Source organism: Patella vulgata, chromosome 4 (genome assembly GCF_932274485.2).
Source record: "Patella vulgata chromosome 4, xgPatVulg1.2, whole genome shotgun sequence".
NCBI lineage: Eukaryota > Metazoa > Mollusca > Gastropoda > Patellidae > Patella > Patella vulgata.
Genome location: NC_065882.2, coordinates 6,414,520 through 6,480,147, shown reverse-complemented (window position 1 = coordinate 6,480,147; position 65,628 = coordinate 6,414,520). Strand labels below are relative to the sequence as shown.

The 65,628-nt window shown below is 40.1% G+C and overlaps 3 protein-coding genes across 3 annotated transcripts; all 3 read right to left on the bottom strand.

Moving 5' to 3' along the window:
• Nucleotides 1-22,658: 22,658 nt before the first annotated feature.
• LOC130012368 (levansucrase-like) lies at nucleotides 22,659-24,409 on the bottom strand (the record flags this gene model as incomplete). The annotated part of the gene is given in 2 exon segments (XM_056100172.1): nucleotides 22,659-22,760; nucleotides 24,323-24,409. Coding segments are annotated over 2 exon segments (189 nt in total), but the record flags the coding sequence as incomplete, so codon positions are not given.
• A 6,486-nt stretch (nucleotides 24,410-30,895) lies between these two features.
• On the bottom strand, nucleotides 30,896-46,954 carry LOC126817381 (neuronal acetylcholine receptor subunit alpha-10). Its single transcript, XM_050544334.2, has 8 exons — nucleotides 46,811-46,954; nucleotides 41,729-41,892; nucleotides 40,057-40,101; nucleotides 39,191-39,300; nucleotides 38,054-38,517; nucleotides 36,726-36,812; nucleotides 33,788-33,906; nucleotides 30,896-32,427 (listed from the first exon to the last, which is right to left on the bottom strand). Exons 1-8 carry the CDS (start codon nucleotides 46,869-46,871, stop codon nucleotides 32,098-32,100), a joined length of 1,380 nt encoding a protein of 459 aa, XP_050400291.1. The 5' UTR covers nucleotides 46,872-46,954; the 3' UTR covers nucleotides 30,896-32,097.
• Nucleotides 46,955-51,039: 4,085 nt separating this feature from the next.
• On the bottom strand, nucleotides 51,040-62,956 carry LOC126817398 (eukaryotic translation initiation factor 2 subunit 1). Its single transcript, XM_050544368.1, has 7 exons — nucleotides 62,874-62,956; nucleotides 60,419-60,670; nucleotides 59,140-59,219; nucleotides 58,451-58,599; nucleotides 57,130-57,334; nucleotides 55,743-55,886; nucleotides 51,040-54,678 (listed from the first exon to the last, which is right to left on the bottom strand). The coding sequence occupies exons 2-7, from the start codon at nucleotides 60,654-60,656 to the stop codon at nucleotides 54,520-54,522; spliced, it is 975 nt and encodes a 324-aa protein (XP_050400325.1). The 5' UTR covers nucleotides 60,657-60,670; nucleotides 62,874-62,956; the 3' UTR covers nucleotides 51,040-54,519.
• Between the last annotated feature and the right edge of the window lie 2,672 nt (nucleotides 62,957-65,628).

The following is a 65,628-nucleotide window of genomic DNA, read 5'->3' as shown; positions in this document are numbered from 1 at the left end:
GATTGGCGGATCGTTAACGCATGCACGTTGGATCAAAAGGTCTGTCATTGAGTCAAGTGGTGTTGTTTCGATTCCTCATTTAAACATGAAAAGGAGAATTGTCACCTCGTGGGTTCTCTCCGGGTTCTCCGGTTTCCCCCCGCTGCCAAAGACCCCTACGTGCAATCGTATTATTGAACAAAATTGAACCCAAATTGACCTAGTTGTGTCGAGTGGGCGTTAGACCACATTTCTCTTTACGTTATAACCATAGGTGCCAACTCCATCTTCAGGATTTTGTCAAGCTGTTTCCCATTTGTAAGGTGTAACGCCTGCTTGGTCGACTATAGAATTAAATAGTCGTTATTGGGGGTAATGCCAGGAAAAAGACAACCGAGACCCCCTTGTGGAAACTTGAACTACATGGGATCCACGGTGGCTAAATGGTTAAGACGCTGTCATCGGTAGCCTGGAGGTTGCGTGTTCGGTCCCTGCATTGACAGGGAAAGTTCATCGGGATTTTCTGGCGTGGTTTCCTCTCGTCAGTAGTGCAGGACAGAGGGCCTGACAAGGACAGCTGTCTTGTCGTTCGGATGGGACGAAATCTGAGGTCCCGTGTATGCTTTGGCGTTCATGAAAAAGATCCCTTGGTAGTTGGAATCCGATATAAAAGTAGGCCATAGGACCGCTGCCCACGCAAAATTTCCCTCATAGCACACTGTATGGCATATTCCCAGTGGGAGCAGAACAGTAGGATGTTAAACCCCTATTTCATTTCGTATACATCGCAATTGCAATGCACGTATAAGATCCCTTGGCAACTGGAATTATATATGAGTAGGCCAAATTTCCCTCATAGCACACTGCATTGCATATGCACGTCTTCATTAGCCCAGTCGGAGCAGAACAGTAGGACGATAAACCCCATTGCATCGTACACGGAAACAATACAAATCAGTTACTTGAATTTCACTGAAATCGGGGAATTTTTTTTTTTTTTTTTTTTTTTTTATATGATGATCATGTATTACGATTAATAACCCTTTGATGTATAACTTTGTTTTAAGGTGAACGAGGTCGAGACGGGTCGCCAGGTAATAGTGGACGAGATGGCTTTCCTGGAATGACTGGTCTCAGAGGTGATACTGGACGAGAAGGTCCCAGAGGTTTGAATGGCAGAGATGGTTTTGCGGGTTTCACTGGATTTACCGGCTTTACTGGATTTACTGGTATATATGGCATAATTCATGTTAATATCTTACATAATATAATGGTATATAATATAATATCTTACATAATATGCTAATATATATATGGGGTTATTCATATTAATATCTTACATAATATGCTAATATATATGGGGTTATTCATATTGATATCTTACATAGTATGCTAATATATATGGAATAATTCATATTATCTTACATGATATACTGGTATATATGAATAATTCATAATATATTACGTAATATACTGGTATATATGAATAATTCATAATATCTTACATAATATGCTAATATATATGGAATAATTCATAATATCTTACATAATATGCTAATATATATGGAATAATTCATAATATCTTACATAATATGCTAATATATATGGAATAATTCATAATATCTTACATAATATGCTAATATATATGGAATAATTCATAATATCTTACATAATATGCTAATATGGAATAATTCATAATATCTTACATGGTATGCTAATATATATGGAATAATTCATAATATCTTACATGGTATGCTAATATATATGGAGTAATTCATAATATCTTACATGGTATGCTAATATATATGGAATAATTCATAATATCTTACATGGTATGCTAATATATATGGAGTAATTCATAATATCTTACATGATATACTAGTATATATGGAGTAATTCATAATATCTTACATAATATGCTAATATATATGGAATAATTCATAATATCTTACATGATATAATGGATTACCTCGTGTATATAAAGTTTGTTATTTATATAAATTATATTTGTGTTAGTTTATTTGCTGGCAATTTTTAAAATAATTGCTGGCATTTATAAAATAATTGCTGGCATTTATAAAATATTTACTGGATTTACTGGCATTTATGAAGTATTTACTGGCATTTATAAAATATTGACTGCCATTTATAAGATATTGACTGGCATTTATAAGATATTTACTGGCATTTATAAGATATTTACCCTTATGTAAATATTTACTGGAAACTATTTACTGGTATTTATGAAATATTTACTGGTATTTATAAAATATTTACTGGTATTTATAAAATATTTACTGGTATTTATAAAATATTTACTGGTATTTGATATTTATTGATATTTACTTTCCACGCGAATATCAGAATTATTGGTTACGATTGAGACTCGTGTAGCAATTATCACAATATTTTTATTATCTTATATCCTTAAAATATGTTATGAATATTTTAAGGTATGCCGGGTCCACGAGGTGATCGTGGTGATCGAGGAGAAAAAGGAGAAGCTGGTCAGTCAGGTAGAGATGGGGCTAATGGCGGCCCAGGGCGGGATGGTTTCACTGGTGAGTCTTATATTGTATTCTTGATGAAATGAACCATGTCCAACTTGGCAGGAGACAAAGGATAACTTATAGTCGTTCGGATGGAACGAAAAACTGAGGTCCCTTGGAGCTATTATAGCAACAATGGTCAACTTTTTATTTAAAACTGAGGTACCGTGGAGCTATTATAGCAAGAATGGCCAGCTTTTTATTTAAAACTGAGGTACCGTGGAGCTATTATAGCAAGAATGGTCAGCTTTTTATTTAAAACTGAGGTACCGTGGAGCTATTATAGCAAGAATGGTCAGCTTTTTATTTAAAACTGAGGTACCGTGGAGCTATTATAGCAAGAATGGTCAGCTTTTTATTCAAAACTTACATAATGTATCTTTAATCCACATATAAGGTGTGTCCTGTTTATATTTGGCATCAATCTGATTCTATTTCGTATCGTTGCCTGAAGTTCAAAATTTCATTTTACTTGACCTCATTCGGCAGTAAATCTAGAGTATAAACCTACGAAACGAAATATAGATCTGTAATTTAATGGACTTGATTTGAAATGAGGTACCGTGGAGCTATTATAGCAAGAATGGTCAGCTTTTTATTTAAAACTGAGGTACCGTGGAGCTATTATAGCAAGAATGGTCAGCTTTTTATTCAAAACTTACATAATGTATCTTTAATCCACATATAAGGTGTGTCCTGTTTATATTTGGCATCAATCTGATTCTATTTCGTATCGTTGCCTGAAGTTCAAAATTTCATTTTACTTGACCTCATTCGGCAGTAAATCTAGAGTATAAACCTACGAAACGAAATATAGATCTGTAATTTAATGGACTTGATTTGAAATGGTGATATAAATATTTATTAGGAATGACTGGTATCCGTGGTTTTGATGGTAGACAAGGTGATAGAGGTAGTGATGGTTTATCAGGTTTTACTGGAATGACTGGTTCACCAGGACGAGATGGTAGAAATGGTGTTGATGGTATCGGTAGAGATGGTCGAGATGGTTTTACTGGGATGACGGGTGAGTATATATCGAGGGGGGGGGGGGGGGGCGAATTGTTAGCGCGTGCGCTCTGCATCGTTAGAGCTGTCATTGAGTCAACTGGCGGGGGTTTCGATTCCCCGGTTGTACGTGACAAGTAGTAGGGTCGCCAGTCCAACCTCGTGGGTTTTCTCCGGGTCCTCCGGTTTCCTCCCACAGCTAAAGACCCCTACGCGCAAGCGAATTATTGAAATAAAATTGAACCATGTGTTAGTCCCGAAATGACCTAGTTTGTGTCGACCCATTTCTCTCTCTCTCTCCCTTTTATTTGTCTTTATACTACACTGGGATCTGGACGAATTGTTATATAAGCCACGTTGTGGTTGATGTGAGGGGTTAGCCAATGAAAGGGTCTGTCACGGCGAGTTCGATCCCTGCATTGACCGAGAAAGTTCATCGGGAGTTTCCGAAGCGGTTTCTCCTTGTCAGTGTTGTAGGACGGAAAAGCACAGAAGTCTAGTCGTTGGCATAGGACGAAAAATCGAGGTCCCGTGTATACATTTGCGTGCACGTAAAAGATTCCTTGGCAGTTGGAATTCGATATAAGATTGCGCCATAGGATAGCTGCCCGAGCACAATTTTCCCACATAGCACACTGTATGACGTATCGCCGTCTTCATTAGCCCAGTGGGAGCAGATCAGTAGGACGTTAAAAAAAAAAACATTTCATTTTCATTTATTCAGGACTCTGTGATTTAATTTAATATTTACGTGCTGTTCTGTTTATTCATGGAGGAACAGGGCGGGGATTACGTCAATCTGGTCTATCAATTATTTAAAAAGTTTGTTTCTCGATTATCAGGGTCTGAAAACACATTTGATTTACTTAGTCCTGTTACGTTTACAGAACGTTGTGCTGTCTGCTTTTATGTTAAATTGAGTCTGAATTCAGCTACATCCGTATCAAGAAACCATCGGACCTACATTTATTATTCTGTTCTTTACAACGAGTCCTTAAAGGAATAACAGTGGCTGGACGGGCTGGTAGTTCCATGTAGCTACTGGATCAGATGATGCCGGTGCAGAGAGTAATAGATAATGCTTGACGTGTTTTAGGTCGTAATGGTTTGGATGGAAGAGATGGTTTTACTGGTATGACTGGTGTGCCTGGACCACGAGGTGACCGAGGAGACATAGGATCTGATGGTCAAAAGGGACAGATGGGTTTCTCTGGTCGAGATGGCTTCATAGGCTTCACTGGCTTTACGGGCTTTACGGGATTTACCGGTATGACTGGACAACGTGGTTTTGATGGACGCAATGGTGAAAAGGGCCAAGCTGGTGATCGAGGTCCACAAGGAGCAACAGGTAATCTTCACGAGTTAATTATCGCATGTTAATACACTCTAGGGACAAAATGAGTGGCATGTGTTTTGTTAAGGAGGGTGGGTTGGTGGCACTGTGGCTCAGTAACTCAGTAAGACGTTGGCTCGCTAGCATGGATGTCCCGTGTTCGATCATGGTGTTGGCCGAGTAAATTCATCTGTTTTTGTCAGTGATGCGAAGTGGGGCGAAAAAACGAGATCCCGTAAACACAATGGCGATCTCGTAAAATAACCTTTGACATCTGGAATTCGATAGAAGAGTAGTGCCGCTGTCCGGACAAAATTCCCCTCATAGCACACTGCATGGCGCATGCCTGTCTTCATTAGCCCAGTCAGAGCAGAACAGTAGGACGTTAAACCTTCTTTCATTTTATTTATAGGTTTTGATGGCCGAAATGGATTTACTGGATTCACTGGTTTTACTGGCTGGACCGGTCTTAGAGGAGATCGTGGGTTGGATGGTCGAGATGGTATGGCTGGTGAAACTGGTACTAGAGGATTTGATGGACGGAATGGTTTTACCGGTATGTCTGGGATGACTGGACAGAATGGTCGCGATGGATTTGCAGGATTCACAGGGTTTACCGGTTTCACTGGAATGACTGGTCCACGTGGTGATCGAGGTATACAGGGTGAACGTGGCTTTGATGGGCGGGATGGTATGACTGGTTTTACTGGAATGCCAGGATCAAGAGGAGATACTGGTTTCAGTGGGAGAGATGGTTTCATTGGATTTACCGGGTTTACTGGGATGACCGGACCATTAGGAGATAGGGGTTTTCAGGGTCAAAAAGGCAAGTCCATAATATATATTATATCAATATCTGTTGATGATATTACAAATGCGTCTCACGATTTGTGAGCCACGGTGGCTAAGTGAGTAAGGGGCTGGCTCTGTAGTCTGGAGGTCGGGTGTTCGATCACTGCATTGGCCGTGAAAGTTCATCCAGATTTTCCGGCGTGGTTCCCCCTTGTCAGTGATGCAGGACGGAGGGCCTGACAAGGACAGCTGTCTAGTCGTTCGGATGGGACGAAAGACCGAAGTCCCGTATATACATTGGCGTGCACATAAAAGACCCCTTGACAGTTGGAATTCGATATAAGAGTAGGCCGTAGTAACGCTGCCCGGGCAAAATTTCCCTCATAGCACACTGTATGGCTTATGCCCGTCTTCATTAGCCCAGTTCGGGGCAGAACCGTGGGCCGTTAAACCCCATTTCATTTCAATTTAGTCGTCTAATCTGTAACATCCAAAGATGTTTAGGGCTTTTTTAAAAAGTTCTGGTATGATAATAAAAAAAAACATGCTGATATTAAATTGACTGCAGGTGACCGAGGTGATCAAGGTTTAACTGGTATTGGTCGAGATGGTTTCACTGGATTCACCGGTATGACTGGACAACGTGGTGACCGAGGAGATAGAGGTCCACAAGGTCTAGAAGGCCGAAATGGATTTACTGGTTTCACCGGCTTCACTGGCTTTACTGGAGAAACCGGACGACCTGGACGAGATGGTATAAATGGGCGAGATGGAATGATTGGTTTTACTGGAATGACCGGAGAACGTGGTTTTAAAGGAGAGCAAGGAAATACTGGTTTGTAGAAAGAAATCCTAATTAATAAGTTGTAAGGGCCTTAAACCTGTCTAGTCGTTCGGATAGGACGAAAAACCGAGGTCCCGTGTACACATTGGATAGCCCGGGCAAAATTTCCCTCATAGCACACTGCATGGCGTATGCCCGTTTTCATTAGCCCAGTTTAGGAGCAGAACAGTAGGACGTTAAACCCCATTTCATTTCCTTAAACCCTTTTCTGGTTAAACATACATTATACAAGAGCTAAATATGCCTATTGTAGGTCTTTCTTTAGGCCTGAAATGTTATCTAAACTATTAAACATTTTAATGTAAATTAACTTATCCAAACCATCAACTCTCGATGTCAAAGCTAGCCTGCGATATTTATTGGATTAGGATGGCATTTGCTTCTTAACTTCCATTTATGATTTAATCATGAAATGGATAATCGAGACTGTTTTTTATCGTACCGACATTAGTAATGATGATCGAGACTGGGCCGAAATTTCAATCGTTCAATTTTCGGTTTATAGTGGATCAATTTGACTGAAATTTTCAGCAAATTCCCTTTACATTATCTAGTTTGTGGACGCTATAGAAGTCACAATTTTTATCCGATTTTGTTGAAACTTGAAATGCAAGTTTATAACCCAAAGATCTTGGTTCCTTTCGATATTCGCGCATATCAGACTGTAACTTGGTGAATTATGGCCCCTGATAGTACGCACAAATGCGTTTTTTGGCTTGTGGACCCTATAGAGGTCATAATTTTTATTCGATTTAATAAAAACCGTGTTAATATATCACCGTTACACCCTAAGGATGGTTCAGTTCGAATTTCGTGAAAATCGACCCAAAACTGACAGATAAAATGGCCGCCCTTCGTTCTCAAGTAGCGTTAAAATATGGTATATCAAGGTTGTGGACCCTATATATAGAGGTCACAATTTTTATCCGATTTTGTTGAAACTTGAAATGTAAGTTTATAACCCAAAGAACTTGGTTCCTTTCGATATTCGCGCATATCGGACCGTAACTTACTGAATTATGGCCCCTGATTGTACGGAAAATTGCGTTTTTAGATTGTGGACCCTATAGAGGTCATAATTTTTATCCGATTTAAAAAAACGTATTATTATATCACCGTTACACCCTAAGGACGACTGAGTTCGAATTTCGTGAAATATTGGCCCGAAACTGACAGACAAAATGGCCGCCCCTCGTTCTCAAATTGCGTAAAAATATGGTATATCAAGGTTGTGGACCCTATAGAGGTCACAATTTTTATCCGATTTTGTTGAAACTTGAAATGTAAGTTTATAACCCAAAGATCTTGTTTCCTTTCGATATTTACGCATATCGAATTGTAATTTCCTGAATTATGGCCCTTGATTGTAGGAAAAATCACTTTCGTTTTAGCTTGTTTTCTGGTTAACTATTATAGTGAGAACTGTCAGCTCTTTACCTCATCTCCCATAATGTATCTTTAATCAGTATGCAGGGCGTTAAAATCCGCCCTATTTAATTCGTTGGCAGTTACTCTCATTTCTATTCCTTCATGATAAAATGAATTCATATCATGGTGTTCTGTATTTGTTAGGATGAGTGGACGGTAAACCCCATTTTATCTTGTTTTTTATTTCAGGTTTTGATGGACGGGCTGGTTTTACTGGATTTACGGGATTTACTGGTATGCCAGGTCGACAAGGTGATCCAGGTCGACAAGGTGATAGAGGTTTAGATGGTAGAGATGGGTTTACAGGTTTTACAGGAATGACAGGTGTAACTGGACCAATGGGCTATGCAGGTGAACATTTATATCAATATCTAGGGAGCCGCGCCAATCTGATTTAAAACACAGATCCTATTTAGTTTCGTTTTTTATAGTTCAAAATTTCGATTTACTTGTTTTTACTACACTAGGATCTGGAAGAGTTGTTATCATTGACGTGTTCTGAATGATGTGAGGCATTAGCCAATAAAACGACCTGTTACGGTGAGCTTTAGGCGTGTTTTGCACGGAACTGTGGCTAATCCACTAGTAACCTTAATGCTGATCGGTTAATTAAATGTCAAGAGCCGCTGGTATGACCTCTGACGTGAACTCCCACTGTAACTTGTCAGATCTTCATGTAGTGTAGTCCATCGAAAGTATAAAAAAAACGAAACGAAATATAGATCTGTATTTTGATCAGATTGGAGAGCCGCGCTGTTGATTGAGAAAGTTCTTCGAGGTTTTCCGGTGTGGATTCTCCCTTGTCAGTGAAACGGAACAGGAGGGCCGGTCAGGGAGAAAGTATAGACGTTTGGTTGGGACATTTTTGGTGTGTGCACATCTTCATTAGACCGTGCGGGGGGGGGGGGCAAATGGTTAGCGCGTTCGCGTTGTAGCATGGGGTCTGTCATCAAGTCAATTTGCGTGGTTTCAATTCCCCAGTTGCACGTGACAAGGAGTAGGGTCGCCTGTCCAGCCTCGTGGGTTTTCTCCGGATCCTCCGGTTTCCACCCACTGATAAAGAAACGTACGCGCAACCGAATTATAGAAATAAAATTGAACCATATGTTAGTCCCGATAATGACCTAGTTTGTGTGTGGACGTTAAACCCCATCTCACACATTAGCGTGCACGTAAAAGATCCCTTGACAGTTGGAATTCGATATAAGAGTAGGCCGTAGTGCTGCTGCCCGGGAAAAATTTCCCTTATAGTACACTGTATGGCGTATGCCCGACTTCATTAGCCCAGTTTGGAGCAGAACAGTAGGAGGTTAAATCCCATTTCATTTCATTTCGATATCAAAATGTAAGTGAAGAGTCCAGGGGAAGAACGATCTAAGTCACAATTTTGTCTTTTCGCATAAAAGGCAAAACAGACTTTTGGAGGAGAATGCTTGACGCGAACAGAACGAGTGGGTTTAATTACAACTTCAAAACCATGTTTAATACGAATCGTAATTACCAGTACAACAATTAAGGTCAAATAAATACGATGGACTTGTATTCGCCCGGGAGGGCCTGGCCATTTCAGAAGGGCCTTGCTTGGTTCGATGCGACTCAGATCGTTTTTACCTGAAATTGATTGTTCCACAGGAGCTTATACAATTTGCTACCAGATGGCGCTATTAACTGGGGTTCGTTGAAAAGGTGACTAAGATCGTTCTTCCCCGGGGCTTTTCAAGTATTTCAAATGATTAGTTTATTCAATTGAAGAATTTCTTAACCTTCCAGGTTTTACTGGTTTTACGGGATTTACTGGAATGACAGGAGAAATGGGACGACCTGGTCGCGATGGAGCCAACGGGTTTGATGGCATGACAGGTTTTACCGGTATGACTGGAAGACCTGGAGACAAAGGTTCCGAGGGACAACGTGGTTTTGATGGACGAAATGGGTTTACCGGAATGACTGGATACACGGGATTTACTGGTATGACTGGAAGAGCAGGAGATAGAGGTTCACAGGGTTTCGCTGGAAGAGATGGATTTACTGGTTTCACCGGTAAGTATAGTCAATGTTTGTACATCGTTTGTCGATATCCTACTCTGTCTTTTTTGATATAAAAAGATATCAACACTCGTCGATGAAGGAAAAAAAAACTCGGCAGAGTTATTCCTTCCATTGCGATATGGCGTCATTCCTTACTGTACGATATAAGGTCATTCCTTGCAGTACGATATGGCGTCATTCCTTAAAGTACAATATCGCATCCTTCCTTACAATATAATATCGCGTCATTCACAGAGTAAAAATGTGGCGTCATTCTTTACAATACAATATGGCGTCATTCCTTACTGTACAATATGGTGTCTTTCATAACAGTACGATATGGCGTCGTTCCGTACAATATGACATGGCGTCTTTCCGTACAATATGACATGGCGTCATGGCAGCGATTGACCCTTGTACGCATTGGCGTGTACACACTATTAGTTGGAAAAAGTTTTCACTGTCATATTGTATGGTGTAAACCAGTGTTCATTAGTTAATCCCATTTTGTTTTTATTTACGGACTTTCTGTTTTCGCGTGTGTTCTTTCTAGGTATGACCGGAGCACGTGGTTTTGATGGGCGGAATGGTATGACTGGTTTTACTGGCATGACAGGAACAAGAGGCGATTCTGGTTTAAGTGGGCGAGATGGTTTTACTGGATTTACCGGGTTTACTGGGATGACTGGACAACCTGGTGATCGAGGTGTACAAGGCTTTCAAGGTAAATTATAGACATTCTGTTTTATATATAACTGAGCTTTGAGTTTTTGAACAATCTGATTAAAACACAGAACCTATTTCGTTTCGTTTTTCATAGTTCAGAATTTCATTTGTTTTACGGTTTCCTCCCACTGCTAAAGACCTCTACGCGCAAGCAAATTATGGAAATTAAATTGAACCATATGTTAGTCCCGAAATGACCTAGTTTGTGTCGAGTGGACGTTTAACCCAATTTCTCTCTCTCTCTCTCTCTCTCTCTCTCGTTCGTTTTACTTATCTTTACTACACTAGGATCTGGAAGAGTTGTTATATAACCCGCGTTCTGGATGATGTGCGGGATTAGCCAATGAAACGGTCTGTTACGGCAAGTTTTTGACGTGAGGTGCACGGGATTGTGGTTATCCTTCTAGAAACATCGAGGCTTATTGGTTAATCAAATGTCTGACGTCATTGGGTCAAAAGCCGCCCGCATGACCCCAGACGCAACCTTCCACTACAACTCGTCAGATCTTCATGTAGTGTAGGCCATCGAAAGTATAGAGAACGAAACGAAATATATATCTGTAATTTAATCAGATTGGTTTTTGAAGTATAAACGGAGTCAAAACTGGAACATTGTCCAAAAACTAGTGGCAGTGTGAATAGGTATGACTTGGTTCTATTTCTGAGATTGCTACCAGATATGATGATCCTATTGACTTCAACATCTTATCCTTCTGTCTTTTTAAAGCGAGAATTTCATATTTTCTAAGAAAGTCAAAACATAATTATTTCTATGTCTTTTGCTCAATAGGTTATCGACTCGCTATTATACGACCATCGGCATTATTTCCCACCCTTAAAAATCATTGACACAGGAAATAATAACATAATTACCTCCCTTGTTTTCTTATTGCCTCCATGCTTTAGCTACCTTCAAACGTTGGAATTTGAAGTTGAAAATTATATTTTTGTCAATTTCTCAGCTGGCAATAGTGAATTATATGATTAATAGGATTAATCTTTAACAAGGTAGGACGGTTTATGGATACCATCTATTTTATCGGTGGTGCAGGATCGAAGTCCTGGTAAGGGACAACGTATAGTCGTTCGGATGGGACGAAAAACACATTGTCGTGCACGTAAAAGAACAGAACAATTGACAATTGGAATTCGATTTAAGAGTAGGAGGCCGTAGTGCCACTGTCCGGGCAAAATTTCCCTCTTGGCACACTGTATATGGCGTATGGGGTTTGGATGGCTGAATAGTTAGCGTGCGCGCGCTGTATCATAAAGTCTGTCATTGAGTCGACTGGCGTGGTTTCGAATCCCCGATTGTACGTGACAAGGAGTAGGGTCGCCTGTTCAACCTCGTGGGTTTTCTCCGGGCCCTCCGGTTTCCTTCCACTGCTAAACCCTACGCGCAAGCGAATTATTGAAATAAAATTAAACCATATGTAGGGTGACCCGTGCACTCTGCAGAAAGTTGGTCTCGACACGGCTAAATGTGCACGCTTCACTGCGTGTCTCGAACTGATTTCTGACTACCCCGCACGTGCAATTCTCTACAAATATATCAACTATTACAGCCGTAAAAAATCTATTGTTGACGATTTTGAATAGCAATAAAATTTAGCTTCTTGGTTATTACAGCAGCTTTAGAAATTACGTTTGTTTTAGTTTTTTAAATTGCGTTATCATTAACTGTACCGTTAAGAGCGGCATCTTTTGGTTTAGTACAAATACTATCTCTGAATCACTTTCTTTAGCAGGAACATGATACTAGCAGTAGTTTCATTTTACTTTTACAAGTTTCTTAAAACAATTGTTGATTTGTCTAAAGTGCTTATTTCTAAATTCAATTTCTTGTTCTAGCTTTCTGTTATGTTTCGTAAAAAAGTAGTCTTGATTATCCCGACCTGTCAATCAGACGTAGAATGGTCGATAGACTGGTTAAGCGAGACTAATTTCAAAACAAGGGCACGTAACCTATCTTTTACTCAAAAGTGTCTGGATGTTATGGACGACACTTGGAACCAGTTTTCAGTCTATTATTTCTACATGATTAATGGTCATAGCTTATTAAGTACAACATGATCGTTTATTTAGTGACTATAATTGTGTGAAACTGATTTGAGACTTGGCATATATATAAATATTGTGGCGTAATTGTTGAGATATTTGGTGGGTCACCCTACCATATGTTAGTCCCGAAATGACCTAGTTTGTGTAGAGTGGACGTTAAACCCCATTTCTCTCTCTCTCTCTCTGTATGGCGTATGTCGGTCATTAGCCCAGTCCGAGCAGAACAGTAGGACCGTTAAACCCCATTTTGTTTCCGTCTTACAGGAGATCGCGGTCTTGATGGTAGAAATGGTATTGATGGCAGAGATGGCTTTACTGGTTATACCGGTTTTACTGGAATGACTGGTTTTACCGGTTTTACTGGTATGACTGGACAGCAGGGTGTACGTGGTTTCCAAGGTGATCGAGGACAAGATGGCAGAGACGGTTCTATTGGCTTCACTGGGTTTACTGGTGAAACTGGTGTCAGAGGTGAGCCATTCGAATTCTAAATTTTAAAACTGGGATAAAAGTTTACATCCTTATTGTAGCAAACGAATAGTCCACACATTTGAAAACACAATTCTAATTCTTAACTGGTTGGCTACCACGCAAAAACCTTTGTTTACAGGAAGTGACGTTAGAGATAAACAATGAGCATTATTCAAGTTCCTGAACTTAAAATATAAATATTTTTAAATTATCATACCTGTTCAATGATTTAATATTCATTAAGGAAATCATTATTCTGGCATATTTTTTGCCCATTAAAGGGACTCTTAAGAGGGGATCCACGGTGGCTAGGTGGTTAAGACGCTGGCTCGCTAGCCTGGAGGTCGGGTGTTCGATCCCTGCATTGGCCGAGAAAGTTCATCCAGATTTTCCGGCGTGGTTCCCCCTTGTCAGTGGTACAGAACGGAGGGCCTGACAAGGACAGCTGTCTAGTCCTTCGGATGAGACGAAGAACCGAGGTCCCTTGGCAGTTGTAATTCGATATAAGAGTAGGCGATAGTGCCGCTGCTCGGGCAAAATTTCCCTCATAGCACACTGTATGACGTATGCCCGTCTTCGTTAGCCCAGTTTAGGAGCAGAACAGTAGGATGTTAAACCCCATTTCATAGGACTGTTAAGAGAAGTTGCCTATAAAGCTTAAATGAATTATGGGATATGGTTTCAGGATTCGATGGACGAAATGGATTTACTGGAATGACTGGTATGACGGGTAATATTGGAAGACCTGGTGATCGAGGTAACACAGGTTTTGATGGTATGACTGGATATACAGGATTTACTGGGATGACTGGTATGATGGGGCCTAGAGGAGAAAGAGGTAATTTATATTGTTTCATCTGTATATTGTATTTTTCGTGGTGCATTACCCCGAGTGTCGATCGCAGGCCTGTTCTGTGGTATATTACTGCAACAATTGCTGGGGTGTCGACCGCTGGCCATTTGATCACAGGCCTGTTCCGTGCTAGGTGTCGACTACAGGCTTATTCCGTGATATGGTGCGGGGGGGGGGGGGGGCGATGGGTTAGCACGTGTATGCTGTATCATTAGGTCTGTCATTAAGTAAACTGGCGTGGTTCGATTCCCCGGTTGTACGTGACAAGGAGTAGGGTCGTCTGTCCAACCTCGTGGGTTTTCTCCGGGTCCTCCGGTTTTCTCCCACTGCTAAAGACCCCTACGCACAGCGAATTATTGAGATAAAATTGAACCATATGTTAGTCCCGAAATGACTTTGTGTAACGTGGACGTTAAACCTCATTTCTCTCTCCCTGTATTCAAGAATTAGGGTTGGCTGCCCACTCATTTTTCTCTGAGTTGCACTCACGTCTAAAGACATCTGTTCGCACGTTATGGAAATACACAATTTGACGTACGTTATTTTCGAAATGTTGAGGAGACGTAAAACCCAAAATGATCTCTTTACATGCGATCCGAAAATTTAATGTGGTGTATCCGAAAGATACCTTTCGTGTCAAAGAACGTCAGTGTGTGTGTGTGTGTGTGGGGGGGGGGGGGGTCTTTAGAGGGCTCTAAATGGTATACGAAGCATCGTGTTTTCCTCCAATCCCGACAAGACGCTTTCTCCTTTCAGCCCTCTCCATCAAGCACACCTATAGACTCTCCGAAAGGCCTTGGTTTGTCTCCGGCTTTTCAAACCCAAACGTAGCAGAACCGTAGGATGTTAAAACCCATTTCCTTGCTGGGGGGTGGGATGGCCGAATGGTTAGCACGTGCATGCTGTATCATAAGGCCTGTCATTGAGTCAACTGGCGTGGTTTCGAATCCCCGGTTGTACGTGACAAGGAGGAGGGTCGCCTGTCCAACCTCGTGGGTTTTCTCCGGGTCCTCCGGTTTCCCCCCACTGCTAAAGACCCCTAACCATATGTTAGTCCCGAAATGACCTAGCTTGTATCGAGTGGTTAGTCCCGAAATGACCTAGCTTGTATCGAGTGGGCGTTAAATCCCATTTGTGTCAATTGGACGTTAAACCCCACCTCTCTCTCTCTCTCTCCCTCTCTCTCTCTCTCTCTCTCTCTCTCTCTCCCTCTCTCACTCTCTCTCTCTCTCTGAATACTGGAAGCACAAATTATAAATGTTTTTCTTTATTTTAGGTTTTAATGGTAACCAGGGATTTGCTGGTTACACTGGTTTTACTGGAATGACTGGAGAGTCTGGGGCTATTGGTATGGTTGGACGACAAGGAGATCGAGGCGCCAACGGTAATTATATAATCTAATGCTCCATCTCAAAGATGTCTCGATGGGTTGGATGGACTAGTGGTTTTGATTCCCCGGCTGTACGTGACAAGGAGTAGAATCGCTTGTCCAACCTCGTGGGTTTTCTCCGGGTCCTCCGGTTTCCTCCCACAACTAAACCCCATTAACCATCTCTCAAAAGACACGACTGTGTCTTTAAGGAACAATAACACTCTTGCTGGCTTGACAGCTCCAGAAAATAAATAATAGCCTTATTCTAAGTACTAGATGTGTTAGTGTTCTACCTGTTGTTTAAATTATCCATTAAATCCTATTTTACTTGTCCAGAGGGTTCAAAAATATTTTTAAATCCAAGTCACATTTGAAAAGCTTTACGTCAGGCTTTTCAAATCATTTAATTGAATTTTTCCAATTTTTTAAATTAGATGTGTTAAGATGAAATTTGTATCATCAATTAATTGGAATATTGTAAAATAGTACAATTTGTTGACCAGAATAAAGATTAGGACATGTTATTCAGTTACAACAAGAGTGGTATTGAGCCTTTAAGGAAATTGAGGCAGTAAAATCTCTTAATCGTTCACCAGACGAGCCTCTTACTGATGATCCACTTTGTCTAAATAACACATCCGTTAATTCCTTTAAATTAGACAGAAAACTCGAAAGAAGCCCCCCCCCCCCCCCCGGTTTCCACCCAAATGAAAAATAAAAATTTGAAATAAAATTGAACCATATGTTACATCCGAAAAGGTATAGGTTTTTTTATCGAGTGATTGTTAAGCCATCTATCATCTCCCTCGAGCTCTATCATTCGACCTCCGTCTCTCATTCTCTGTCTCGGTTTCTATCGCTGGATCTCTATCCCCCGGTCTCTAAGTCTGTGCAAAAATATCGATATAATCGATAATCGGTAGAAGTTATTTAGCGATACGATAATCGATATTGAAATTCAAATATCGATTATCGGTATATTTACCTTCTGACGGCAAGTTATGGTCACTTTCACATGACTGAACTTGCCGTAGTCTGGCATGCAGACGAATGACAAATATACAACGTCAACACAACTATTTTCCCCCTCTGCTTACAAACTGGCACATTTTAAATATATATTATTGTAAAAAAAACTAAACTTTAAGATTAAATACATTATTTTAATATTTTCGTTGTTTTTGTTGTTGTTAGTAGTTGAAACTAAAATAGGTCACGCACTTTGTGAACAATGACGATCGCACGTGATATAGTAAAATCAGAAGTATCTCCCTTCTTTGCTCTTGATTGATTTGTAGAGAAATTGTCTGCTTTCACGATAAAACTAATTGTATTATTAATGATCAACTCAGCTTTTATTACTAAATCATGTCAGATACAGCCCATACAAAACACGTTTTTGACTTCCCGGGAAAATATCTATATCTCTCGTAATTTCTTGGTAGAATTCTACTTTGGTTTTCGTCAAAATTAACCAATCATAAAAATTCTACTTTGAAAGCCGGTAATTATTTTTTTATTGTCCAATCAATAGACGCCTTCTATTATATTTTATTCAATTATTAGTAACACTGTGTGATCGCCAGTAACTTGCAAAGAGAAACCATGTATTGTCTTTGTATTTATCGGAGATATTGGAATGAATCAAGAACAAAACTTAGAATAATACTCAAGTTAATCCTACATTTAGCAACTAATTATTTTACATTAATTGATTTTTTTTACGTACATCGGCACAGTATTAGACTAGGATAATAACACTACTGTAACTCGATCAACACAAATAACAGGTCGGTACAGTTCGGTTTTTCCGGAAGAATGATAATCGATTATTATCGATAATCGCTGACAAATTCTTGCCGATAATCGATATTGAAATTCCATATCGATTCCCAGCCTTACCGGTCTCCGTCTCTCTATCTCTCGGTCTCTATCGCTGGAAATAGATCCCTCCGGTCTCCTTCCCTCGGTCTATCGCTCGGTCTCTATCCCCCGGTCTCCGTCTGTCGATCTGTCTCTCGGTCTTTATTCCTGGATCTTTATCCCCCGATCTGTCTCTCGACCTCTGTCTCTCGGTCTCTATTCCTGGACTTCTATTCCTGGATCTCTATCCCTTGATCTCCGTCTCTCGGTCTCGATCTCTATCGCTGTATCTCTATCCCCGGTCTCTATTCATGGATCTCTATCCCCCGGTCTCTTTCTCTATCTCTCGATCTCGAAACCGTAAATGAATATGTTATTTTCTAAAGGCATATTTTGATACAGGACGCGATGGTGTGAACGGACGAGATGGATTCACTGGAATGACGGGTTTTACTGGAATGAGGGGGTTCGATGGTAGGGATGGTTTTACCGGATTTACTGGTATGACTGGAATGATGGGATCAGCTGGTGCACGTGGTTTTGATGGAAGAAACGGTTTTACAGGATTTACTGGAATGACTGGTTTTACCGGATTTACAGGTCAGTTATAATTGGGTATATTGTATCATGTGGTCCAATAAGAACCCTTGTAATTGGATATAAATTATCACGTGGTCCGATAAGAACCCTTGATGGATATATTTTGTCACGTGGACCGAGACAAGAACCATTGTGATTGAGTATATTGTTATCACGTACATTGTATCCTGATTGGGGATACGGTCCACTTGGCCGATAATGGCAGCGACCCATGTCCCAATTGGTAGGCACGGCAAGTCAGTGGAACAGTCAGGTTCTGTCCCGATGTTGGCCGAGTGTAAACCATCATGTGGTCTAAGAATAAAACCCTGGTGAGTTTTCCCATCCGGCCGAGTACGTTTCATCATGTGGTCTAAGAACAAAACCCTGGTGAGTTGTCCAATCCGGCCGAATATGTTTCATCATGTGGTCTAAGAACAAAACCCTGGTGAGTTGTCCAATGCGGCCGAATATGTTTCAACATGTGGTCTGAGAATAAAACCCTGGTGAGTTTTCCCATCCCACTCTCATGGTTTAGAGATGTCCACGCGACTGTTCAGGGTTTTTGTCTACAACACTAGGGCTGTCCCGATCGGTGTGTACCGTTAGCTCAGACTAGAGAGTAACATAGGCTAGGTGGCGTTGGCACCGGGTTATCCGCAGTACCGGGTTATCCGCATATTCCTAAAGCAATAGTCCGAGAAATCCCACTCTGCTCATTGCTGGATTGGCATCTGATACTTGAGCTTTTGAGGGAGTGTGTCTATCCTTCCCGTTCAAACAAATCTATCCCACGTACAGCAACATGACAGCCTTTCGTTTAATCTGGGGTCTTCCCTAAAACCTTGGACAGTGATTTAAGGTATTAAAAACGGTGAAAGTATTGTTCGTCTCCAAACAGTATTGTTTACATTGTATTCGTTTAGATAGCTTCGTTTGTCACGCATTTAGTTTTTCTGCAATATTCTGCTATGCACTGGTTAAATGGGCATAATAAAATCGTGAGTGATGACGTAACGTTATGTAAACATATTTGGTCCAATTTGGAGCTCTGTTTAAAGCGTAATGATATTGTTACGCAGTTAGCTATTGGTTGTTAATCGGACTATTGACCAGTCATAATTTGGAACATAAATTTGCTTCCACTGCAGCAGTGTTAATTATTTATAAACGTGTTTTCCAGGAATGACCGGTCAACGTGGTTTTGATGGTAGACAGGGTGACCGGGGTTTACAAGGCGATCGAGGCTCCAATGGACGCGATGGATTTGCTGGATTTACTGGAATGACCGGAATGACTGGAGTCGTGGGACGACAAGGAGATCGAGGCAACCAAGGTCTGAGAGGTTTCGACGGACGAAACGGTTTTACCGGCATGACGGGTGAAACCGGAGTAAGAGGTTTTGATGGACGAAATGGTTTGAATGGAATGACTGGTAAGTTTATATTCCATTGTTTTAATTTTCCATACCAAATGGAATGTTTTAGCTTCAAATGACATTTGAAACAACCATTATCGGAACACAATGGGTCAAAGGCCATAAAAGTTGTTCCGGCGTGGTTCCCCCTTGTCAGTGATGCAGGACGGAGGGCCTGACAAGGACAGCTGTCTAGTCATTCGGATGAGACGAAAAACCGAGGTCCCGTGTATACATTGGAATGCACGTAAAAGATACCTTGGCAGTTGGAATTCGATATAAGAGTAGGCGATAGTGCCGCTGCCCGGGCAAAATTTCCCTCATAGCACACTGTATGGCGTATGCCCGTCTTCATTAGCCCAGTATAGGAGCAGAACAGTAGGACGTTAAACCCCATTTCATTTCATTTCTTAAAAGTTGTAAAGTAGGAACCTTGTCTCGAGCAAGAAAGCTTTGTCCATGTCCATGTTCAGTAAAGGTTCGTTCAATGACAAAGTTTGCTTTAATAGTAGTTGCCTATTGATGTTATTGAATAGGAAGTCGCGGGGATTCAATAAGGCGCTGGCTCGGTGGCCTGGGGGTCTAGAGTTCTAGAGTTCTCTCCCTATATTGCCTATCTATATTAAGCAACACGGTGGGCCTTCTATTGTGATGAGGGAGCAACGGTGGCTAATTGGGTAAGACGCTGGCTCGCTAGCCTGGAGGTCGCGTGTTCAATCCCTGCATTGGCCGAGAAAGTTCGTCGGGATTTTCCAACGTGGTTTCCCCCCTTGTCAGTGGTGCAGGACGGAGGTCCTAGAGAAGACAGCTGTGAAGTCGTTCGGATGGGACGAAAAACCGAGATCCCGTGTTTACAATGGCGTGCACGTAAAAGATCCCTTGGCAGCTGAAATTCGATATAAGAGTAAGCCATAGTGCCGCTGCCCCGGCACTTGTATGGCGTATGCCCTCTTCATTAGCCAAATCGGAGCAGAACAGTAGGACGTTAAACCCCATTTCATTTCTATTGTAATGAAAAACTGTGTCGAATAAAATTGTTTTCTGATAAATAATCTTATCCTTAAAGATACATTATGGGAGATAAGATAACGAGATGGCAGTTCTCGCTATAATATTTAAAAACTAGATAGTGTAAAGGTAATTTGCTGAAAATTTCAGTCAAATTGATCCACTATGAGCCGAGAAAGAAGTGGGTGAAATTTTGGCATAGTCTCGGTCATCATTACTAAAATCATTAATATAAACAGCTTAGTCTCGATTATCCACTTTTTTAATTTAATTATCAACGGCCGTTAGCGGCATATAGGAATCTAATCCAGCCAACATCGAAGGCTAGCCTTAACATCGAGAGTTTATTATGGTCTGGATAAGTTAATTAATGTCTAATTGATAATTTAGATAACATTTCAGGCCTAAAGAAAGACTTGTAATAAGCAGATTTTGCTCTTGCATAATGTATGTTTCACCCACAGGTTTCAGTGGAGAAACGGGTTACACTGGTTTTACTGGATTGACTGGTATGCCCGGTCGTCAAGGTAATCAAGGTAGTCGTGGTGATATTGGTCCCAGAGGAGATGTCGGCTACACGGGTTTTACAGGCATGACCGGTATGACTGGAGTAGAAGGCCGTGCCGGACGAGATGGATCGCGAGGATTGGACGGACTTAATGGGTTTACAGGATTTACTGGTTTCACTGGTATGACCGGTCAACAAGGATCTAGAGGAGATAGAGGTAAGATTCTACGTTTAGAGGTTTGACAGGTCACAGGGATCTAGAGGGGATAAAGGTAAGATTCTACGTTTAGAGGTTTGACAGGTCACAGGGATCTAGAGGGGATAGAGGTAAGATTCTACGTTTAGAGGTTTGACAGGTCACAGGGATCTAGAGGGGATAGAGGTAAGATTCTACGTTTAGAGGTTTGACAGGTCACAGGGATCTAGAGGGGATAAAGGCCAATGACGGATCAACAAGGATCCACGGGAATACGTTTAGAGGTATGACAGGTCCACAGGGTCGCGAGTTGTCACCCGATGTTGACACGGTTACCCTTGTCAGCGGTGCAGGACCTATCATTGAAGTCTGTCTAATCGTTCAGATGGGACGAAAACACGGGGTTCTGTGTATACAATATGGGGGAACGTAAAAGATCCCTTGGCAGTTGGAATTCGATATAAGAGTAGGCCATTGCGCTGCTGTCCGGGCGACATTTCCCCTCATAGCACGCTGTATGGCGTTTGCCCGTCTTCATTATCACAGTTGGAGCAGAACATTTGAATGTTAAACCCCATTTCATTTCATTGGCTCGGTTTAGTTCAGTAAAGATGTCCGTTCAACCCAATTTCATTCATGTTTTGAATTGATATTAATGTGGGTTTATAATTCACGCGTTCCGTACAGTGTCTGCTCCTGGAGATGTGATCATATGTTTAGAACATTCCGGCTTGGACTGCGAACAAAATCCCGCTGGGATGAAAGTGTCGGTTTTCTCGATTGTCGGTTTTCTCGATTGTCTGCGATATCACCGCTGTGGAAGCAGACGTTAAACGATCGAATTATGATGATGATGATGGATTGATGCTTATAAAGATTCTTTGGACGAATATTGGTTCGGTAAGCTGTCTAGTCGTTCGGATGGGACGAAAGACCGAGGTTCCGTGTACACATTGGCTTGCGCGTAAAAGATCCCTTGACGGTTGGAATTCGATATAAAAGTAGGCCGTAGTGCCGCTGTCCTGGTAAAATTTCCCTCATAGCACACTGTATGGCGTATGCCCGTCTTTATTAGCCTAGTTCGGAGTAGAACGTTAAACCCCATTTCATTTAAAAATGTTTCTGAACTTAATGATGTATGAATTATTGACCTTGTTATTTACAGGTGAAAAGGGGTCAATAGGTGACCGAGGAGCGAATGGCCGGGATGGTTTAAATGGTTTTACGGGTTTTACTGGATTTACTGGTATGACTGGATTGCAAGGTGCTCGTGGGTTTGATGGAAGGAATGGTTTTACTGGCATGACCGGAATGACGGGATCTGTTGGTTCACGTGGTTTTGACGGAAGGGATGGATTTACAGGTTTTACAGGAATGACTGGTTTTGCCGGATTTACAGGTTTCACTGGAATGACCGGTCAAATGGGTAATCAGGGCTCGCGAGGGGATAGAGGTGACACTGGTCAACCTGGACGAGATGGTTTTGCTGGAATGACCGGTATGACAGGTCGACAGGGTATTCAAGGCTTTTCTGGTAGAGATGGATCGAATGGATTTGCTGGTATGACTGGATTTACTGGTTATACTGGAATGACTGGCTACACTGGATTTACGGGGATGACTGGACAAAGGGGTCCCGGGGGTCAGCGTGGTTTAGACGGTCGAGATGGATTAAATGGTTTCACTGGATTCACAGGATTCACTGGAGAATCTGGAAGACAAGGATTTTCAGGACGCGATGGAATGACCGGAATGACTGGACCAATAGGAAATCAAGGGCCTTCGGGTATCCGAGGCTTAGATGGTCGAAATGGGTTTACTGGCTTCACCGGTTTTACTGGTATGACTGGTCAGCCTGGTCAGGCTGGTCAAGCTGGTCGTGCTGGGTTCGATGGACGAAATGGATTTACAGGAATGACTGGTTCTCAGGGACCTTCGGGTAGAGATGGTTTTGCCGGTATGACAGGTTTTACTGGATTTACTGGTATGCAAGGACAACGTGGTGACCGTGGAGACAGAGGTCTAGTTGGGTTCAACGGTTTCACTGGAATGACTGGTTTTACTGGTTTCACTGGAATGACCGGTCGACCTGGTGATCGGGGCTCTGATGGATTGAGAGGGCTGGATGGTAGAAATGGTTTCACTGGAATGAGCGGTATGACTGGCAATAGAGGGCTGGATGGAAGGGATGGTTTTACTGGATTTACTGGAATGACTGGTCGACCTGGTGATAGAGGAGATCGTGGTTTGGTTGGGGCAACCGGTTCTAAGGGTGATCGTGGTAATGCTGGTTTGGCGGGTCGAGATGGTTTCGCGGGTTATACTGGTTTTACAGGATTTACTGGTTATACAGGAATGACTGGTATGACAGGACCACCCGGACTACAGGGTGTTCGTGGTAATAATGGGTGAGGATTCATATATTTTACTTCCAGACAAGCTAGCAGAGCCTGTCCCAGAATTCTATAAAATTCTACAACGCGCCCCTTTTATGTAGCCAAACACTATTCTGTATGCAGCGATGCACTCTTTTATGTAGCCAAACGCGACCCTTTATTCAGCACCCCCCCCCCCCCGCCCTTTGTTCAGCCAAATGCGCACCCTTTGTGCAGCCAAACATGCCCCCTTTGTGACGCGAAACGCCCCACCCTCTTTGTGTAACCGAACCTGCAAGTTAATCCCGCCTACAAAATTTTATGTGATCCTGAAATAAAACCTAATGTGCTTATATTTGTGAAGCACTAACTGGGCTGTTGAGGACGAGCATACGCCATGAGTTGTACGTGACAAGGAGTGGGGTCGCCTGTCGAACCTCGTGGGTTTTCTCCGGGTCCTGTTTTTTCCACTGCTAAAGACCCTTACGTGTAATGACCAGAAATGACCTAGTTCATCGGGATTTTCTGGCGTGGTTCCCCCTGTCAGTGGTGTAAGGACAAACGTATAGTCACTCGGATGGGGTTAAAAGTCGCGGCCCCGTGTACAAATTGACGTGTACGTAAAAGATCCCTTGACAAATGGAATTCGATATAAGAGTAGACTGTAGTACCACTGTCCGGGCAAAATTTCCCTCATAGCACACTGTATGGTGTCACAGTAGAACGTTAAACCCTGGTTCAGTTCTGTTAGTCGATCTTGGTTTATTTTCCAGCTTTGATGGGCGGAATGGTTTTACTGGTTTCACCGGATTTACGGGTTATAGTGGATTTACCGGATTTACGGGTTTAACTGGAATGCCCGGACCACGCGGTGATAGGGGAATTCAAGGTGAACGTGGTTTTGAAGGCCGTAATGGTATGACTGGCTTTACTGGAATGACTGGACAAAGAGGTAACGATGGTTCCTCTGGTCGAGATGGATTTGCTGGTTATACAGGATTTACCGGATTTACAGGAATGACTGGGCCGAGAGGGAATGATGGTGGAAACGGACGGGATGGATTGAATGGTTTCACTGGTTTTACTGGATTTTCTGGTGTAACTGGAATGACCGGTAGAGAAGGTTAGTAAACCTAATGAATTATAACTATGGACTAGCAGAATATTCGGCTTCGCCCGGCCCCAAATTCGATGGCCTAAAACATTCACGGTTTCATGTATAGAGGTGGAACAAGGCGACAGCCGGATACCCTGCTAAAGACCCCTGCGAATTATTGAAATAAAATTGAATCATGTGTTAGTCCCGAAATGACCTAGTTTGTGTTGGGTGGACGTTAAACCCTCTCTCTCTCTCTCTCTCTCTCTCTCTCTCTCTCTCGTGTTGCTTCCCCTAGTTTGTTTTCCATTTTGAGTGAAGCATGTATTACTAACAGGCCCTGGGATGTACAGCGCAGTGTATCCATTCACTTCATCTGATATGTGCCTTTGTTTGTGGTGTCTGTATGTGTCCTGTTCGTGGGTTTGTATTTTGTAATTGTCTGTCTGTGGTGCGCCCCCCCCCCCCCTGCACCTTATCACAAGTAAAGTTTGCACTATTCAAATTCTTTTGATTACCTGACATAAGCAAGCGGGGATTCAAAATCGCGCCACTTGACTCAATGACGCGCCCCTTTCCCACTCAACTCTATAGAGACAACTAGAGCGATAACTTGGGCCAGGATTTCAAAAGCCATTATTCACTCCTTGTATTATTGAAATGAATGCTGGATCAGACACCATTAACAGAAATCCCATCCTGTATTTTCAGGTCCCCGAGGATTTGATGGTGTGACCGGGCCTTCAGGCCAAGGATTCTCTAGTAAGTAATTTTACTGATTAGCGTGATCGTCAAGGTCAAGTTTTCAGATTTGTAGGAACATGCAGTATTTAAGATTTTGAAAAAAGAACTGGCAGTTCTTATTATACTTATAATAGTTTAAAGATACATTATGTAAGATTTAGATAAAGAACTGGTCGTTCTCGTTATAATAGTTTAAAGATACATTCTGTAAGATTTAGATAAAGAGCTGGTCGTTCTTGCTATAATAGTTTAAAGATACATTATTATTATATAAAAAGCTAGCCATTATATTTAGCTCTTATATAATGCATCTTTAATAAGCTATTGTGACCCTCTTTCTTACATTGGGTAGGTTGTTTTTTTTTATCTAATTAGGAAAAGGTCGATTTATGATTCAACTTGCTATTAAATGTTCAAGAAAGAAGCCATGACAGTTCTAACATATTTAATAAACAGAGTTAACTCCCCTGATATGATGCACTTTATTAATAAGGCAGTGGCTATTGTTGCGACGAGTCGTAAAAATAGTCCTCAGGCTATTGTTACGACGATGCTTTCACATCCCTCCATCGGCGAAGTAAAAAACTGAATAGTCGTAAAAATAGTCCTAACCCTTCCCATCTCTTAATTGCTGCCTTCAGTTCTGAAAACGTTGAAAATACTACTCCTTTTTCAAAGCTGGTGTAGGGGAGATTGGAAGCCATTTTGGAATTCGTTCTAAACTTTGCTCAGACTCGTCCTAACAATAGCCACTTTGTATTAATAATAGGCCTACATCAATGATGCACAATACAATTAAATAATACTAGGAACGATATCAAAATACTGATATTGTAACATTAAATACGTTGTTTGTATTTGATATTTTCAGCTATTAACTTTTGTAATGAAACGGAGGCCAGATTTCGAGCTTGCGATCAGATTTGTGTCAATTTTTATGGAAGTTATGAATGTCGATGTAGATTGGGTTATACACTCAGTTCTAACAAACGATCTTGTGATGGTAGGGATATTTATGTATTACACCCTTATATTTACCCAAATCTACCCCACCCAATACCACCCAGTCCGGATTAAAACCTTGAATATAGAAATCGGGTGTGGTTTAACGGCCTACGTTTATGTACCGACCGTGCTAATGAAGGACTGATACCAGGCCGTGAGCCATGAGAAATTTGGACTGATACCAGGCCGTGAGCCATGAGAAATTTGGACTGATACCAGGCCGTGAGCCAGGAGAGAAATTTTTCCCGGACAGTGGCGTTTCCGCAAAGTCTTCATAAATGCCAACTATAAAATTGAATAACGCCTTTCTAAAAACTCTCCAACCTCGTGGGTTTTCTCCGGGTCCTCCGGTTTCCTCCCACTGTTAAAGACCCCTACGCGCAAGCGAATTATTGAAATAAAATTAAACCATATGTTAGTCCCGAAATGACCTAGTTTGTGTCGAGTGGACGTTAAACCCCATTTCTTTCTCTCTCTTTCTAAAAACTCAAGCGGCAGGCTAATGGCCATTTGACTATATCGTTCCGGGTTTAAATCTCAAAATGAGCCTAGCAGTAGACTACTTTGGGGGGGGGGGGGGTCACGCCCAGTTCTCACGTCAGACCCTCCAAGCGACACCCTAGGCTATACTCCTGGCCTGGAGAACTCCTGTCGACACTCCTGGCCTGGAGAACTCCTGTCGACACTCCTGGCCTCTCAATCCCCAAAATAGTGAGAATCGAGTGAAAATGGGAATTTCGGGCTACAACGCATGCCCCGACTGCATAAGAATATATCTCAAGCAACCATGACATTTAAAAAGATATTCGTTGTTTAATTACGTCACGATTCCAGTCGCATCACCTGTGACGGGGCTGAATCCCAGGTAACTCGATTGCAATTCCATCAATTTGGGGCGTTCCGAACTAACAATCGACCATCCCCTCTGTGTTTTAACAGACATAAATTTTATGACAGTTTATATTGTCAGTGTTTTAACAAATATATAAATAAAGAGTCAAGGGGAAAAGGCAAAACAGACTTTTGGAGGAGAATGCTTGACGCGAACAGAACAACGAGTGGGTTTAATTACAACTTCAAAATGATGTTTAATACGAATCATAATTACCAGTACAACAACTGACTTCAACTTTTCAGCCAAATTAAGTTCAAATAAAGGGTACGATGGACTTATATTTGTCCGGGAAGACATTTCAGAAAGGCCTTGGTTCGATGTGACTCAGATCGTTTTTACCTGAAATTGATTGTTCCACAGAAAGCTTATACAATTTGCTACCAGATGGCGCCATTAACTGGGGTTTGTTGAAAAAGTGACTTAGATCGTTCTTCCCCTGGGCTCTTCAAATGTAATGACAGTTATATTGTCATTGATTTTAGCAGATATAAATGTACGCTATTTTACCGAGATTTTGCCTAATAGTTTGGATGCAGCTATGGCGGGTGTGGTGCCAGGCACGGTAAGCTTACTCTTCCGGACACCTGTTACCACTGTTTGTCGTGTATTTTGTACACGGTGAACAGTCCATATGCTGATTACACTATTTTGCCTATATCGTTTTTTTAGGACTTCGAATTTTGTCTAATGGTTTGGATTGTTCGTACTTGGTTTTATTTTATTTGATATTGATTAACAGATATAAATGTTATGAAAATGTATATTGATTTTAACAGATATAAATGAGTGTGATTTATATGGACCGTGTCATCAAATCTGTAATAATAATCAAGGTAGTTATTCATGTGGTTGTTATGCAGGGTTTTACCTAGATCAAAACAGAAAAACTTGTAGAGGTATTTATCAATTTATATTTGTCACCCGATTGTCTAGCTTGTTGTGGGGTTGGATGGCCGAATGGTTAGCGCGTGCCCGTTGTATCACAAAGTATGTCATTGAGTTAACTGACGTGGTTTCGATTCCCCCGTGGTATGTCTCAAGGAGTAGGGTCGACTGTCCAACCTGTAAAGGAATATGCTCTAACGTAGTGGGGTTTATTTATAGTGTCTGTAAAGGAATATGTTCTAACATAGTGGGGTTTATTTATAGTGTCTGTAAAGGAATATGTTCTAGCATAGTGGGGTTTATTTATACTGTCTGTAAAGGAATATGTTCTAACATAGTGGGGTTTATTTATAGTTTCTGTAAAGGAATATGTTCTAGCATAGTGGGGTTTATAGTGTCTGTAAAGGAATATGTTCTAACATAGTGGGGTTTATTTATAGTGTCTGTAAAGGAATATGTTCTAACATAGTGGAGTTTATTTTATTTGTATTGTCTGTAAAGGAATATGTTCTAACATAGTGGAGTTTATTTTATTTGTATTGTCTGTAAAGGAATATGCTCTAACATAGTGGAGTTTATTTATTTGTAGATATAAATGAATGTAATATAACCTGTCTACCAACAAATCCACAGAATTCCCAGATCTGTATTAATGTACCAGGATCCTACTTCTGTATAGCGTTACAACCCTCAGTTCAAAGTCAAAGAGGTTCGTATTCTTCATTCAGTTTCGTTTTTTTATAGTTCAAATTTTCGTTCTACTTGTCTTTATTACACTAGAATCTTGAAAAGTTGTTATATAACCCACGTTCTGGCGACGAGTTCTTCGAGTGCGGCGCTGTGGTTATCCTACCAGAAACACCAACGCTGATTGGTTAATAAATATCTGGCGTCATAGGGTCAAAAGCTGCTCGTATGACCCCTGACTCGACCTCCCACTATAACTGGTCAGATCTTCATGTAGTAGAGGCCATCGAAAGTATAAAAAAACGAAACGAAATATAGGTCTGTATTTTAATCAGATTTAGGGTGGGTCGGGTCTTCTGTGTAGCGTTGCATCCCACAGTCCGTTGTATAAGGTCTGTCATTGAGTCAACTGGCGTGGTTTCGATTTCCCGGTTGTACGTGACAAGGAGTAGGGTCCTCCAGGTTCCTCCCACTGCTAAAGAAATAAAATTGAACCATATGGATTACGTCGAGTGGACGTTAAACCCCATCTCTCTCTCTCTCTCTCTCGCTCTCTCTTGATGATTGATCAAGTTATTCTCGTTACATCGCCTGATGGATTGCTTGCGAGAACTTTATACAAAACAGTTCACCAACTACCCTGTCCTAAGAAAGTTCACCGACTATCCTGTCCAGTGAAAGTATTATGAATGCAGCTTAATTTCACTTGAAACCCACTGCCCCTGTTACAAATGACTAGGAAACTAGGGCTATACACCCAATCGTTCTGATCTATATAAATCTTGTGAAAGTATTTTCGGAATCGGAAGTTCATCATTGACTTGGGTACAAATTGTCAATTTCATATTTTTATGTTTTTCAGATAATCCGTACGGACTCCGCGGTAATACATCTTTTCTACAGTATGATGGTTCGGAGGGAGCTGACAGACAGGAATCACCAGGAATTGGTTTATCCCGTCTTGTGTTAACAGCCATCGTCGGATCATTAGTCGGATGTGTGTTGGTCATATTTGTAGTTTTAGTAGCGTTAGGTATAAGAACAAGTCGACGTAACAGCTCTCAACAGGCACAACAACGTATGATGATGGGTGTACCCCAAGAACGTATGATGGGTGTAGCGTTTGAACCAGCCGCCACACCAGGAGCACCACCAGCACCACCAGCACCAGAACGTGAACCATTCAGTGGACAGTCTTACGTCAGACATCCTCACGAATCGCTGCGGTTATGACGTCATCATTACACATAGTAACTGAATTGTTGTATTAATAATAATTGTATATTTGTTAAAACATAAAAAGTGCTATGTGTGTGTTAACCGTCTTTGGTCTTTTATTTCATGTAATGGCCGAATGATTAACGCATGCGCGTTGTATCGGAGCGTCAGTCTGTCATTGAGTTACGTGTTGTGGTTTCGGTTCCCCGATTGTACGGGGAGGTTGGATGGCCGAATGGTTAGTGCGTGCACGCTGTATCATAAATCATGGCGTGGTTTCGATTCCCCGGTTGTACGTGACAAGGAGTATTGTCGCCTGTCCAACATCGTGGGTTTTCTACGGGTTCTCCGGTTTCCTCCCACTACTAAAAGACCCCTACGCGCAAACATGTTAGTCCCGTAATGACCTAGTTTGTGTCGAGTGGACGTTAAAGACCATCTCTTTCATTTCGTGGCCGAACGGTTAACGCCTGTGCGTTGTATCAGAGTCTGTCATTGAGTCAATACAGTCTCACACAACAACTTTTCGTCTACGAATGAATTATTAGTGAGCAGAAATTCCCCCATGTATCTGTTATCACCCGTCACCCCAGTCAGTTATATAGAGGGATAACTCGTGTTTTCCTTTTGTGTTCGTCACTTCCGATTGTTCAAGCATTGATAACCCATCTATCGTAGCAATGATCTTTGTGATAAAATAATATTTGGAACGTGTTTAAACAGTTCTATCACATATGTGATAATGGCTGGCACCAATATTGTCTTTTAATTACATCTCGGCGACCTTGACGGAAATTGAGTTGACCTTAACAAATAGATCTAGCCCATTACTACACCTCCAAACCCCCCTTGACACACACCTGACGCCCGTTATGAGATGCCACACCCGTCACCCCACCCACACCGTCCTGAACCCACGGATAAGACTCATCCCTGCGCACTAAATGTTTATTTTAATTTTGTATAAACCACATCTTGGTGAATAATACTAATATTTTATTTCTTAAAACCAACTTGATACAATGTAATTCTATATATAGTATATAATATTCATTTCTATAATTACCAGTTACTAAAGAGACCCATTAGCCGAATGATTCGGTCGAATCAATCGGCGCCGAAATTCGCCTAGTGTGTACAGTGTCATTCTGCCTGGTGTGTCCGCTTCGCTGAAGCATTCGCCCGATTGTAGAATCAAACCAATAACCGCTGATATCGAGAAGCCACTTGACTGAAGACATGTTCGCTGTCATGTGACGTGAATGGTGACGCAATCGACTGTTAAATAGGGCGGGGGATTCGCCTTATGTGTCACTCATTCGGCTGAAAAGTAGATAATTTCCTAACTTTGATGCAACATGTCGGGCCAATAATCAACTCTCTAGAGCATCGGATGGTTGAAATTTTCAACGGATTTATATTCCCTTTTCATTATCTAATTTTTACCTATTGTAACGAGAACTGTCAGCTCTTTATCTCGATCTTACATAATGCGTCATTAAATAGCCTATAAAGAATTATTTGGACAGTTTATATCGCCGTTGACAACTATTCTTATTGCGAAAAAAAGTTCGTCAACGTAAAGATTCACAGAATACAGTCGGAGATACAACTAAACGGGTCTATTAATTGACAATCAAGGCTAAACTGGTTCAATCTAATTAAAATACAGATCTATATTTCGTTTCGTTTTTTTTATACTTTCGATGGCCTACACTACATGAAGACCTGACCAGTTGTCCTGGAGGTCGCGTCAGGGGGTCGTACGAGCGACTTTTGACCCTTTGGTGTCAGACATTGGTTAATCAATCAGCTTTGACGTTTTTTAGTGTTTACTCACAGTTCCGTGCATCGCACGCCAAGAACTCGCCGTAACAGACCGTTTCATTGGCTAATCCCTTACTTCAACCAGAACGCCGGTAATATAACAACTCTTTCAGATCCTAAAACGATATTTTGAACTATAAAAAAAACGAAACGAAATAGGATCTGTGTTTAAATCAGATTGAAACTAGTTAGGACTAGTGTGGTTGAATCGATATGTAACCTTCTCAGTCGGTGTTAAGAGTTTTGATGGTATAATACGTCTTTTGTTTTTTGATTTTATAACTAAATGGAAATTAATTTTCGATATCCTGAGAGAATACAAAGCAGAAACCAATTTATTAAAAGCGAATTTATGTGAGCAATGCCAAAGAAGTCAACACGAACAGAGCTAAAAATAGAATAAACAGCAAACGATCAACAACGCGGGCTATTTCTGTCCATTCGGAACCATAATGGCGTGGTTCGGTTTCAGACTGGTATTTGCCTACTAATACGCGGACGGATTTCGGCAGGTCTTTGGAATCTAGTTCCTGCCCTTCTTTCAATGCCGTGACATCAGAGTCGGTCTCCGTGAACTCATTTTCCGTCTGCTTCATGGCGGAAAAAGAAGTGAAGCGGTCGCCTGGTAGAATCATATCCATACACAACCATCTTCTTAAACCACAACGTCCCAAGAAAATCTGAAAAAAAAATATTCATAACCTTTAGTGTGAATAATGGATAGGTAATTGAAAAACCGGTGGCTAAGGCCCTGCATTGTTAGACGTGCAGACACGGGTGGCCTGACAAAGACATTCGGATGTGACGAAAAACCGAGGACCAGTGTAAACATTGGCGTGCACGTAAGAGATACTTGGCAGTTGGAATTCGATATAAGTAGGCCATAGTGCCGCTGCCCGGGCAAAATTTCCCTTATAGCACACAGTATGGCGTATGCCCGTCTTCATTAGCCCAGTATAGGAGCAGAACATTAGGAGGTTTTAACCCATTTTATTTTATTTAACTGAAAAACAAAAGGAATATTGGGCCTACTTATTTGTCTTGGATTTCTGTATGTTAGTGTGGGTGTGGCTTCCCGGTATTTACCCTCAGACTGAGGAGGGTTTCATCCAACATTTCAAGACATGTTGTGGTGGAGAAATGGGGTTTAAGGTCCACCCAACACCAACTAGGTCATTTCGAGACTAACATAAGGTTCAATTTTATTTCAATATTTCGCTTGCGTGTAGGGGTCTTTAGCAGTGTGTGTGTGTGGGGGGGGGGGCGACCCTTTTCCTTGTCACGTACAACCAGGGAATCGAAACCACGCCAGTTGACTTAATGACAGACCTTATGATACAGGGTCGTGTTTTTCGAAATCTTAAAGTAGATAAGTCTCTAACTCAATATCATCCAAAATCTTCAACATTGAAAACACGAATTATTTGTCAATTTAAAACAACATTGATGCTGTGATCTTACCGGGAAAAGATGGGCTTCTGATATCCAATATTTAAGACAAAATAAACATTTTACCATTGGTACACGAATCGTGTACCATAATGCGTTTCAGCCCCAGTTCTAGTAAGAGACTCGAGGAACGAGGCTAGACATATTGCACCAAACCAAACGGCGTATGTAGACTGGAATAACCAGACGCTAGGAATTTACATTCGATTGAGACTGCTGTCTTATTTCACGGAACATAACTGATTTGAAAAAAGAGTAAAAACGGAAACGATTGAATGTAAATCAGTTTATATACATTCATATTACAGTATTATATGAATTGCGACCCACTTGTGTCAATTTCTAGGTCCCAAATGTTAGCGATTTAGCTCCTTTAACTAAAGATAAAATCCAAATTTTAGTAGATACTTCAGTTTTGATTGGCTAAGCACTAAAATCAATATAATATTATCCAATCAAATGATTAAAATTTGGATTTTATCTTAGTTAAATTTTCGTGAAACAGGCCCCTGGTTACTAAAGCCTACAGTGGCAAATCTGGCTGAAAACTATTTAGAGGTTTTTAATTATAAACTACGTATAGCCACTTACAGTACTAAACCAGGCTGGTACAGGTCGTCTAGAAGGTCCTTGTCTGGCAATAGAGGTAACAATGGCGGACATGATAATACTTAATGACGTCAAAACCATGGTAACGGCATAATATATAGCTGAAATATAAACCAATTAATATTTCAACATTTGTCATTGACATTACAATCTAATTAAAATACAGATCTATATTTCGTTTCGTTTTTATACGCCCACATTTTCATGTGGACGTATTATGCCGTCGCCCCTGTCCGCCCGTCCACAATTGTTTGTGGACTCTCTACAGGTCACAATTCTTATCCGATTTCGACGAAACTTCAAATATAGGTTTATCCCCAAAAGATCTCGCCTGCTTTCGATATTGGCATGTATCGGATCGAAATTTCATGGATTATGGCCCCTGATTGTACGAAAAATCACGTTTTTAGCTTGTGGACCCTATAGAATTCATAATTTTTATCCGATTTAAAAAACCGTTCTATTATATCACCGTTACACCCTAAGGACGACTGAGTTCGAATTTCGTGAAAATCGCACCAATATTGATAGACAAAATGGCCGCCGTTAGTTCTCAAATAGCGTAAGAATATGGTATATCAAGGTTGTGGACCCTATAGGGGTCACAATTTTTATCCGATTTTGTTGAAACTTGAAATGTAAGTTTATAACCCAAAGATCTCGGTTCCTGTCGATATTCGTGCATATCGGACTGTAATTTCCTGAATTATGGCCCATGATTGTACGAAAAGTCGCGTTTTTAGCTTGTGGACCCTATAGAGGTCATAATTTTTATCCGATTTAAAAATCTGTATTATTATATCACCGTTACACCCTAAGGACGACTGAGTTTGAATTTCGTGAAAATCGGCCCAATATTGACAGACAAAATGGCCGCCGTTAGTTCTCAAATAGCGTAAAAATATGGTATATCAAGGTTGTGGACCCTATAGAGGTCACAATTTTTATCCGATTTTGTTGACACTTGAAATGTAAGTTTATAACCCAAAGATCTCGGTTCCTTTCGATATTCGCGCATATCGGACTGTAATTTCCTGAATTATGGCCCATGATTGTACGAAAAGTCGCGTTTTTAGCTTGTGGACCCTATAGAGGTCATAATTTTTATCCGATTTAAAAAAACGTATTATTATATCACCGTTACACCCTAAGGACGACTGAGTTTGAATTTCGTGAAAATCGGCCCAAAATTGACAGACAAAATGGCCGCTGCTCGTTCTCAATTAGCGTAAAAATATGCTATATCAAGGTTGTGGACCCTATAGAGGTCACAATTTTTATTCGATTTTGTTGAAACTTGAAATGTAAGTTTATAATCCAAAGATCTCGGTTCCTTTCGATATTCGTGCATATCGGACCGTAACTTCCTGAATTATGGCTCCTGATTGTACGAAAAATCGCTTTCTTTTTAGCTTGTTCTCTATCCATCTCTCGAAAATTTGGGCGTATCCTGCCTGGCAGCCGCTGGTTTATATTTTCGATGGCCTACAGTGTGGTGAAGACAAGTAAAACGAAATTTTGAACTATAAAAAATAGGACCTGTGTTTTAATCAGAATGTTGACATTTCTAAATTGGGAGAAAAGAGAGGGAAAAACTGGGTTTAACGTCCACTCGAGACAAACTGGGTTATTTCAGGTCTCAAATATGGTAGGCCTACTATTTTATTTCAATATTTCGCTTACGCGTAGGCGTCTTTAGCAGTGGCTAGGAACGGGAGGACACGGAGAAAACCAAACTAGATTGTGCAGACCACCCTACTCCTTGTCGCGTACGAGAGTGGTGTCGAAACCTCGTCACCCGACTCAATGACAGACCTTATGATCTAAAGCGCACATGCGAGACCCAGTACCGGATTTTGATCGAGAGTGATTGTTCATGCCTTAAGGGTCATTGTATGTATTCATTGAGCTTGGTCGCCGGGAAGACATTCCTCAAGGGGTTAATCACTTTGAATTGCACATGACTTTTTGGACCAAATCCGAATTTTGGAACCAAACCCAACAATAAGGGTCATTAAACCCTAGCACACGGTGTGTGTCAGTGTCGCTAAAAATAAACCATTATCTCGTTAACAACGCGAGATTTCGTCAATTCACCATGGCCGGTGTTGTGAGGAATGTCTCCCTTGTGAAAATTTTTATTCATTGTGTGTTTCCATCAATTATCTCCTGTTTTTCTACTTTTGTTTCAATAATCACAGCTCTTCATTATTGAAGTTACGTTCTGTTGTTCAATCGACCTTGACCACAAAATACAAACCCCATCAGAATTCAAATGGCTGCTTGTAAATCATAATATTGAAATTCACCGAGATACAGGCGAGTAAAGTTAAACAGATGTAAACAGTAACAGAATACTTTATTAACAGAATTAAAGATACATATGGGAGATTAGATAAAGGGCTAACAGTTCTCACTATAATAGTGAAAAACTAGATAATGTAAAGAGAATTTGCTGAAAATTTCAGTCAAATTGGTCCACTCTGAACCGAGATTTTAGCGATTGAATTTTCGGACTAGCCTCGATCATCATTACTAAATTCGGTAAGATAAAAAAACATAGTCTCGATTATCCATTTCATGATTATATTATGAATGGAAGTCGAACAGCAAATCGGAACCTAATCCAATAAACATCACAGGCTAGCAATGCCATCGAGAGTTAATTATGGTCTGGATAAGTAAGAAAGGCTAAGGTCGATGTTAAAAATATCAAACACCTTGGCCACAGCCCCCACCCCTCCCGATTTTGAGGCCTTATCAGCTTCCCAAGTCTGTGGGTAAATTGTCACTGTTTAGACCACTCGACCACCAGAATTGGAAAACACATCTGCACTGTTTCATTATTAGATTTTACAGACTGTGGAGACTTCCAGACTCATTAGTGTCAAAATGTTATTTCTCGGTTATTTGACCTTACCTATATTTGGTAATGTTGCTCTGCTGACTCCAATAATATCAACCAGCATCTTCATAGATAAACACATAGTCACCATTATCAGTCCACCTACAGATAATAAATATAACATAAACACATATTATAAATATAACATAAACACATATTATAAATATAACATAAACACATAGTCAATATTATAAATATAACATAAACACATAGTCAATATTATAAATATAACATAAACACATAGTCAATATTATAAATATAACATAAACACATTATAAATATAACATAAACACATAGTCAATATTATAAATATAACATAAACACATAGTCAATATTATAAATATAACATAAACACATTATCAGTCCACCTAGAGTCACCATAGTAATCAACATACAAATTTCACGAATATACAATGGGGCTCTAAGCTCCTGTTTCATGTGATTCCAAGCCGAGCATACTGGCAACTAAATACCATATATAACAAAGCCCCCATCTTAGAAACAGCTCCTGCTGACTGAGGTCGATAGAAAAATGAAGGGAAGAGAAATCGTCAAAATGGATCCGTAATTTCGGGAGAAGGGTTGGCTCTGAGAGCCGAGCGACCGCTTGTTAACTTCTGAAGACGGAATCATATGTTGTTAGTTAGTTGTATTTTACGTCCGCTTCCACCGAGGTGATATCGCAGACAATTGGAATCATATGGTGGGATACCCTTGAAAACCGTGGACCATAAACAGGATGTACAAGGTACACTAATCTACTCTTACCAAGTGTGATTTTATCAGATGTATTGAGTCTATACTAATCGGTACTTTAACTTCCAATACATTATATATGATATTACGGACAAGTTGATTTGATTAGATTATTGTATATATAGAAAAATTGGTAAAACATAAAAGAAAAGTTCCTGTATATAAACATGCCACTTTAAAACAAGATGTTAAAATTCGCTGTCATGAGAAGAGAGGGGGACGGTCATCTTCTCCATTCGTCATAATAAAATCAAGTTAAAACAAGAGGTCAAACTGATTAATGTTTGGTATTTTCAGTGAGGATAGAAAAAAAACGTAGGGAAAACGAATTCGCTCGCTTTATGTGGTGAGGGGGTTGGATGGCCGAATGGTTGGCGCATGCGCGATGCATTATAAGGTCTGTCATTGAGTCAACTGGCGTGGTTTCGATTCCCCGGTTGTACGTGACAAGGAGTAGGGTCGCCTGCCCAACCCCGTGGATTTTCTCCGGGTCCTCAGGTTTCCTCCCACTTCTAAAGCGCGAATTATTAAAATAAAACTGAACCATATGTTAGTCCCGAAATGACCTAGTAAAGCAAGGTACTTACCTAATGTAATTTTACCAGATGAATCAGATGGTAAGAGGAAGACGACTGGTACTAATAAAGACATAACAACTGCTGGACCTAGTATCACACATTGGTAGAAAGTAGATCTTCTAGATAGTTCTACAGACACTGCTACAACTTCAAAAGACTCCGGATGCATCACTGTCAAAATTTCACCCTGAAGAGTCTTGGTGGAAACTAACCATTGGGAATTCCTGTTAATCTGTACGGTATCGGTCTGGAATGTCACCTCACCCGTAGGGTTCAGGAATTTCAGATGGACTTGTTGAAGGCTGTAGATGTTGGAAGCCAACTCCAGGTGACAGACGTGGGCATCAAATGGAAAAGCGGCGATGTTTAAAGGGCAGTAACTCCTGATGTTAGCGTGGGTTGACCACGTGACGGTGCCATCATGGTGTAGAGTTACCAGTTCGTTATCGAAATGTTTATACGACCCGTATTGACTGAAATAGAAAACGAATGAGTAATACAAGGCCCTACAAGATGGCAGGGATGCGAAGAGGTGGCGGGGGTAGCATGCATTACGCTTTCGTGGTTATTAACGGTACAGGTCAGGGGCGGATCCAGGATTTTCAGAAAAGGGGGCGGACTGACGGGCAATCAACCAATTCACAAACCGACTCGTTTCGGAGTAAATTACTTTTTCCTGTCTAAACTGACTGTTAATTCCTTTCCCGCGAGATTATATGGGGTAAAAAAATTGTTCGCCATCGCAAAAATAGGGGTGGGGTGGGGGTGGCTGGATCCGCGCCTGGGTTTCGTCTACTATACAAATCGTGAGAGCTGGGTTGAATGGGTGCTAACTGGTACCGAGATAGACGATAGAGAAATGAAAATGAAATGGGGTTTGACGTCCTACTGTTCTACTCCGACTGGGCTAATGAAGACGGGCATACGCCATACAGTATACAATGAGGACAATTTTGACCGGAGAGTGGCACTACGGCCTACTTTTGTGGCCTGCTGCTATGGTCTACTCTTATATCGAAGTCCAACTGTCATTCAAGGTTTGTTTTACGTGCTAGCCAATGTGTACATGGGACCTCGGTTTATCGTGCCATCCGAATGACTAGACATTTACAGCTAAATGTGTCAGTATTTTAATGGAAAGCTTACGTGTGGATAAGTTTGAGCTCTGGTTTCCAGACTTTAGAAGCAGGAACAGTGATGGTATGTAAACCAACGTATTCAGTGGTATTCCAGGACAGACGTGGATCCTGCCATGACTAAAATAAACAAAATAACTCAACTATTAAAAAATACAATTCATATACATGTCATTAGGGGTTTAAGACGGATGTTTTAGAAAGGAACAGTGTCCTGTCGTTTGGATGACAAGAAAACCCTAGGTCCCGTAAAAGAATCCTTAACAGTTGAGGGGGGTTGGATGGCTGAATGGTTAACGTGTGCGCGCTTGTATCATAAAGTCTGACATTGAGTCAACTGGCGTGGATTCGAGTTCCCGGTTGTACGTGACAAGGAGTAGGGTCGCCTGTCCAACCTCGTAGGTTTTCTCCGGGTCCTTCGGTTTCTTCCCACTGCTAAAGAACCCTACGCGCAAGCGAATTATTGAAATAAAATTAAACCATATGTTAGTCCCGAAATGATCTAGTTTGTGTCGAGTGGACGTTAAACCCTATTTCTCTCTCTCTCTCTCTCTCTCTCTCTCTCTCTCTCTCTCTCTCTCCCTCCCTTAACAGTTGCGATTTGATGAAGGGGGAGAGACAGAGAGGGAGGCGCACACACACCAACACAAACACTAGGTCATTTCGGGACTAACATATGGTTCAGTTCTATTTCAATAATTCGCTTGCGCGTAGGAGTCTTGAGCAGTGGGAGGAAACCGGAGGTTGGATAGTCAAACCTCTACTTTTATTGAAAATAACCACTCGATACATACTTTCGGGACAATGTATCTTTAACCATGTTTATAAAGCTACAGAGTATGGGTTGTAATAATAATGGACGTGTGTAAGACATACCGTATATAAGGCTACAGATGATTGGAGCTCTTCGTTCACTTCATCCTAAAATATGAAAAATCATCAATTTATTGTGAATTTGTCTGTGGTGTCCAGAATATTGTATATATGACTTGAGATTATATTAGATAATAACAGACTTGGCATCACTGTGGTTATTTTGAGAATAACATACGGTACACAGATAACTAAGACCATTCCCCGAGTTCACAAAGCATTCTCAGACTTAAATTAAGAATTTACTCAACTTTCAGTCACTGTTTATGAGAAATATCTTTAATCCAGAAACACAAAACTTTGCACATAGTTTCTTATTGATGTATTTGATACATTAAAACAACAAAAGTTTAGAAAGGGCTATATTTTAGTTAAATAATGTGAACAATTTTTAAGTCTGAGAATGCTTTATGAACTCGGGGCCAGATATAAACGGGGCCACGATGCCTCAGTGAGTAAGACGATGGATCGCTAACCCGGAGTTCCAGTGTTTGATCCCGGTGTTGGCCGAGAAAGTTCAGCGGGATTTCTGGCGTTGTTCCATCTTGTCAGTAGTGCAGGACGGAGGATCTGGCAAGGAACAACGTGTACATATTGACGTGCAGGTAAAGGATCCTTGACAGTTGGAAGTCAAACTAAGAGTAGGTCGTATTGCCGCTGTCCGGGCAAACTTTGCCTCATAGCACACTGTATGGCGTACTGGAACATGTAAAGAACGTTGTATTAACAACACCAAACACTCGTTGTCGGTTCTTGTCGATGACTAGTAAGACGGTTTTGTCAAAATTTCAATTATTCTTAAAGATACATTATGGGAGATTCGATAACGAGTTGGCAGTTCTCACTATAATAGTTAAAAACTAGATAATGTAAAGGAAATTTGCTGAAAATTTCATTCAAATTGATCCACTATGAACCGAGAACTAAGCAATTGAAATATCCGCCTAGCCTCGACCATCATTACTAAAGTCAGTACGACAAACAGAATAGTCTCGATTATCCATTTAATCGTTAAATAGTGAAGGAAAGTAGTAAATCGGCTCATAATCCACCAAAGATCGCAGGCTAGTGATGCTATCTAAGAGTTGATTATGGTCTGGATACGTTAATTAATGTCTAATTAATAAGTAAGATAACATTTCAGGCCTAAAGAAAGACCTGCAATAGACAGATTTAGCTCTTGCATAATGTATGTTTTAATCAACGACAATTATAGCACTTTGGGGTTTTGTTGTCCAAATTTAAACTATCCATAATTTTGTCATGATTTGTAGAATGTGCATATCTATACCATAGTTTTTCTTGTCGGTCACTTTTTGCAATACTTTGGTCGTTATTGGCGGTTCTGATATAGGGTAATAACTACTGAAGATGTAATTGGGTGATTGAGCAGATAACTCGCGACTAGAATAACGCGCATGTGAATCCAGGGGTGGGCCTAGAAATTCTCGGGTTTTATTTTAGCCTGTCGCCTACTTGTTTGCACGAGACGAAAACCCGAGTTCCAACGTTTAGACGGAAAGGCCGTTGTCGGGGCAAAATCTCTTCACAGGCATTGCTCACATGACAATACAAAACAAAAGATACGGTATTTTTTAGTCTCAAACGTTGGGTATCATTATTTTCCGTTTATTCGACATGCGGTGCGGTGTAAGTTACAGAAATACAGACTTACCAATCCGTGTATAGCAGTAATAGTTACGTCTACGGTTACTAGTACGGTGTCGTTAGACGCAGATGCTGGACGTAAATCTTTGATATAATAATCATCGAGTAGATGTAAATAAAGATGTGATTCGTTGTCCACGTGAATTTTAACATCGTCTGAATGTGGATGACCTGTAAGATGAAGAAAATGTTGGTTGTATTCTATGGACTAAAAGTAAAACTAAATACATTATGGACTAAAAGTAGACATTGCTTCCCTGGATGTAAAATGGAGGAAAATGTACGTTGTGGTCTAGTATGATAATATAAAACTATAGCTAAGGCCAATAGTCTCCCCTGGTTTATACAACGTCACGTCTCACGAGTGATTATTTTACGTTTGAGCAAAGCTGTGAAAAGCTCAGTTATACCTGTCGTGTCGGGCTGAGACCGTGTTGAAGCAGGGAGAGTGAGTTCCCTTGGGATGTAGGGAAACGAGAGTGAGTTCCCTTGGAATGGGCGAGGAAGAATGCGAGGGAGAGAAATAATCAGAAGCCTAGTAATTGAATACATATGGTATGAGTATCAACACCACAATACCCCTAGTTTCCTAAACATAAAATCCCAACCCTAACCCTCTTCCAAAATTAAATATACATTAGTTAAGAGTTTTATAAAGAGTTGGCCATTCTTTCTATAATAATTCAAAAATAGATGATAAAAATTTCAGTCAAATTACTTTGTTCTGAACGGAATTGTCACTGTAAGAAGTTTGGACTAGAAATAGGCATCACTTGTATCCTCACCGTCTATGAAAATTGGCGATTGTTTGATTGACAAACAATAACTCCACCCACATATTCTCGATTACCAAGTAACATGCTCAATGGCTATGGTAGCCTCGCTTGGCAGGATTTTCATCACCAGTTTCCGGTTGTGACATCGGCGAGTAACGGTAAACCTTAGCTTGGTCCGCCATTTATTGATTAAATTTTAAGTGGACGAGGCTGTTTAAATCTAAACCGTATACAAGCCATCCATGGGTCTACAGAGTTGATGTTAAGCTTGTCGTGTAAATAAAGGTCTAATTAATAATTTCTATAACATCTGAAACCTAAATAAAGAGAGAGAGAAATGGGGTTTAACGTCCACTCGACACAAACTAGGTCATTTCGGGACTAACATATGGTTTAATTTTATTTACATAATTCGCTTGCGCGTAGGGGTCTTTAGCAGTGGGAGGAAACTGGAGGACCCGGAGAAAACCCACGAGGTTGGACAGGCGACCCTACTCCTTGCCACGTACAACCGGGGATTCGAAACCACGCCAGTCGACTCAATGACAGACTTTATGATACAGCGCGCGCACGCTAACCATTCAGCCATCCAGCCCCCCCTAAATAAAGACTTGCAATAGGCAGATTTAGCTCTTGCGTAATGTATATTTAAGCTTGGTTTGCGTCTGAAAAACCCACGAGGGCAATATGCTTGGTTTGGTTGATATGTGCTACTACTAGTCTGGGTATAACCGGGAAGCGCTTAATCCATGAGGTCCTCCTTACCCCCCCCCCCCCCACCATCACCAATCTGATTGGAGCCATGATTGCTTGGTGATTAAGACGCTTGCTCATTAGGTGGCCCCATGCCAGATGACCTAGCAAATAACAGTGTCTAGTCCTGCAGATGGTACAAAAAACCCGAGGTCCCAGTCAGGGACACAGTATAATGTTCATCTTCAGTAGTCTCATTGTACAGAAAAGTAGGGACGTTAAACCCCATTTCAATTGAGTTTTCATTTTAGAAAAAGAGAGAGACAGGGAGAGGGATATGGGGTTTAACGTCCACACGACACAAACTAGGTCATTTAACGTCCACTCGACCTTATGATAAAACGCGCACGCGCTAACTATTCAGCCATCCAACACCCCAGTTTTCATTTTAAAGATTGCTGATCGAGGAGGAAGAACTTGTTGATATACGCTAGACACCGTTCTATTTTTAAATATTTAAACTACTGATGCTTATTGTAAACGCGACGCCATCACATATTGTACGTGCCTCAACAAACATGTTACACAATGGACACCATTTATCTTGAACCGACATGTTTATGTATTTAATAAAAAACGGTTAAAAAACTTTCCAAATTAACGACTGACACGGGGGCAATTAATCAATTCAATTTGGTTATAAACAAACTTGTCATTCGCCAATTTAGACATCATGTAAATGACGTTTCTTAAACATGTGATGTAAATGACGTTAGGGCATCTTGGACATGTGATGTAAATGACGTTAGGGTATCTTGGACATGTGATCTAAATGACGTTAGGGCATCTTGAACATGTGATGTAAATGACGTTAGGACATCTTGAACATGTGATGTAAATGACGTTAGGGCACCTTGGACATGTGATGTAAATGACGTTAGGGCATCTTGGACATGTGATTTAAATGACGTTAGGACATCTTGAACGTGTGATGTGAATGACTTTAGGACATCTTGAACATATCATGTAAATCACGTAAGGATATCTTGAACATATGATGTAAATGACGTTAGGACATCTTGAACACATAATGTAAATAACGTTAGGACAACTTGAACATACATGTATAATGTAAATGATGTTAGGACAACTTGAACATATAATGTAAATGACGTTAGGACAACTTGAACATATAATGTAAATGGCATTAGGACAACTTGAACATATCATGTAAATGACGTTAGGACATCTTGAACATATAATGTAAAGGACGTGAGGACATTTAGTTTATTATTTCTAATAATGCTATGACTCTCTAACCAGGACGAAAAACCGAGGTCCCGTGTTCACATTGGCAGGCAAGTAAAGGATCCCTTGGCAGATGGAATTTGATGTAAGAGTAAACCATAGTACCGCTGCCCCGTCAAAATTTCCCTCAGCACAATTAGAGCAGAACGTTAAACCCCATTTCATTTCATTTTCTATCCAGGCGGTCCCGGGCTCGATCCCCGATTTGGCCCAGAAAGTTCCTTGGTATTTTTAAGCCTGGTTTCACCTTTTAACTGATGAGGAACAGTGTCCAGTCGTTCGGGTGGGACAAAAATCCACGGTGCCGTCTACTCGTTGACTTGCACATAAAGAACCCTGACAATTGAAATCATCCCGGTTGGTGCAGAAAAAAGGGATGTTAAAACTCCATTGCATTTCCGAATGGTTAGCACGTGCGTGCTGTATCATACGGCCTGTCATTGAGTCAACTGGCGTGGTTTCGAATCCCCGGTTGTACGTGACAAGGAGTAGGGTCGCCTGTCCAACCTCGTGGGTTTTCTCCGGGTCCTCCGGTTTCCCCCCACTCTTAAAGACCCCTACGCGCAAGCGAATTAATGAAATAAAATTAAACCATATGTTAGTCCCGAAATGACCTAGTTTGTGTCGAGTGGACGTTAAACCCCATTTCTCTCTCTCTCTCTCTCTCTCTCCATTGCATTTCTTTCTAGAAATATTGATTACTGAAAGTGACATGGTTTTTTGGGGGGCGTGTTTTTTTGGGGGACACCCAGTAGCCTATGTAAGTTGGTTTTTAACTTTAATTACAACCCCTCCCATTACATGTAGAGTAAGAAACGATTTGAGGGATTTGAGGGATTAACATAATCCAAACTCAACACTGGAGTTTTGCCAAATAAATCAATCTATAAATAGATCCATACTTTTGTTGGTTTTTTGGGGTTTTTGTTTTCTTTTTTAAAAGAATTATTTTCGATGTGACATTTATGTACAGATGACGGGGGTAGGGAGGGGGGGGGGGGCGGAAAGCAGGGCTATGGCTCTCTAATCAGGAGATTCATCTATATTTCTTTTCGGAATGGCCACCATTCCAAAAATCGGTATATTGTTTTGTAATGTGATTCTGCTCTGTTTCACATCTGGCACACACACAAAGACTAAATAAAACAATTTAATTCCATTAAATGGAAGTAGAATAAATACTTCTCAAAATTCTCGAAGAATACTTGGTGTTTTTGATTAAAATCGTCGATGTAGGTCAACTAGCTTAGTGAGCTAACTGTAGATAGGCAGCCTAAGTTTAGTATAGCGCGTGTTTAATCCCACTGTTGGTCGTGAAAGCTGCTCGAATGTTTTCCGACCTGTACCTTAGCGTTCACTAGCCTCCGTAGCACCACGGCCTTAGACAAATTGCCCTAATAGCACTTGATTAGCCGGGATGGGGCAGAGACGGTAAACCCAGTTAAGCCCGTCGTACACGAGCAAATTTTCTTTGAAAAATGGAGATTTGTCAAAGAAATTTGCTCGTGTACGAGAGGAAATTTGCCACATTAATTTTCATTTGCCATATGAGATTTGAAAAAGAAAATTTGAAGAGACCGTCAAAGAAATATGTCAAATTGTCTTTGCTCGTGTACGACGGGCTTTATCAGGCCATCCATCGTGCACCATGGAAAATCACGATGAACTTGCACGGCCAATGCAGGGATCGAACACGTGACCTCCAGACTAGCGAGCCAGCGTCTTACCTACTTAGCCACTGTGGCTCCATTTCATTTCAAAGAAAGGGAACACCATTCCCACACGTTCCTACAACACTACCCAATTGACTAAGTGTAATAATTTTTTTTAATCCGTGAAAATTTTAATCTATTTATATAGAATAAAATAGAACCGAATAGAAATAGAACCGAATAGAATATAGAATAGAACCGAATACAATATGAAATAGAATAGAATAGAATGGAATAGAATAGAAATAGAACCGAATAGAATAGAATGAAATAGAATAGAATACAGAATAGAATAGAATGAAATAGAATAGAATACAGAATAGAATAGAAGCGAATAGAAATAGAACCGAATAAAAATAGAATAGAACCGAATGGAATAGAAATAGAATAGAATTTTATTGTGTCGAAACGTCCTTTGAGTACAACATACAATATAGAAAGTATAAGACAACATGTATATGAATTACTATCTGGGTCAGACAAAAAAGATTTCACCGGCTTGTTTGTAGAACATATCACGGTTGTAAATTGACAAAAATAATCTAAAGATTTATGCATAATTAAAATTGTTAAAACATGAAATAATCAAAACATATTTACCTGTACAAAATAAAACAAAACAGGTAACGAAGCAAAGTAAAAATGGCGGCAACGCTTCCATCTTGCTGTGATTAAATGTATTGTTCTTCTAGACAACCTAACGTAGTGAAGTTTAAAATCGGAGTGGCGTCTCTCATTCACTCACAGGAAATACGCATTTCAAACCGAGGACATCAAAAATCAACAATATTGTTTACTGCAGGTCCACAATAAACAAACAAGATACACATAAAACGTCACGATTCTACACAAGTTTTACGAGGGAGCAGAAAACAGCGTGTACTTCGTCAGGTTTTTTGGGGCATTGATTATTGAAATAGAAATAGAAAACCCCCCAAAAAATCCCTTTGTTTTGAATTCAAATTTGAATCAACGTTAGAAAATGTGTGTCTTTTGTGTGTTCTGTAGCCAGTGGAAACTTTAAAAATGTGAAAAATTCACAAATATTTCATCACAGAAACTGATAACTGGTTATAAAATTATTATGTTCCACCGTCATGAATTGAAAATAATTAGCATAATTGTTTCTATAGTTACTACCAAATTCATAGATATTACAGGAATTCCAAAGAACACAGTAATTACACACAAATTACACAGAATAACACATAAACCGCACACAAAATAATATGAATTCAGTATAAAACAGTAACCGCACACAAAATATTATGGCATCAGAACAACACAATAACCGCACACAGAATATTATGAATTCAGTATAACACAGAATATTATGAATTCAGTATAACACATAAACCACATACAGAATATTATGAATTCAGAACAACACAGTAATTACGCGCAAAAATATACTGTTTCTACATTTTACTGTCTCCCCGTAGTTAAAAAATATTTTAAAATGTTAAAACTGATGTTATGACATTTTACTGTCTCCCCGTAGTTAATAAATAATAAAGTTTATTTTAAAATGTTAAAACTGATGTTATGACAAGTAATAATGTCAGTTTGTGATGAAACTAGTAAATAAATGAGAACATAATGGTTGTCCTTGCGTAACACCATGTACAGGACTGGTTTGGAGATTGAGAGAGAGAGAGAGACACACACACACACACGCACAGAGAGAGAGAGACACACACACACACGCACAGAGAGAGAGAGACACACACACACACGCACAGAGAGAGAGAGAGTGAGAGAGAAAGAGCTGTGATTTAACCTCCACTCAACACAAACTAGGGAGGAAACCTGAGGACCCGGAGAAAACCCACGTGGATGGCCGAACGGTTAGCGCGTAGATCTGTCAATTGCCATGGTTTCGAATCCCCGGTTGTACGTGACAAGGAGTAGGGTTGCCTGTCCAACCTCGTGGGTTTTCTCTGCATCCTCCGGTTTTCCTTCCACTGCTAAAGACCCCTACGCGCAAGCGAATTATTGAAATAAAATTGTACCATATGTTAGTCCCGAAATGACCCAGTTTGTGTCGTGTGGACGTTAACCCCTATTTCTCTCTCTCTCTCTCTCTGGTTATTTTGAGACTAACATATGGTTAATGTCTCATAAACACAATACTTAGGTTATTTTGAGACTTACGTGGATTAATTTTGTTTCTATGGCCTCGTATGCTATGCTTGGTTGGAGTATTTACCCGGACAGGATCGTTTCCGCGTCGAATTCAAACTGTCAACGGTTCATTTATGAGCACGCCAATGAGTACACGTTTTGTTGTCCCATCCGAACAACTGGGCCCAGTTTCCTTGTCAGATCAATGGGGAGAATCGGGCACTGAAACTCCTGAAGGTTCTTATCGGCCTACGATGGGAGTCGAACCGAGAGAATCTAGTCGAGAAGCCTGTGTCGTATTACGGATTGAATAAAGATCTGGGCCCTGTTTCTCGAAATCTTAACTAAAGATAAAATCCAAATTTTAGTAGATACTTCAATTTTGATTGGCTAAGCACTAAAATCAATCTAATATTATCCAATCAAATTACTAAAATTTGGATTTTATCTTAGTTAAAATTTCGTGAAACGGTCCCCTGGTTTTTTATGTCCTTACAATTATGTCCTTACAAGAAGCCATGGTGGCGCAGTGAGTATGGCGCTGGTTTGCTGACCAGTAAGTCCCAGGTTCGATCCCGGTGTTTCTCGGTGGTTTTCCGGTGTGGTTTCCCCTTTCCAATGGTGCAGGACGGAGGGTCTGGCAAAGAACGACAACTAGTCGTTTGGATGGGACTATGACATTAAACCTCGTCTCATTTCTTTGGATTTTCATTTCTGACCTTGCATAGGGGGTAATGTGGTCGAATGGTTAGCGCGTGTGCGTTGTATCATTATGTCTGTCATTGAGTCAACTGACGTGGTTTCGATTCCCCAGTTGTACGTGATAAGGAGTATGGTCGTCTGTCTAATCTCGTGGGTTTTCTCCGGGTCCTCCCACTGCTAAAGACCCCTACGCGCAAGCGAATTATTAAAATAAAATTGAACCATATGTTAGTCCTGAAACAAAGGCGAACCATGTGTTAGTCCCGTAATGACCTAGTTTGTGAAGATTTGGCGTTAAACACACCCCCCCCGCCTCTCTCTCTCTCTCTCTCTCTCTCTCTGACCTTGCAGAATGTAAGCCATTACCCTGTTAGTCGTATGGACCAAAAACGCTAAACCCCATCTCTCTCTCTTCTCTCTCTCTCTCTCTCTCGGGAGCCACGGTGGCTAGGTGGTTAAGACGCTGGCTCGCTAGCCTGGAGATCGGGTGTTCGATCCCTGCATTGGCCGAGAAAGTTCATCCTGATTTTCGAACGTGGTTTCCCCTTGTCAGTGGTGCAGAACGGAGGGCCTGACAAGGACAGCTGTCTAGTCCTTCGGATGAGACGAAAACCCGAAGTCCCGTGTATACATTAGAATGCACGTAAAAGATCCCTTGGCAGTTGAAATTCGATAAAAGAGTAGGCGATAGTAGGCAAAATTTCCCTCATAGCACATGTATGGCGTATACCCGTCTTCATTAGCCCAGTATAGGCGCAGAACAGTAGGACGTTAAACCCCATTTCATTTCATTTCATTTCTCTCTCTCTCTGACCTTGCATGTAAGCTATTAGCCCTGTTAGTTGTATGGACCCAAAGCGCTAAAGACAATATCATTCTAAGAATTATAAGCTTATCCGACCTCTGACACTTACAGGACCTCTTACCTTCACCTGACCTGACCCCTAACCCCTGCCTGACCTCGAACACCTGCCTTTGTTCACTGCAAATTAATTGCAATACATGAGTGGTGGAATGGTTCTGGCCTTGGTTTTAATCACGAGAGAGAAAGAGAGAGAGAGAGAGTGAGAGAGAGAGAGATGGATTTAACGTCCACTCAACACAAACCAGGTCATTTCGGGACTCAATTTTATTTCAACAATTTGCTTGTGCGTAGGGGTCATTAGCAGTAGAAGGAAACCAAAGAACCCGGAGAAAACCCACGGGGTTGGACATGCGACCCTACTCCTTGTCACCTACAATTATACCGGGGAATCGAAACACCACCAGCTGACTAAATGACAAACCTAATGATACATTGGAAATATTGGTCAAATTGTTGCGAACTCTAGTATACTTGCCCTTGAATTGCTAAATGTCAATCAAAGAAATACCAAAATGTAATGATTTTACATTGACATCATCGGGATTGACCCACTGCTTCAGTTTTTTTACAAAACAGTGGGACATTTTATTTTAGCAGTGCCCTGCAATCGGGCTAAAGCAAGGTATACACCATTATGTTATGAAAATGTGATCCTATAAAAATCTACAGGCTCGTGTCCCCATATAAAAATATTTACAGGCCCATGTCTCCATAAATATATATAATACAGGCCTGTGTATTCATAAACATCTACAGGCCCATGTCTCCATAAATATATCTACAGGCCCATGTCTCATAAATAACTACAGAGAGAGAGAAATGGGGTTTAACTTCCACTCGACACAAACTAGGTCATTTCGGGACTAACATGGTTTTAATTTTATTTCAATACTTCACTTGTGCGTAGGGGTCTTTAGCAGTGGGAGGAAACCGGAGAAAACCCAAGAGGTTGGACAGGCGACCCTAACCCTTGTCACGTACAACCATGGATTTGAAACCACGCCAGTTGACTCAATGACAGGCCTTATGATACAGCGCGCACGTGCTAGCCATTCGGCCATCCGACCCCCTAAATAACTACAGACCAATGCTTCCATAAATCCCTACAGGTCCATGTAAATAAATAAAATGTATAAAATAAACTGATAAATATTTTTATTGAGTTTTTCATAGAATGTTGATAATATGTACAAATGTCTGTAACTTCTTCAATATCTAATCATTAACATACAAATTGGCCATGTTCAAACAATTAAATTAAATGTTCTTAAACCATGCAGATGACATTTTTATATCGGTACAATGTTTAGGTCTTGTAACTTTGTGCTATGTTTGGTCTGTAAGTATGAGAATATCTTCTGAAAGATCTGATAATTAACTTACAAATTGTATACTTTCAAGGATTATACATTTAAACATACATTATGCAAGAGTTAAATCTGCCTCTTGCAGGTCTTTCTTTAGACCTGAAATGTTATCTAAATTATTAATTAGACATTAATTAACTTATCTAGGCGATAATCAACTCTCGATACCATCTTATCCGTCCGATTTCCATTGGATTTGAATCTAAACTGCTTTTCAACGTCTGCTGATGATTAAACGCAAAAATGGATAATCGAGACTTTGTTAATTATTGTGAAAGGGGCAAGGCAACAATGACAATCGAGGCTACAAAGATTTTAAAATGCGTTTTCTCAGCTTAGAGTGAAGCAATTTTTCTGAAATTTTCAGAATATTCCCTTTACATTATCTAGTTTGTAACTATTATAGTGAGAACTGCCAGCTCTTTATCTAATCTTCCATAATGTATCTTTAAATGTTCTTAAACCAAATATATGGTTCACTCAAGTAGGCTAATAATAATTAAAATACAAATTGTAGATGTTTATGTCTACTCATTTAGACTAATGTGTGATATCAGTAACAGTGTATGTATTTTGTTACACTGTCCTATGTATATACATTAAAATAGTAAACATATCATCTAATTCAACACTGCCATTTTCAAAATATTACATGTATGCCAAGATTCTCTATGCATCATTAATTGTGTTTTCAGAAAATATTAAATTGCTCTAATAAAATAAGTGTATCAATAGTCGATCACTTGCCGGCTTGGATTCAATTGGACTAAAAGATTTTAAACGAAGATTATCTGTTGGCGATGATTTTTCACAACATCCTATATATCGTCTACAAAGAGACTTGATGTTTACCAATTTTACAATTCGTCATATCTTTGTAAATACAAAATGGAATTGAACCATTCTTTGTAAATACAAAATGGAATTGAACCATTCTTTGTAAATACAAAATGGAATTGAACCATTCTTAGAGTGGTATTCCTGTTAGAGATTCCACTTTCACAGTATTGTTGTTTGCAAGTGATTAATATTGCTTAAAATGGCACATGGGAGGTGTAAGGAAGTAAGCTGCAGCGTGTGATCAAGAATCAGATTAGTGGTCTTAATCCAAAGTTGATAACAGGAGTTACTTCCCTTGTGTTTAGCAAAACTCATAAAATTCGTATTCACTTTTACAGATCAGAGAGGAAATCGGAAAGAGTTTAACATGAGATATCAGACTTTGATTTTGAATTCACGATTTACCCATCAATCAGGGGTCAAATCCACAAAAACTTACAATTTAAGGATACTATCATTTAATTACGTTCAGGCCCCAAATTCACAAAACATTCTCAGGCTTAAGTAGGGTGACCCACCATAAATAAATATCTCCATATATCTCGACAATTTCGCCACAATATTTATATACATACCAAGCCTTAAATCAGTTTCACACAATTATAGTCACTAAATAAACGATCATGTTGTACTTAATAAGCTATGACCATTAATCATCTATAAATAATAGACTGAAAACTGGTTCCATGTGTCGTCCCTAACATCCAGACACTTTTGAGTAAAAGATAGGTTACGTGCCCTTGTTTTGAAATTAGTCTCGCTTAACCAGTCTATCGACCATTCTAGGGCTGATTGACAGGTCGGGATAATCAAGACTACTTTTTTACGAAACATAACAGAAAGCTAGAACAAGAAATTGAATTTAGAAATGAGCACGTTAGCTAGCTCAACAATTGTTTTAAGAAGCTTGTAAAAGTAAAATGAAACTACAGCTAGTATCATGTTCCTGTCTAACCCGAGTGTTTCTGAGATATTATTTGTACTAAACCAAAAGATGCCGCTCTTAACGGTATAGTTAATGATAAAGCGATTTAAAAAATGAAACGAACGTAATTTCTAAATCTGCTGTAATAACCAAGAAGCTTAATTTCACTGCTATTGAAAATCGTCAACAATAATTTTTTTACGGCTGTAATAGTTGATAGATTTGTAGAGAATTGCACATGCCATGGCTATTTATAGTATCATACTGTCAGAAAGTTGGCCTTGACACGGCGAATGTGCACGCTTCAGTGGTAGTCTCGAACTATCAGCGGTGGACTGTATTTCTGTAGGTGCGTGGGCCACCCTAGCTTAAGTTAAGAATTTACTCAAAATTGATCTCCTTATTTTAACTAGTTCTTTATAAAACTTGTGTTGTTTTAATGTAGCAAATACATCTATACGAAACTATGTGCAAAGATATTTCTCATAAACAGTGATTGAAAGTTGAGTAAATTCTTAAACTAAGTCTGAGAATGTTGTGTGAACTCAGGGGGCCAAATCCCACAAATTTTACCTCTCAGACAGTGAAAAGGTTGAATTCTTAAATTTTTGTATGTTTTTGCGGATAAGGCACCGGATTTATGAATTAGTCTCAACAAATGATGTACTTTGTGTTTATGATTCTCTTGACCAACAATCTTGTTTACAAGTTGGTCTAGACACTGGCTGATAAAACAACTCGAGCACTAATAATAGTATGATTCTATGAACCGGAGATACAAGTCATTAACATCCAGTCAACATGTAACATATTACAAGCGATAATAGTCATTAACATCCAGTTAACATGTAACATATTACAAGAGATAATAGTCATTAACATCCAGTTAACATGTAACATATTACAGGAGATACTAGTCATTAACATCCAGTCAACATGTAACATATTACAGGAGATAATAGTCATTAACATCCAGTTAACATGTAACATATTACAGGAGATAATAGTCATTAACATCCAGTCAATTCGTAGTGCTCATCAAATATTTACATTCCAATAATTTTTACGGTTATTCATACCGATTTTTTACTATTTATTAAAAGAATCTAATCTGTTGTTGTGCATCCCATCATGTATTTACTACTTATTTACGAATATTTACATTTCAATAATTTTTACGGCTAATTTCATACCGATTTTTTACCATTCAAATATTTACTACTATAAATTTATTGAAATCAACTTTTTTTCAAATATAAATAAACAAACAGAATATATTGAAAAGGATTTACAGTATCGCATATTCGAGTAACATTTGAATGATGACTTAGAATATTCAAACATTAAATTCAGCATTCAAACTGACCACTACAACGGAACATATCTAAAATCATTTTTAACAATTCGCATGACTTTCACTTTCTTTGTCACCATGTATGAAAAAAGAAAATCTCAGAAATGAACGTCAATATTTTTTTTTTTTAGTTTATTCATCCTCTGCCTTATCATCTTCATTTTCATCATCATCGTCATCATCTACATCATCCTCATCGTCATCATCACCAGCCACTTCAGCATTCTGGAGTTCCAATTGTTCTAATTGTTTAGCCAGTTCAAATTCTTCCCAGTCAGATACAACTCGAGGCTGAAGAAAAAAACAAAACCAAAACGTGTGTCAATTTATTGAAATGCTAAATGAAATGGGGTTTAACGTCCTACCGTTCTGCTCCTTTACTGGGCCAATGAAGACGGGCATACGCCATACAATGTGCTATGAGAGAAATTTTGCCCGGACAGCGGCACTATGGCTTACTCTTATATCGAATTCCAACTGCCAAATGTAGGGATTGAACACCTGACCTTCAGGCTAGCAAGCCAGCGCCTTACCCACTTAGCCACCATGACCCTGTTTCTTGTTCTACTGTTTTGCTCCTACTGGGCTAATGAAGATGAGTGCACATCATCATACAGTGTACTATGAGGGAAATTTTGCCCGGGCATCGGCACTATGGCCTACTCTTATTTCGAACTCCAACTGCCAAGGGATCTTTTACGTGCACACCAATGAATACACAGGAACTCGGTTTTCCGTCCCATCTGAGAGAGGGGTTCAACGTCCTCTCCACACAAACTAGGTCATCTCGGGACTAACATATTTTTCAATTTCATTTCAATAATTTGCTTGTGTCTGTAGGGGTCTTTAGCAGTGGGAGGTAACCCTACTCCTTGTCACAAACAACTGGGGAATCGAAACCAGAAATGAAATGAAATGGAGTTTAACGTCCTACTGTTCTGCTCCCAACCTGGGCTAATGAAGACGGGCATACGCCATACAGTGTGCTATGAGGGAAATTTTGCCCGGACAGCGGCACTACGGCCTACTCTTATATCGAATTCCAACTGTCAAGGGATCTTTTACGTGCACGCCAATGTGTACACGGGACCTCGGTTTTTCGTCCCATCAGAACGACTAGACAGCTTTCCTTGTCAGCCCCTCCGTCCTGCATCACTGACAAGGGAGAACCACGCCGGAAAATCTGGATGAACTTTCTCGGCCAATGCAGGGATCGAACACCCGACCTCCAGGCTAGCGAGCTAGCGTCTTACCCACTTAGCCACGTGATCCCCGAATCGAAACCAAGTCAGTGAACTCAATGAGAGACCTTATCATACAACACGCTAACCATCCGAAAATATAAATAAACTTACCGGTTGTTGTACACTGTATACACCTTTATCAGCTTCTATACTTTCTTTTATAGATAATATAGCTTTATTTAATACTTCTAATCCTTCTGTTCTCTCTAACGTCTGGGTTGTTACTACATATAATGGTGGAGCAATTAAATTTATCTACAAACAAACAAAAAAAATATGTTTAAAATTGTAAGAACGACCCGAATTGACAGAGAGAGAGAGAGAGAAATGGGGTTAAACGTCCACTCGACACAACCTATTTCAATTATTTGCTTGCGCGTAGGGGTCTTCAGCAGTGGAAGGAAACCACAAGGTTGAACAGGTGACCCTACTACTTGTCACGTACAAACGGGAAATCGAAATCATGCCAGTTGACACAATGACACCCCACCAGTTGACAGAATTGCAATCGAGTGACAAAGAATTTAGTCCTGTCCCAGTTCTGTCAGTTCCGACTACGGAGGCGGTGTGAGTAGAATCGTTGATCGAGATTTTTTGTTATGCAGTTGACACATGCACTGTATACCAAAATCCACCTTTTCACTCAACTGTCACTATTTTGGGGAACGTTTAATCGTGTATCCCCTCAGTATCTAATGAGCCCCAACCCATACTATCCAAAGAGTTCAAACTGTTAATTTTGCAATATTATTCAACAATTTACAGTTGGGTAGATTGGCATACATGGATGAAGTATCTTATCTAAGGACACAGAATCTGATACACAATTCATGTCTCAAATTCTTCTTAAATGGCTTTGGTATGGTCACGTGTCCAATGAAAATGAAAACAACTGACTGAATCTTAGTGTTGGTCGTAAGATGCACTGTACTGTCCCTGAGTGTCTATAGCAATACAGAATTCACTGAATATGAAAACAAAATCATTAAAAGGGAGACAATCTGTACAATGCCTGGATGGAGATTTTTGCCCTGAAAGTGATGTTTCCACAATTTAATAGAATTTAATCAGTCAAAATGGGATTTAACGTCCTACTGTTATGCTCCGACTGGGGTAATGAAGACGGGCATATGCCATAGAATGTGCTATGAGCGAAATTTTCCCCAGGCAGTGGCACTATGGCCTACTCTTATATTGAATTTCAACTGCCAAGGGATCTGTTATGTGCATACCAATGTGTACACAGGACTCGGTTTTTCATTCCATCTGAATAACTAGACAGCTGTCCTCGTCAGACACCACTGACAAGGGGAAACCACATCTGAAAATCACGATGAACTACACCCCATCTGTATAACTAGGCAACAATTTATTTGTGTCATAAAGATATCTTGAACAGTTTAAGAAATACTTGGACGAACAGAGCCAATTTTATATCCCTCCCTTAACTTTTTTGATGATAGAAAATAAAATCGATCCTTAAAAAAACCACACATACTTTGATTGGTAATGATTCTGTGGTAAATTCAAGTCCTTTTTTCAAAGCCCTTTTAACGGCATCAACGCCTTCATAATTAGTACAAGCTACTTCGATATCAGCTCGTATTTTAACTTGTTGTGGTGTTAATCTTCGCTTGATATTCTCCAATAAAACAGCCCGCGTTCTTTCATCAATATCGCATTCATCCAGTGTTTCAGGATTCCTGTAATAGAAAAACAAATAATGTCACAAAGATCTCAACAGACAAACAAATAATTTAAATCTATGAACATCCTTTGCAGGATTTGGAATCATTTGTAATCTGAACTATTGGAAAAGTTGAGTCTCTGAAATGAAATAGGGTTTAACGTCCTACTGTTCTGCTCCGACTGGGTTAAAGAAGATGGACACGCCATACAGTGTACTATGAGGGAAATTTTGCCCGGATTGCGGCACTACGGCCTACTCTTATATCGAATTCCAACTGTCAAGGGATCTTTTACGTGCACGCCAATGTGTACACGGGGCCTCTGTTTTTCGTCTCATCCGAATGACTAGACAGCTGTCCTTGTCAGGCCCTCCGTCCTGCATCACTGACAAGGGGGAACCACGCCGGAAAATCTGGATGAACTTTCTCGGCCAATGCAGGGATCGAACACCCGACCTCCAGGCTAGCGAGCCAGCGCCTTACCCACTTAGCCACCGTGGATCCCCTCAGAACAATAGAACGTTAAACCCCATTTCATTTCATTTTCCTTGCAAAGCAGCCTCCATCCTACATCACTGACATGGGGAAATCGTGCTAAAAAAATGGTTTTGTGTGGGGCACACAGTGGTGTGTTTTTTGTAGGAACTAATTTTGACATAAGACTTTGAGTAGATTGTTTCAGAGCCTTGATACAATACACTGTAACCACGGTATCGTTGTCAGGGGATTTAGAGGAGTTAAATATCGACTAGGACTTTTGGTAGATCTGATTAAAACACAGATCCTATTTCGTTTTTACTTGTCTTTACTACACTAGGATCTGGAAGAGTTGTTATATAACCCACGTTCTGGATGATGTGAGGGATTAGCCAATGAAACGGTCTGTTGCAGCTAGTTCTTGGCGTGAGGTGCACGGAACTGTGCGTAACCCACTAGAAACATCAACGCTGATTGGTTAATCAAATATCGGACGTCATAGGGTCCTTTGACACAATCTTCCAATACAACCAGTCAGATCTTTATGTAGTGTAGGCCATCGAAAGTATAAAAAACGAAAACGAAATATAGATCTGTATCTTAATCAGATTGGACATTCGGTAGATTGTTCTAGAGCCATGACACAATACTTACAATACAGAATGTTTAAACATTTCATACGCAATACCAGGTTTCTTGTAAACATCATCAAAATGCCAGGCTGTTTTCATGTGGAGATTCTCTAATTCTTCATTTGATTCATATTCTAGAACTTCTGCAACATGTCGTAATATACTGCTAACCTGAAAATATAGTCATATTATAGAGAGAGCAATAGGAGAGAGAGAGAGAGAGAGAGAGAGAGAGCGAGAAGGGGGGGGGGGTACAAGTTAACCTCCACTCCACACAACATATGGTTCAATTTTATTTCATTAATTCATTTGCATGTAGGGGTCTTATAGCAGTGAAAGGAAACTGGAGAACTCTGAGAAGGCGCACAAGGTTGGACATGTGACCCTACTCCTTGTCACGTACAAGTGGGGAATCGAAACCATGCCACTTGACTCAATGACAGACCTTATGATGCAACGCGCATGCATTAACCAGCCCCCCCCCCCCTATTCATAATCAAATAAACAATACTCCTAGTGAATACATCTGTCATTGGATACTGGTATACGTTATGCAGAGTGCTATGAAATTTTACCAGGATTGTCTGGTTAGCAAGCAAGAGCCTTACCCACTGAGCTATCAGACAGAGATATCCATCATAGGTTGTCATGGTTTCCACTCAAAGGGAGGTAATCAGTGATTGGTGAGAAAGAAAACTGAATTCTACTTACAGCTTTAGCTTTGGCGTATTTTTCTTCACATTTAACAACTTCTTCTTGTGAAACTCTTCTTTTAGATAAATCAATATAACCTGTTAATATAGAATCACATCATTACATGTAGATAAATCAATATAACCTGTTAATATAGAATCACAGCATTACATGTAGATAAATCAAATCAATGGAGAGAGAGAGAAATGGGGTTTAACGTCCACTCGACACAAACTAGGTCATTTCGGGACTAACATATGGTTTAATTTTATTTCAATAATTCGCTTGCGCGTAGGGGTCTTTAGCAGTGGGAGGAAACCGGAGGACCCGGAGAAAACCCACTAGGATGGACAGGCGACCCTACTCCTTGACACGTACAACCGGGGATTCGAAACCACGCCAGTCGACTCAATGACAGACTTTATGATACAGCGCGCGCACGCTAACCATTCAGCAGTCCAACCCCCCCTCAATTAAATGGGAATGTAGTGAAAATGAATACAAACTATCAAATCCATTAAAGATACATTATGGGAGATTAGAAAACGAGCTGGCAGTTCTCACTATAATAGTTAAAAACTAGAAAATGTGAAGGGAATATGATGAAAATTTCAGTCAAATTGATCCACTCTGAACTGAGATTTTAGCGATTGTATTTTGGGCCTAGTCTTGATCATCATTACTAAAGTCGGTACGATAAAATACATAGTCTTGATTATCCATTTCACCGACTAGCAATGACATCGAGAGTTGATTAAGGTCTGGATAAATTAATTAATGGCAAATAATTTAGATAACATTTCATGCCTACCGAAAGACCTGCAATTGGCAGATTTAGCTCTTGAGTAATGCATGTTTAAATGGAATCTAGGGGCCGGCTGTAAGCGTCCACTGCAGTGTAGTGAAGATGAAAACAAACTATCAAATTAAGTATAATGGATAAAGGGGTCAGCTGTAAGCATCCACTGCACAATCCAGGCCTGTAGTGAAATAAGGTTTCAGTTAAAATGATAACAACTGACTGAATCTAGGGGTTGGCCGTAAGATGCACTGTACGTACAGCCCCTGAGTGTCCATAGTGATACAGACTTCACTCAAAATGAAAACAAACTCATTAAAAGGGAGACAATCCATGGGAAAGACTTTGTTAAGAAAAGATAACTCTTGCTACAAACCTTTTTCTTTATCAACTCTGATGACGACACATTCACTCAGAATGAAAACAAACTCATTAAAAGGGAGACAATCCATGAAAACAAAAAGACTTTGTGAAGAAAAGACAACTCTTCATACAAACCTTTTTCTTTATCAACTCTGATGACAACGACACATTCACTTCTACCAACTCGGATTAATTTATTGATGGACCTGATACGTCGTCGGGATAATTCACTGAGTAAGATCATGCCTTCGATGTTGTTATACTCCAACAAATGAACGTAGGCCCCCATCTCTGCTATAGAACGTACAGTCACCATGACAACATCTTCTATTTCTGGAAAACGGTTCTTGTAAAATCTACAAGACAACTTCATCTTGATAGTTTAACCTGAAAGAAGTGAATAAGGGAAATACATGTAAAAGATGATATTACTGTCGTAATAATACAAGATGTGAACTGACCGGTACATGTAAGTCCTACATCAATACACAAAATATGAATACATGAAATGAAATGGGGTTTAACGTTCTTCTCTGACAGGGCTTATGAAGATGAACATGCGAGAGAGAGAAAGAGAGAGAGAGAGAGAGAAATGGGGTTTAAGGTCCACTCGACACAGACTAGGTCATTTTGGGACTAACATATGGTTTTAATTTTATTTACATAATTCGCTTGCGCGTAGGGGTCTTTAGCAGTGGGAGGAAACCGGAGGACCCGGAGAAAACCCACGAGGTTGGACAGGCGACCCTACTCCTTGCCACGTACAACCGGGGATTCGAAACCACGCCAGTCGACTCAATGACAGACTTTATGATACAGCGCGCGCACGCTAACCATTCAGCCATCCAACCCCCCACCATGAACATGCAGTGTGCTAGGAGCGCTCCGAACTGGGCTAATGGAGACGGGAATACACCATACAGTGTGCTATGAGGGGAATTTTGCCCTGGACAACGGCACTATGGCCTACTCTTATATCGAATTCCAACTGTCAAGGGATCTTTTACGTGCACACCAATATGAACTTTCTCGGTCAACACTGGGATCAGACACTCAGCCACCGGCTAAATCACTATTCTTTGGCACCTAAAAATTGACACAAATGGGTTGCAACTCATATAATATGAATGTATATAAACAGATTTACATTCGATCGTTTCTGTTTTTATTGTAATTTCTAATTGACTGGCACTCTTTGCCGTCTGGTTATTCGAGTCTACATCAGTAGTATTCTCATGTGGGATATTTTTAGCCTCATTCATCAAATCGCTTCTTTACAAATGTTACTCGAAATCATTCTGTCACGTGATTACTATTAGCGCCATAGGCGCTCTATAAATAAATTATTATTATTATTATTACGGTAGTCGTTTATAAATAAATATAAACTGAGAAACAAATAAAAAACGACTGTTTAGGTTTTAACCCGTTAAGCTTGACGTTTTTAAAACGTTAACTACCCCCTACTGTGTAATTAATTTGACGAAGTGACGAAGAACTATGTACTATGTTCTAAGAATAGGTTAGGGAAAATACCTCCAAGGCGTTATATTACGCCCTACACACAGTGAGTGGCAGTTGTCCAAGATGTAATATAACGTCCTACACATGCTGCTATTGTGGGGGAATTCCCAAGGGATTCTCCCAAGTGACGAACATATGTTCTAAGAATAGGTTGGGGAAAATACCTCCAAGGCGTTATATTACGCCCTACACACAGGGCAGTTGTCCAGGACGTTATACATAACGACCTACGTACTTAACGGGTTAACAAAATGAACTTTTGATACCATGTGCTACAATAATTCACATAACCATACTGCACAAGGTACATGTACTGAATTGAACAGCAAAAAAACAAGCCCTCAAATGCACTTCCTATGCAGTGGCTATTTTAAATATTTACCACCTTGATGGCGAATAACCTAGTGAGGCGAGCAGATTTGTAAACAGGCCCCAGGCCTTAATCTCAACCCTAATAAAGATTTTATTATTAATATTTGACAATGGAAATTACCACGCCACGTTCAGTAATGAGAAAGACAAAGAAACCTCCATTTTATGTACATATGGAAGTCAGATACATGTAGAAAGCTAAATATTCTAGGGTAGCGAATCACGTCTTACCAGCAGGGTGGTGAATATCTTCTACCCTTTCTATGACTGAGTGTTTTAATATTATTTATTATACATATTAACTGGGGTATTCATTGACAGACTGCCAATCAAATCAATACATCATCAGTTTCACTCAATTCCTATTCATAAAACTGGGTACCGAGTATGAAATTGTATGGCTGCCATACCTAACAGGTACTCAAATGCCCTTTTCATAGTGGCCATGCACTTATTTGGTAATAGACAGCATGTTCTTGTATGCATATTATTAATTAGCGGCCTATTATTCATTGACAGATTGCTTTTAAATGCAACCGAAAACATTGACCGGTCGCCGGTAACTGGGCCGTTGACGATTACATTTCCATGTATGGATCAAAATATCCGCCAGAATTTAATACAAAGAGGTTTTACAGATTATTTATCTTGGGAATAATTCATTATTTTGTTTTAAATTGTGATCAAAACTCACCACAATTTATTTCACGTGTTCTGATGCAATTTTCAATGTTCCTACTTTTCGGTAGCGTTAAATTTGTAACCGGAAAAAAGGAAAGAACTGTTTCATTAATGGCGGTCAGTTAAGATATATTTTTTCTTATCTGTTCCTACAAGACTGTTGTTTTAATCACATCTAAACAGGTATTGTTGACCTTTTTATTTTCACGTATCGTGTAACTTTATATTTTGATAGTCTTTTATTGATTTCGTTTCGGGTTATTCGTGTAGAAATGAATGTGCGAATTTAGAATTTTCTCAACACAAGGGAAGTAACTCGTTTTAGCTTCAAATGGGTTCAGACCACCGATTTAATGTTTCATCACTAAGGTGTAGAGACGAACTAAGCTGCAGCTCACAGCAATGCCCGATTGCCCATAAAATTTTAGATCGTCACCAAATCTGTGTAATGTCAACATTAATATCATAGTACGTCAGTCAGATATAATCCCACAAAATGGTCGAATTGCTGGATTTGTGTTGAAAGCATGAAAATTTGGCACATAATGCAATCTGATTAAAACACAGATCCGATTTCGTTTGTTTTTTTATAGTTCAAAATTTCGTTTTACTTATCTTTACTATACTTCATGCAGTGGAGGTCATCGAATGTAAAAAGAACGAAACGAAATATAGATCTGTATTTTAATCAGTTTTCACACAATATAGCTGACCTTTCGACAAATATAGATTTCGCCATGATGTGATCAATATATAACTGCTTAAACATACATTATGCAATAGGTAAATATGTCCATTACAGATCTTTCTTTAGGCCTGAAATATTATCTAAATTATTAATTAGACATTAAAGGGCCAATCCCGATAATATTTTGGAGAATGAAACTGCTTAATTTTGTGTTAAAATCCCTTAAAATCCCCTACCTAAGAGCCGAGCAACTAACTCAATATTTGTCATACGTTTTCAAACAAATTAAACCCGCCAGTCTTCATCTGGAAATGGAGACCAGTGTCCAAACTGTATTATGCGGTGTCTGGATAAAACCAGACTTTTATTTTATAAAAATAATGTTTAGGTGAAATTTACCCTTCGTTATGAAGTACGGCACACGAGTCATTCACTGTATAGACCTCTAAAGAAACGGGAATCGATTATCAGGTCGCCCAACGAAAAAACTGACCCGAAATCTTAAAAGGGTTACGTGTCCGGATAAGCATTTTTTACTTTCACGTCAAAACGACTCAATATTTTGAGCTGAAATTTTGAGATAAGGTAAATACACCATTTCTCCATATTTGGGTGCTTAAATTTCAGACGTACTCGGACTTTTTTTTTTGAGACTCTGTTCAAATTGGGATAGTCCCTTTAATTAACTTATCCAGACCATAATCAACTCTAGATGGCATCGCTAGCCTGCGATCTTAAGTGGATTATGAGCCGATTTACTGCATAACTTTCTTTCTCGATTAAACGATTAAATGGATAATCGAGACTATGCTGTTTATCGTACTGACTTTAGTAATGATGACCGAGGCTAGGCAGAAATGTCATTCGCTTAGTTCTCGGTTCATATTGGATCAATATGAATGAAATTTTCAGCAAATTGCCTTTACGTTATCTAGTTTTTTACTATTATAGTGAGAACTGCCAACTCGTTATCGAATCTTCTAAATTTTATTCGGCCAGTTTTGCTATTATATGATATAAAGCCTAAAATGTGTGTGTATGTGTGTGTGTGTGTGTGTGAGAGAGAGAGAGAGAGAGAGAGAGAGAGAGAGGGGGGGAGAGGAGAGAGAAAGATGGGGTTTAACGCCCACTCGACACAGACTAGGTCATTTCGGGACTAACGTATGGTTCAAATTTATTTCCGGAGGACGCGGCGAAAACCCACAAGGTTGGACAGGCGACCCCTGGAAGGCGACCCTCCTCCTTGTCACATACAACCGGTGAATCGAAACCACGCCAGTTGACTCAATAGCAGACCTTAAGATACAGCGCGCTCGCGCTAACCATTCGCCCCCCCCCCCCCAACTGAAATTTTGCATAAATAGACCTACACATTTTAATAACAATATACGATATCGCGATGTAGTCCAAAGTAAAATTGTTATTTAAAAAAGGATGTAGACCACTAACATCTTAGAAAATGGTGTGAAATCAAATTCCCAGAAAATTTCTTAGATCGATTCTGACATGAAAATACAAATTTTAATACGAAAACTCAATAAATATGGTAAAAGTGTAGTGATTTTAAGTTAAAACCGGGCATACGTCATGCAGTTTGCCAGGACAGTGCTCCCGTCAAAACCTAGTAACTCACTTTTTTCTTATTTTGAGAAAACAAAGAAAAACGTAATGAATGAATATTAAACCCCAGCTTACCCATTGATCTGACTATTGAGTTACTATTGATCTGACTAGGTTTTGCTGTGGTATACTAGGCAAATGAAGGAAGTTGTTAGGTTGTGTCATGGGTGTAACTGCTTACAAAATCAAAAGATTGGAATATCTAGTACAACAACAGGAAGCACATACCCTAGTAACTACAAATTTGGTCCTAACTCAATTTTGATAAAAAAAAAAAGTGAGTTACTAGGTTTTGCCTTTTGACGGGAGAGTGGCAAAACGGTTTTCCCCCTTAATGAATTCAAACTTTCATGACTTCTTTAACGTGCATCCGGTATCGATATTTCGCTCCATACAACCGATTAGAGACGGGACCTTGAACCACTGACAAGGTCAGACCCCGCTGAGAAATCCCGGGGAA

Excerpts from the sequence above, each read along its gene's own strand:
- LOC126817381 (XM_050544334.2), bottom strand. The coding sequence starts at position 46,871 with ATGGAAGCGTTGCCGCCATTTTTACTTTGCTTCGTTACCTGTTTTGTT. Across the intron at positions 40,102-41,728 it reads TTACTGCTATACACGGATTG|GATGAAGTGAACGAAGAGCT; the intron begins GTAAGTCTGTAT and ends TTCATATTTTAG. Across the intron at positions 32,428-33,787 it reads TACCAGCCTGGTTTAGTACT|ATTTTCTTGGGACGTTGTGG; the intron begins GTAAGTGGCTAT and ends TTTTTTTTTCAG.
- LOC126817398 (XM_050544368.1), bottom strand. The coding sequence starts at position 60,656 with ATGAAGTTGTCTTGTAGATTTTACAAGAACCGTTTTCCAGAAATAGAA. Across the intron at positions 59,220-60,418 it reads CAGAGTTGATAAAGAAAAAG|GTTATATTGATTTATCTAAA; the intron begins GTTTGTATGAAG and ends CTATATTAACAG. Across the intron at positions 54,679-55,742 it reads TATACAGTGTACAACAACCG|CCTCGAGTTGTATCTGACTG; the intron begins GTAAGTTTATTT and ends TTTTTTCTTCAG.